Consider the following 60,948-nt stretch of genomic DNA (forward strand, 5'->3'; position numbering starts at 1 on the left):
TATTTTTTATTATTTTAATATCTAATAAATTAATATATTCTTCTAAATATATACTCCTTCCGCCCACCAAAATTATGACATTTTTAGTGGGCGCAAGTTTTAATAAAATGAGTGGCGATTTTTACGTAGTTGAAAAAGAGGTCACACCAAAAATTTGAAATAACTGATTGAGATTGAATTAAGGATGATTTTTTTTGTAAATAATGGGTATTTGTAAGAGTAAAAGATAAGAAAAATAGGTGAGGTCATGTCTTAAAATGGAAAGTGCCATAATTTTTGTAGACATCCAAAATGGCAAAGTATACCCTTAAAATTTAATATGTAATAGAGATATATAATAGGCAATTTATCTGTGCCCAATACACTTTTTCTATTAGTATAGATTAAACTCTAGATGAGTTCGCATTCGTAAGACATCCACACGGTACGGACCACTTATATATTCTATATGATATTTGTAAATATTGTACAGATATTTTACAGGAGAATTTGTGTAAACTCTATATGTAAACAAAATATTGACCTTCTCCAAATTTTCTTCACCAAAAAACAAATTTGCAACTTAAACCACAATATAACTTTAAATAAAATTTAAATAATCACATGATAAAGATGAAACGGTAATGGTCGAGTCCATTGTAGCATGAGAGTAATCATACCGTATATAAGAATTCGTAATTTGTGCACACATGTAAAACTAATTATGGAGGTTTATATATGCTTCAACAAAGGTCAATAACTTCTCCAAGTTTTCTTCACCGAGAAACAAAATTTGCAACTTAAACCATAAATATAACCTTTAAATAAAGAATTAAATAATCTCATGATAAGGATGAAACGGTGATGGTCGAGTCCATTGGAATATAATTATTTGATATTAAAATTTTTTTTTTATCATAACCAACAAACCGTCAACAATATATATTTAAATTGAGCTCTTTGCAATGTCAAGAATTAAAATTTTAAATTATTGGTAGCAAGGAGTTGGGTCATCCATAGTGCTGCATCAGACATCCACAAAAGTTATCACTTATCACCATTGTTTCAAATGTTTAATGTCCGACTCAAATAAAACTCGTACAAAATTCGAATTGTACAAAAACACTTTATTCAAATTTGACTCCGTTTCTGGTTTAAAACTCCCTTATCGTCAGGGAGAAATTATGGTATTAAATTCAACATGATAAAAAAGTGATGATAATAAAAGAAAAGTTTAGTTAGTTGAGAATATAACAATTGAGTTGGGCTGTAGAGATGATTGATAGCTCACATCTATCTTCTTCATCACCACAAAAGTCAAAAATTAAACAATGTGCACTTATAGTGGAGCTTCTATTATTGGATTCAAAGTCAACACTTAAACAATAACAAATAATGCAGTTTCACGGTTCTCATATTTTATGTTGGCATTTTTTTAGTGTTGGAAATTGACCTTCCATGAATCAATATGATAATAACAATCCAATCCTTATGTTTTCAGAGTCAGCTCTCCCACTCTCTCTCTCTAGATATAAACTAATCTATACAATCTTGAAAATGAAAGTTAACTATATTATAAAATCTGTAGGCCCCCTCTGTGAGTCTACTTATGCCTATAAAAAAGGGTTAATAATCCATATCTAAATATGACTAGCCTAGCGATTGGTCCAAATAAATGAACTTACAAGTTGAGGTTGCCTCCTCTGCTAGAGACGAGGTTAGGAGTTGAAATCCTTTCCATCTGTAGAAGGATTCAGTGTTTTTGGACAACCACAAATGAATCAATGCTAAATCAAGAGTCAACTATGGTTGGGAAATCTAGTTCTGCAGTTGAGAGTGGAATCGTTTCCAGTGGGATGCAATAACTGGGAGAGGATTCCCATTGTAGATATTTGATTGTATGCCTAACTTAACCATTTTCATAGGATTTTTAAATGTATATCAGCACAATGAATGAAGGTTCAAATCTAAACTGGAATTAGGCCTTGCTCAACCTTCATGCACTTAAAAACAACATTTCAAGGAAGAAAAATATACCATTTACTCATATGTACTTACAAACAGAGCTAATAAAAATATGCATACACTGTGAAACTTCAACCTAAGTTATAGGACACGAAAATAACATGAAGACGAGAATTCACAAACTATAATCAATTGTAACTAGTATTCCAGATTAAATTTACTGAATAACAATAGAAACAACAAAGAAGATATTTTAGTATTTTTACATATATGAAGTACCACAAAAATCCTATCTAAAGTACCACAATGAAATGTTGGCTTCGGTAATAAATGATAAGAGCAAGAATAAAAACAATAAAGCACATCTTACAGAAATTTCGAGTCTTCATAACAGCCTTAATGCTTTTCTGACAGCTTAGCCCTAATCAATTCCATCTCAGCTTTGCATTTGTCTTTTAGATTGTTCAGTGGCAATAGACTAGCTTCCTGCGACAGGCAATGGATAATTCACTGACACATGCTTTCACAGTTTCAAATAAGTAATAACTGATGAGGCTGATCCGAATGCATTCATCTTTGTACGTGGGCAGGCTACATGCATCATGCATGTACATACAACAGCCACAGGCAGAAAAGAACCTAAAAATAAAATCAAGTACGGTTCCAGAGATATAAGCCACCATTTAGCGTTCCCCCTTTCTTTTTTCATATTGAGTTATGGTTTATAATCAAGGAATAATGATTAATGCAGTAAAGAAAACCAATACTTTGTATTCTAACCATCAAATAAGATTGGAATAATCATTTAATTTCTAACTACCACCTAAATGTCAAGCGTCTTCACTTTCAGAAAATGTAACATGCCTTGTAAGGTATGATTATAACTTGATAAAATGGCTTTCATCAAAGACGGGATAAGGAAAATATATAAGGGGGCTTACAAGCTGATTACTCTCTGCTTCCCATATGTCTGACATATGCTGAAAGAGAGATCTCCACTGATTCGTCAGATGAGATTCCATTTTAGAGGCTCTAGTGACGCTTTCAGCACCATGTTTCTCGTTGACCTTGATCCTGTAACTTCTTTCAGCCAATATGCTAGCATCTTTTTGACTCTTTTTCAAGGCTAAGAAAGTTCGAAACAAGTGATATTTCAAAAACGAATAAAGTAGATTGCAATTGTAGAAATTTGACCGGTTGTCGTTTTCTGCTAATAAGATCACGTTTTATTGACACATTATATGGTTTAAGCTTAAAAATATAGTTAGGGGAGTTTACTTTGAGTGATAGGATAGATTGACAAAACATAGGATTGAGTATTGAAGGATAAGATGATCAAACAAGTTCAAAATTAATCAATCCTTTAAAGTAAATGGTAAAATTAGCTTGGATTATTTTTATCTTTCTTAGCGCTCAAAGTAACGTCCCCCTTAAGAGAAACGAAATTAGTACTAATCACTGTTAACTTCTAACTATAAGATACTCTAACTCACCTGATAATCGAGCCTTAATGTCCTTCTGATGGAGGTCCAACCACAAATCTTGGGCTGGTTATCAAAACAAAATGCATAGTTTAGATAGTTATTTATTAAAGCTAAAAGATCAGTACACTCAGCAAAGTTAAAGTCCGATAAGAATATCTCACAATTATTGAAACTCAACTACATACACAACCATAAAGCAAAATAACTGGTGCCAAACCTTTTGTGCAGAAAGAACAAGAACAAGCATCGATAGCATTACTCCCCACGGTCATAAGAGCACATTCATCCTCCTTCAGTTCATTGGATTTATCTATTCCAAATACTCTAGATTCCTGAGACTGAGGCAGGACTGTGCAATCAATGGATCCTGACTGGCTCAGGATAAAATTGTCAGCATTATGATCATCCAAATGATTATGGTGGTCATTGATATCACTCTGAGTGCCTTCAGGACTTATGTTCTCTTCTCCATCGTGAAGAAAATCGGTACCAGTTTCACTCACTGTCCGTGAAGTGTCAGCATGAGAACTCTCACCCAACTCATTATTACCTTCCGTGTTAACGGACTGAATAGCATCATGCATGCCAAAATCAAGACTGGAGCACCTGTTTTCATTAGCTACTTCGGCAGCTCCTGAAATCTTGTTTTCCTTCAATGAGTCTAACGGGCTATAACCATCAGCTTCCTTGGCCACAGAATTCAAACCCTCCCCTCCAAGATTTGCCAAATTAGGATCTACGCGATTCTGGCCAGCTACCTCGTCAACCCTTGGAAGACTATTCTTGGAAAGCTCGGACTTGCCACAACCGTCACTCGAGTCATTATCAACAACTTCCAACTCATTAATACTCACAGTAACAGTATTTGCTCCCCTAAGATCCAAAATCTTGTGTTTATAACTACCAGCATTAAATTTCAAGTTGCCAATTACATCATTTTTCCCCTTCAAACTATGAACTCTTTCACTACCATCATACAAATTAGGCTCCCTATTTTCAACGGGTATTTTGGAGAGACCAGATATAACATTGCCTTTCAAAGAATTAATCTCAGAACATGGGCGAGGCGAAGCACAAATTCGCTTGACTGTATCTTTATCATTGAAATCCAAACTCCTTCCCCCATCCTTCTCTTTCCCTGAAAACCCCCTTTTACCATTCCGGTTCGTAACATCACCTAGAACGGGCCTCGACCTACTCTGCCCACGAGATACACTCCCGTCAGCCATAACCAAAATTTCGCAACCTAATCTTACAACCCTCGCCTCCCTATCCAAAATTTCCCAAGCCTCAACGAACTCTCAGCATCCTGATTCACAAACCTAGAAAAACGAATATCCCAATCCCTTATCACCAAAAATAATTATAACAATAATTTGATGCACATCACTAGGTTTAGGTCAATTGAACTGCGAGCAGAAAGAGAGAGAGAAAAAAAACCTTGAATAAATGTAAAAACGCAATTACAGCTAAGAATGACGCGTCTGTAATAATTAACTGACCTAAACCTTGTAGAAGAGTTATATGGAGATTTTGCGTCAGCAGGTTCCCAATCCGGAGAAGAAGAGGAGCAGTGGGAAATTGTTGAGTGTAGAAAAGGGCAGAGAGAGAGAGAGAGAGGTCCCCGCCTTAATCTTTTGAATTCTGAAATTTGGGCGCGGTCGTAACTTTTGCTTTTTCTCCATAAAACATGGTTTTGTATTTTTCCCTTTTTTCTAGATGGAAAAACACTTTCACTATATTTTATTACTCCCCCGTCCACCAATTCAAGGCCTACTTGCCTTTTTGGTCCGTCCGCAAAAACAAGGCCTACCTATTTTTGGTAAGTTTTTATTCATTATTTAATCAAAAAAGTCAAAGATTCTTTACAAAAAAGTGGGACCCTTTCTCCACTCAACTAATAAAAATACATTTTTTCTTAAAAAGTGGGACCATTTCTCCACTCAACTAATAAAAATACATTTTTTCTTAAAACCCGTATTTTTTCATTTAGGCCTTTAATTGGTGGACGGAGGGAGTATTATATTCTCAAATAAGTACACTCCCTATCCTAAAAAAATTATCATCCCTCCCATTATAAATGGCACAAATTTTTTGGGCATAAACTAAGAAGAAATGTATAAAAATTGACTATCATTTATGAAATAGATCACTTGTAATAGTATAATTCAAAATTAAATATATGTCATTTTTAATGAAACGAATGGAGTAATTCTTAATGAAGTACAATAAAAATACTAACTTAACTTGGTCTTATTGCACCCACAACATTATTGATTTTTATTTGGTACTATTTTTAGTCATTTATACACATCAGATAAATGTTGTACATCAATCATTAGTAGGCATATAACCTTAAATGATCTTGTCTAGCAACTGCATTATAATTAATTGTTTGCATTTAATACATTTTTAACCCAAAATTTTTTACACATTCCACTATCAATAAAGAAATTGTACGGCTTTAAAAAGAAAATGATAAATATCACTTTAATTCTCAAATTATTTTGATATTATTAATTATATTTTAAATTTAGTAAAAAAAATACATTTTAAACTATTAATTTTATATCATTACTTTACGTCCACTTTTCGGCTTCCAAAAATAGATGTGATTTGTTGAATGCCACTATATATTTATAATTTTCTTAACTTACACAACACAAAACAACATCAATTTGTGCGTTACTAATTGATGATTTAATAACTATTCTTAAGAAATTTTCAATAACTATGGCATGAGGTAACATCATTTTGTGTAATGTAAGTTACAAAAATCTATACTATATTAAAAATCGAGTTTTCAATTTGAAATCAATTTCAAATTAATTTTAAAATTGAGTGACAATTTTGTAGTTATAATAAAATTGAAGGTTTATGTTTAAACTATATATTTTTCTTTTTATTTTTATTTCTTTAACTTCTTATTTGTTGTTACATTTTTTCCAAAATTGTGAAATTCGATTAATTATAAAATATTTAAAATGTATATCAAATTAAAGATCATGATAAGAGCTTTAATATGACACTCCCTCCGTCCACGAAAAAACTTCTTATGAGAGAGTGGCACGCGTTTTAAGAAAAAGATTATTAGGTGTATTGAGAATGAGGAAAAAGTTGTTGAGTGTATTGGGAGTGGTGAAAATGTGTTATACTCCCTCCGTCCCAATAAACTTGTCCCCTTTCTTTTCGGCACGGAGATTAAGGAGTGTTGAATTAGTGTTGTAAAATAAGAAGACCCACATGTTTAACAAAAAGTAAGTAAATCTTAATTATTCTTGTGTTTGACTTAAATAAAAATTGACTGACTTTTTTTAAAATTAAAAATTCAATTTCATTTTAAATTCATTATTTTAATTTTAATTTTAATTCTGTTTTAGTAGGTACCGAAAATTAAAATGCAACACTACTACTCTTTAAGTCAGAAAGTGACAGAATTTAAGGAACCCAATTCTTTGGGTTGTTGACCGAAAAAAACAGGAGGGAAATGTAAAGCAACAATCTGAAAATTTTCATTAAACCAAAAAGTTTCAGATTTCCCACCAAAATTCATCACTACCATTCTATAAAGTCTGCCATTCTTCCAAAAGCCTATTACACTTCAAATTCTTCAACATTGTGGCAGCCTACTTGGACCACAACAAAACATTCAAAAAAAGAAAAAATGGGGCGCAAAGATCTAACAACGGGAGCGAGAAACTCAATAGTGCAGTTCGTGCTCGAAGACAGCCATGGTGGGAAGCCAAAACGGGGAAGAATGCAGGCTGCTGCCGTCAAGTTCGGCGTTTGCCGTCGGACGGTGACTCGGCTATGGAACGCTGCAAAAAAACAACAAAATCAAGGTGAGCATATGCATTCAATCAGTGGAAAAATAGGCAAAATAAGGCGCAAGAGAGTTGAAATAGATCTTCAATTAATTTCAACATTGGAGCTAAGCAAAAGATCAACCATTCGGAGGCTAGCAACTGGAATAAATTGCAGCAAGAGCACAGTTGGGCGATGGATAAGTAGGGGTTTGATCAAGGCTCATACTAGTGCGATAAGACCCGACTTAACAGCCCCTAACAAGTTGCTACGTCTAAAGTTTTCTCTTGAAGCAATCGAGTATGATAGAATACTGAAGGTGCTTCAATTCAAGAGTATGCACAACACGGTGCATATCGATGAGAAATGGTTTTACATAACCAAAGCAAATCACCGGTTTTATTTGACACCCGGAGAGGCCGAACCACACAGGACTTGCAAGTCAAAGAAGTTCATCACGAAAGTGATGTTCATGTGCGCTGTGTGCAGGCCCTTGATAGCAGAAGATGGGACTGTGCTTTTTGATGGGAAAATAGGCATCTTCCCATTTACAGAATATGTACCAGCCAAGAGAAACAGCAAAAACAGGGAGGCAGGTACTCTGGAGCAAAAGCCCATTCAATCAATCACCAAGGAAGTAATAAAGGACTGCATTATTAACAAGGTAGTAATTTTACATGAAAGATGTCATGTATGTCACTCAACGATGCTATGTATTCAATTAACATGTGTTTTAGATAGGATGTTCATTACTTAGGGGCTGAACATCTCATTTAAATGTATGTTGGCAGATTATTCCTGCCATAAAGGCCAAGTGGCCACAATTTGCAAGTAGGGTGATCTTTATTCAACAAGACAACGCGAAGCCTCACATTAAAGATAGTGATCCAGATTTTAGAAAGGCTGCCAGCTCAGATGGGTTTGACATAAAGATTGTTCATCAACCACCCAATTCACCGGATACCAACATTAATGATCTTGGTTGGTTTAGGGCCATTCAAAGCCTACAAACTGAATCAGTTTGTACCAACGTAGATACACTAGTGGAGGCAGTGAAGAGTTCATTTGATGAACTATCTCCTACAACACTCAACAAGGTTTTCTTAAGCCTTCAAGGTTGTTTGACTGAAATTCTAAAGGTGAAAGGCCAAAACTGCTACAAAATCCCTCATATGAAGAAAGGATCACTTATTAGGCAGGGAGAACTACCAATCAACTTACAAGTTCCACATGATTTAGTTAAAGAGGCAATTAACTATCTCATGGAGAATGGAATTGTAAGTGGCATGGATCATCTAAGGAATGCACTTGGCATAAGTTCAATTTCCTTAGATGAAATTGAATACCAAATGAATGGTTTGGGTATTCAAGTTGCATGAATAGAAGTGTTATGGAGGCTGCCACATAATGGTTTAGTGTAAGTTTTTGTAAAGAAATTGATGTAATGCAGCTGTACTTTGGAAGAATAGAAGTGCAATGGAGGCTGCCACATAATGGTTTAGTGTAAGTTTTTGTAAAGAAATTGATGTAATGCAGCTGTACTTTGGAAGAATAGAAGTGCAATGGAGGCTGCCACATAATGGTTTAGTGTAAGTTTTTGTAAAGAAATTGATGTAATGCAGGCTGCCTTCTTATTGAAATGTATTTTCAGTTTTTTTTAACCTTAGACATTGTACATATGGGCACACACCAACCTATTGCACTACACATGGGCACACACCAACATATTGCAGCATAAACTTAGCCACACATGAGCACACACCATCATATGTAAGCATATAGGGCACACACCAACATATGTAAGCATATTAGGGGCTGTAAGTCTATATTTTCAGTTACTATTAGTTCATCATAGGTTTTTGAACATAAAATAACTCTATGAGCGTCATCATCTCAAACATGCTAACCAACGCCCAACAAGTGAAATAAGTAGGAAGTTTTTTTGTGGACGTCCCAAAAAGGAAAGATAGGAAGTTCTTTCATGGACGGAGGGAGTATATTTTATGAAAATATTTGATTTAAAATGTAAAAATTAAATTTGTTTAAATACTAAAGTTTTATAAATTTCTGTCTCCTCTCTCATCTTTTTTGAATAAATATATTTTTAATTCTTTTTAATTAGTATATAATTTTAAATTTTTAACTTATTTTTTGTTTTTATTTTTCATAATATCAAATTTTATAATTGTCAATTCTTTTTTATTTTTTTAATATTCAACTCAAATTAATTTTTTATTATATTTATAAGTATAATAATTGAATTATTATTAATTTTATATAAATATAAAAATTAAAAATGTTTTCCCCTGCATTGCACGGGATGCAAATGCTAGTAATAATTTAAAATACACTATGACATAGGACAAATCACGTCAATTTTACGAAATTGAAAAATAGACGTAGAGTAGACTTAAATAAATAAATAAATAATCGACAGTTCAAGATTTAAAAAAAAATGTTTCCGATAATTTGAATATAATTAATAGTATAAAAATTACTTGAAATTTGAAGTAGTATTTACACAAAAGAAAACTAAAATAAAGTAATATCATGGCTTCATAAAGAATAGTATACTATAGAAAATAAAAAGTTCGAAACTCAAACCAAATCAAAGGAATTCCCCAAAAGAAGAAAACTCGAAACTGAAGAAATTCAACCAATAATAAATACTTCACGGCCTCACCATCAAAACAAGAGATTTTTGCGAACATTATCTCTTAAAAATTGCCTATTTCTTGATAAAAGCTTTTCCCAGAAAGCACAATGATTTACAGATTATATCTACCTTCATCCATATATAGAATTTGGAACACTTTCAAATGCTATAAGATCTTGGTGGTGCTTTGTAGTTCTCATACGCATTACGAGCCGTATCACATTTCTGCCAAATATCTTCACACATCTTCACCGAAGCCTCGGAGAATTTTGTCAGCCTATCAAGAACCTTTGTCAAACTTGGCTGCACGCAGCTTATGTGCGATGGTCTGTCCCCATCCTTGTCTTCTTCGGCTTTACCGTCTGCTTCGTCATTCTGGGACTCGCCCGTGTTCCCTGTCTTGCGCGGCTCTTCCGACTGGTTTCTGACCGAGCGACGTAGGTCGCCCAGGAAGGCTTTGATTGCATCACTGACTTCTTGGGATGGCAGAGATTTGATCCCAGCTGACCAGTCCCGACAGAGGACGAAGATGGATGGTGCCAGGGAGCGTCGTGGGGGAGCCTCTCCCCGTCTGCCCTTTCGTTCTCGTGGTTGAAGAATGCAGTTCTGTAGCCAGCTGTTGAGAGCTTCCACGTAAGACGTGTAGCTGTTGATCCAGTCCGCAAAGCTTAAGCCAAAGTACTCCACCTCATCTTGGAGCTGGTTTATGATCTGCCGTTGCGTCTCGCCTAGTGGCGCTACTGCCGAGCTCTTGGTGTGGTAAGCTAACGAGATGGTGATGTACTGTGAATGATGGCATTCGAGCATGGCTTTCCACATTGTTGTCAGTCTGCCAATGAAAGTCAACATTATAATCAAGAATGGCTTTGAATGACAAAGAACAAGTTCAATGTGAACCAAGGCACATGATGGTTATAACTAGAAATCTTCGGATCGCGAAATGAAAAATGTATCTTACCCTTGAATAAGTTCACGGAGCTGTGGGAGCAGCTCTTCGTCCCGCATTTTCTCTATCCGTTTTGATATTGAATCAACGGCATGGAGCGCCACCCTAATTCTTGAGTGGAGATCTTTCACAGCTGCCCGAGTTTTGTCGATTACTTGAGGGCTAAGATCCTTGGCAAATTGATGTCGGAGCTGGTCACACTTACGATCATATTCTCTCTGTATGGACTCACTAGCCTACAAAGACCGAATTCAGGACTGATATCCAAAAATTAAAGAAAAGAAGATGGCAGCTTTCAGCCATCACATTTATGGGATGGGATGCTCAGTCAGACCCAATGCTTTCATGGGGCTTCAAAATCATAATTGATGGCAAAAATACTTACAATCAAGTCAAACATGAAAGATAAAGCAGTTTTAAATGTTGTGCAAATAAGTTATTTAGAAAGTTAACATGTCAGTATTTCATGATTTGGTGGAGAGCAGCAAATTGATCAGAAATGATACTTGAAAATGCACCTACTGGATGTGCAACTTTTAATATCACAAAATGATAATAAAATTTTCAGTTTCTGTAATATTCGTAGACCGTAGTTAACCCCTCTTTTCACTTGCAGGTTAAGCGAGATGCATTAGATATAAAGGGGGAAAAAGGTTATATTTAGACAGGCACGGGACCCATATCCAGTTTTTAAAGTAGTGAAACAAGAATTCTACTCTTCCAACTAAATTATCAATACATTATTCGTAGTGAGGTTACTGTAAACAATGCAGAAAACTGTGTATATGTAATAAAAGCTGAAATGCAATTTGGAATACTCAATCATCGAAGGAAGAAATGTATACTCAAACATAAATCATATGACAAGTAGGAGTTGATCAGGTACCTTCACTTCATCATATAATTTTCTTTCCCATGCATAGAGTCTATCAAGCGTGGAAGAGTGACTTCCAGAAATCATGCAGAACTCGTCAATGTATTCACTTCCACTATCATCATCATCTTTCATTGCAAGAGGATTCCTAGAAGAGGAAGATTTTGATGATGTCGTACGTTTCCAAGTGATCACCTTGGTAACAATTTGATCTGACATTTGTAACATATGTTAAGGAGTTAGAATATCGGCATTTAGTATTGTGCGTTATGGATTGGTTCTAAAGATTAACATTTCAATAAAATGAAACAAGATTCCTAACTTCAGTCCATGATATTTTACATGAGGTTAAGGAAATTTGACAGAACTGACCATAATTGAAATAACTCACCATGACACCACATAATATTTTACAGATTACAAGTACGAATAATGCGCAATTATGATCAACTCCAAGAAGCATTGCAATAGAAAATCATTTATATAAAAGCTCTTGCTTTAAACATGCATACCATCAGATATATTAGCACTTCCACCTTGGCAACAACCTACTCCAAAAGAGGTCAAATAAAGTGAGGCTGATGAAGCACCTAAAAACACAGAACTGCATTATTAATTCTCAGATACAACACAGGAAAAGCAAGTCAAATTCTCTGGGACATCACATTTTGGCATAAAAAGAAGTTCATTACCTCTGGCCTCAGCATACCCAACATGGATTTTGTTGGCCTCGAGCATTCTTGAGACCTCCCTTCCTGATTCAGAAGCTCTAAAGAATCGACTATCGATGTCCTTAATGCTAGAGAGAAAATCTTTGGCCCTGTGTGTAATAAACTCAGAAGGATCCTCCCTTTCAGCACATATATCATTCTCCACCACAGATTTGTTCGTCCTCGAATTCGATTGTCCCACAGGTGTCTTACCAGCTACTTTGCCTCTCGATCCACTCACCTCTTTCCCAACGGCCATATCCTTCACTTCACCCTCAACCCTTTGCTGACTATTCTCAGCTGCCAATCTCCCATTTCCATTTGTAGGACTCTCCAATTTGGGAGTCATGGACCCCTCGCGTTCATAAATCCCATTACCTCTACTAAAATCAAACTCCTTCTTGCCAGAATCTCCATACATTCCGGCATCATCAGTGTCAAGATTCCCATCTTGCCCCGGAAACCGAAAGCTCTCATCAGCAGGGTCAAAGTAATCCCAACCGGAGTCATCAGGAGGCGGAGGAGGTGGCGGAGGCATTGAAAATTCGCCTTCCTCAACAAAGGAATTCCTCGTATTCAATCTAACAGTCAATGCAGTAGCCCCACTGGACCTCATATAACTAACTCTAGCCGTAGAGAGGGGGCTCCCATTGAGCACCGGTGAATCCGAGACACCACCGAGGTGAGAGGGAGAGGGGGAAGGATACGACGAGTGCGAGGGGGTTTTATCGAGCTCGGTGGCTGAAGCAGACAGAGAGGTTTCCACCAACACCTCAGCCTCTGCAAACCTCCTAAGGGCAATGCCTAGGTTTCTAAGAGACTGAACATACGATACATGTGCAGCTGCTAAAGCATACCTAGAATCAATCGCTTGTTTGATGAACTTTTTCCTTTCTCTACACAACTTCAAAGCACTACTCCTCTCACCTTTTGAATTCGTTATACCCATCCTTTTCCACCCCAAAATCAAATGATCTAACCTAATTGATAGCAATAGCCCTTTAAACCCTCACAAAACCACCACATTTGAATGTCCCACCATTTCTACAAGCGGAAAGATAAAACAGCACCAATCCTGAGTACTTCTCAAAATTTCCTCTTTCCCCAAAACCTTCACCTCAATAAAAGCAAAAAATGAAAGAAAAAAAAAAAAAAACCGCTCAGTTTCAACTTGCGCCACAGTTCTGGACAAGTGAAGAAGAATTAATCCTACAACTACAAGTAACCAAAAAAGAAAAATAATGTAGATTGGCAAATGAACAACTCAAGTCTGAAATCATGCACATAAGCTCACCTTTTTGCAGAAGAGCTGGTTTGAGAGAGAGGGCAATGCCGCTGAAATGATGAGAGAGAAAGAGGTCAGTACAGTTTTGAGAGAGAGGCGCATGGGAATGCGTGCGAATGTTAATCCAACACTAATTCTCCCTATATGTTCAATTAATACTACAATTATACGGTTACACAGAGGAACATGTCCAACTTCCAATTGAAAAGCACGTACTACCTTTTCTTTTCTTGCTCTTTTTGAGTGGGTTGAATTCTTTTCTATATTTTTTGTAGCAGAAAAATGATTCAAGAAAACCTGTGATCGATTTTTCTGTACGCTTCGATTTATCTGTTTGCTACATCTGTTTCAAAATAAAATAAAATGGGCCTTATTATTTATTGCAGATTATATTGATTAATGCCTGTATAAAATAGATTAACGCAGTAGCCAAAAGTATTATCAGCATTTATCATTAATCTTGCAGAAAAATATGCATGTGACGAAAATGCCCCTAGGTTTCTAACGGCTCCCCCCTCTCTATTGTACAGCACAACCATTTATAGCAGGCACAAAGCAATGAATGTCTGATGACCCTCGTCCCATATTACGTGTATTTTCACCACAAAATAAAAAAGTTACATTGAATCATGAAAATTATTAGTCATATAAATTTTATGGTCATTAAATAACCAGAAATTCATGCCTAAATTCTGCATTTATGTTATAGACCAGATCTGCTCAAATATTCCATTTTTGTTTTTTAAGTGGTGAATCTTAATTTAAAGTTGTAGGTGATGAATATGCAAAGTATATCTGACCCCCTCTAACATTATTTATAAATCTTAGATTCCTAAGCATCAAATATTACTTTTTTCTGCAGCTTTAGTCTTTAGATTATATACATTTTCCGTTTGGTATTATGCTGTTCTTTTAATATATTATTACGTGTAATATGATAAGCACATATAATTATAGTTGTGTTTCAACAGACAAATATACAGTTTTTATTAGGACACAAACACCTCAAAAAAAAAAAAAATAGGGCGCAAATAAATATTGCACATATTATAATTTTATTATTAATCTATCACTATCAATATACATTCATTTATAAGTTATTCTACGATTTATATAGTGGCAAACAAAAAACAGGGCCGATGCATATGTATTTTCGTCTTGTATGACTAGGATTCCATACTTAATTAATCAATCTGAAAAGCTTGATAAAGGAGTATAAAATAAAGGGCAAATGTGCACATACCCCCTGGACTACACCCCTCTATAGCTTTACCCCCTCCCCCACTCGGTCAAAGGGCGTTGACCTCCCTATAGTCTCGGAAAAAGGGTGCAAAAAACACCCCGCCCCAAACGGATGTTTAACGTTGCTTTTCCCTTTTTTTGTTTTTTTAGTCCCTGTGGGCCCCGCCCCAACCAGCCTTCAACGGTCATCTTCTTAGAATTAGGGTTTAAATACGAAGAACCCTAATTTACCAATGCATTTGACACAAATTGAGAGAAATCGGCGAGAATTCGTGCAATTAGCTTAGGGTTTGTTGATGATATTTGGATTCGAGCTATTAACATGAGTTGGAACTCAGGATTCGGGTCTTCCTCGTCGCAAAGTCGACGGCAGATGGTGAACGACGATGAGGTTAGGTATTGTCGTTGCAAATGTGAAGGGAAGAAGTTGAAAGCTACGAGAATGACCTCATGGACGGACGACAACCCGGGGAGAAGGTTTTATGGGTGTCGAAATTGGAAAGTACATCACTTGTTCATGATTCGTTTGGTTTTTGTTTAAAAAATTAGAATTAATACTTATTTGTTGAATTTGCAGACCCAAAATTGTGGTTTTTTCGAATGGTACGATGAACCATTGTGTGAGAGAGCACGGGATGTTATAAACGAGTTGAAGAAGGAAAACATGAATCTTCTAAAGATGCATGAAAGTTCGAAGTCCCCCATTGATTTTGAAGTTGAAATTGGCTATCTTTGCTCAGCAATTGCAAGTTGGAAAGAAGAATCAAGAGGTCTTAGAAGGAGAAGTCGTCTTCTTTTCATGTTTTTGATCATTTCTTGGTTTGTAATAATCAAACTTGTTATATAGCATGAATGTAGGTATTAGATGCTTGAATGTAGGTATTAGATGCTTTGATCATTGTTAATGTATGTTTCTTTTTGTGAAATGAATGCAATCAATTTCAGAAGTGTTATAATTCTTCTCTCTTGGATAAGTGCCTACACTGCATATATGTATGTTATGATTTGAAATTCAAAAACAAAATAGAATTCAGAATTGCCATGGATAAGAAAGCATAATTGACATGGATAATTCCTTCTTGTTTCTGAATTTCATTCCCAAAAATTGACATGTTTAATCCCAAAAGCTGTTGACATGTTTAATCCCAAAAAACAGAACTCAGAATTCAGAATTGAGAACTATCATCCAAAAAACAAAAAACAAAGTAATCCACAAAGGCCTAGCAAAACAATGTGATTTCAACTGTTGTTTGTCGATCCACCAGTTGAGACAACATTCTTTCCTCTTGGACTTCTTCGGAGGATGGTTTCTGCTCCACAACCTCTGTCTTATTTCTTAGGGCTTTGAATGGAGTCCCTTGATGCTTCTTGACCTTCACTGATCCTCCAGTGGATGAGCCTTCTCCTATCTTTCTCTTTTGCTTCCTTATTTGTGCTTCATTTGGTATTGGGAATTTTGTATTGTGATCTGCCTCCTTTGGTGTGCCTTCATCAATCACCATTGATTGTGATCCTCCGTGTTGTAACAATACAATAAAAGAGTTGCTTATGTTGTTGACAATTGAAATTCAGTGATAAGAAAGGATTGAATGTTGAAACTTACATTTAGTGTCTGCTTTCATGTCTCTAGATTCACATGTAGACCCATTCCACTCACTGAATTTGCCCTCTTCTTTGAACCCTTTGTAGATGTTGAAGCTTGTGATTGGTGTTGTAACTACATTCAAAAGTAAGCAAAGTAAGTGCATAGATCATGACATGATATTCAATTTGAAGATTGGCTTAGGATAAACCTGTTTTGGCCTTTTAGGGCAAGTGTGTTTCTTGTGTTGTGTACTTCCACATAGGCTGCAATGTTGAATCTTACCAACCCTTGACAGTTTATGTTTGAACTTCGGCTCATTTGGAGCTCTGACCCTGTTCTTCTTTGGCCTTCCCACCATTTTCTCAATTGGTAGAGGCTCAATGAAATCTTCAAGTATCTTTGACTCCCAAAACTTCACACCAGGTATAGGCTGAATAGCATGCTCATAACATTTCTTATACTTTGAACTATGGTACCAATCACTCATGACAGATAATGGGTCCAGTGAACTAGAATAGAAGGCAGCAATGGCATGAGGGCAAGGGATTCCACTCAAATCCCACATCCTACAACTGCATTTCTTAGTATCTACAAATATTATGTGCTTGTCTTCACCATCACTGACCTCTTACCCATAGTCACCATTCCAAATAACATTACATTGCATAGAAGCTTCCTTGTTTGCCTCAAACAATTTCATTGCTTTAGGACACCATTATGTTTTGTGATCAACAAGTCCCTTCCTATCTCTTATCCTAGTCATTACTAGCATCCTAATATCTTCTAGCATTGAAATTATTGGCTTATGTCTAGCATCAGCAATACTGGAATTAAATGACTCACTTGTGTTGTTGTCAACCATGTATGTGGAATTATTTGATCAAGTTACTTTTGTTATTTCAGTTTGGTCTGAAACCCTGTTATGCCCATAAGTGAGTTGTGGTCAGAACAATCAGAAACAAAACTCCTTTTTAGTGACACCCTTGCAGGAGAGATAACTGCTCAGTTCTCTGTGGATTCGACTCTAGACTTACTACTAGCTAACCTAGTTGTCGACACAAGATAAATTTATTTGCACGAAGCTCAAACGACGGCTTCGTCATTGAGACATATCAATAAAAAAATAAAATTATAATTTTGCGGGACGGATAAGTATATGCTATACTAGTCAAATTGTAATAAATTTGATTCTTAAAAATTAAAATAGTAAAAAAAATACGATCAAAATCAATATTTATAACGATCGAATTTTCGATCATTATTCGGTCGTTAAAGTTTAACTTGTTAATGTTTCGAACGATCATGCAAATAAAGACATATCAAATAGATCGTTAACCGTGTTAACAACTGTTTTCTTCGATTTTAAAGCCGCATTTTCTGGTAGTATAAGACTTTTGTTACATGCATTTGATACTTCTTTTGTTCCCTAAAATTGTATTTATTTTATTTTTCATACATTCTTTTCTAATTTTAAACATTATTCTATATATAATTAAATAGTTTTATCTTTAACACGAGACTCTTTTTTCACTATTATTTATTATAACCAAAACAATAATATTCTTAATATAGAACTCATTCTCCACTAGCTATTATTACATTCAATAATTTTTTATAAAAATTCATATAAAAAGATTCTCCTCATAATTTTAAAGGATAGAGTGAGTATATTATATAGTAAGTTAATTAAGATTGAAGTTTGTGCTTGCTATATATAGCAAATTCACACGCAACCGTTCTAAACGTGGGCCTATTTTATGCCATACACTAATTTTCTTAGATGGTTCAAAATTCTAGGCTTGGCCATATATTTCCATGTAAATAATAAATTACTGTTTTATGGAAAAAGTAAATGATAAATTACTTATTGACAGATTTCTAGTTTCCTGTTCCTATTTTAACTGGGACATCGATACACTAACACAAAAAATTCTGAACATGAATTTTTTTATTATTAAAAGCGGCATTTTATAAAAGAGAAAACAAAGGAAGAACAAACCCATGAAGGCACAGAGACGCCAACTATGGGACGAGTCTCGTTAAAACCTTCCTACGAGCGAGTCGTCGTAGCAAGGAAAAAGAGTACTTGACAAGAGCAGAACAAAAAAGCAAACGAGCGGAAGGAAACATTTCAGGAACTCCGGCCTCACCATCGTTCCCAAGTAAATCCGGCTCAAACAAACAAAAGACAAAGACCAAAGAACCCAAGCAGCCATGAAGCAGACCAAGACGGGCACGAAACAACAACAATCACAAGCACCCCTAACGGGACTTAGATGCGACGAAGATGACTATGGCTCGCGATGTCTCGGATGACAGCGTCGTCAATGACCTCAATCCCATTGCTCCAAAAACCCTCTTGTCTCGCAGGGTTTGCCATAATGTCCGCCACAACGTTCCCCTCCCGATAAATATGCGAAACCCGAAAAGTGATCTCATGTAAGCGAGCTAGCGTCTCCTTCCAATAACTGATGAAACGCCAAGGAACCTCCATCGATCGCTGCTGTAGGAGACTAACAACATATGAGGAGTCCGCCTCGAGCCAGAGCTTGTGCCATCCTCGGTTATAAGCTATCGCAATGGCAGTGATCGCAGCAAGCAGCTCGGCTTCAAAAGCGAAGCCCGATCCTCCCTTTGTGTGGAAACACCCCTGAACAGTTGCAGCGTGGTCTCTGAACACTCCACCACCAGCAATTAAACCCGGTGAGCCGGACGCAGAGCCGTCCGTATTTACTTTGATCCAACCAATATCCGGCGGCCACCAATGCACAGATAAGAATTCCGGCGGAGGTGCAGGCCGAGAAGAAACCCCAATGGATCGTAAAGTGAGGTAATCGTTCCATTCATTGGCCATGAAGCCGAGCTTCAACGGCAATGCCTCGGCTTCCTTGAAAGCCGTCTTTATGAAGCTCAGAACCTTTATGGCAGTAAAAGCCTGATCGTCAAAGATGCATGCATTCCTGCTAGTCCAAATCATCCAAATAGCGCTTAGAATTCCAATCTTCCACAATCTTCCCAGAAGAGAGCTAAAATTCATATTCCACGCCATGACCAAAAAACTCTGAACGTCAAGGCAGTCAAGCAGATGCAATTGCCTAAACCAGCCAAGAAAGGCTTGCCAAATCGGAATCACCCTAGAACATCCCCAGAAAGTGTGATTAATAGATTCCGCAGCAGTAAGGCAAATCGGACAAGCATTGGGAACAATGAGCCCCTGCCTAATCATGCAATCAATCGTAGGAAGCCTCCCATGAATGAGTCTCCAGCAGACAATGGAGCGGCGTATAGGAACAGCCGGATCCCAGATCCACTTCCCCCAAACAACTTTGGGGTATCTATGTGATATATTGGCGAAAGCCAACGAGGAAGTAACATCTCCGCGCAAAGAGGCCTTCCAAAAGCGCTCATCATGCCCATCTCCCAAATGAATAAGAAGTATATCGCACACAATTTCAGGGAAATTATCAACAAAGTTTTCAGAGAAATGCCACTTGCCATCAAAGAAGTAATCTGAAATTGGCTGCTGTAATAAACCCCATAAAAAGGCAGGAATGCCAAGTTTATCACGAATCCTATACCCCAACCAATCATCAAGCCAAAAGAGGGTGTACCGCCCGTTCCCCACCATGACATAAGAGTCATCCACCAGTACATTAATTTCATGCTTAACACCTATCCAGATCGAGGAGTTTGCCACATTCTCTTTGGCATAGCCCTGCGGATTGAGATAACGAGAAGATAGGGTTTTGTGTGCAAAGGAATTACCTTTTATCATATTCCAAGCCAGCTTCATTAGAAAGCTCTTGTTCATTAAAGTAAACGAGCGTATCCCCAATCCACCCTCCTCCTTAATGGCGCAGCATCTGCTCCATTTTACCGAACAAGAAGGCTTTTGCTCTGTGTTCCCCGTCCAAATAAAGTTTCTGCATTTTCGATCCAGCTCAAAAAGAAGCGACTTTGGCCAGCTGTAAACCATCATAGTGTGAGTTAAGGAACTTTGAATGACAGAATTGACAAGGCAAATTCGGCCAGCCATCGAAAGATGCAAACCCGCCCATCTTGAAAACTTATGAATAATTTTATCTTTGATGCTTGTGAGATGAGAAGCCCTTGGCTTCCCCACAAATAACGGCGCTCCCAGGTAAGTAATATGATCATTCCCCTGAGTGAAATTCAAGACCTGATTTATTCCACGCTTCATAGACGAGGAAACTCCCTTCGCAAAGTATATGCGTGATTTCTCCAAGCTGCAAACTTGTCCAGACAGCTCCCCATAGTACTCCAGAATATGTTTTATCGTTTTAGCATTACGAATGGAAGCCCTGCAAAAAATGAGAATATCATCGGCATAGAGAAGATGAGTTGGGAACAACATCGATCTACAAAAGCTCATGGGAGTTAGGCGACGAGCAGCGACACAATTCAAGATCAGGTGACTAAGCATGTCTTCGGCGATGCCAAAGATAATAGGAGAAAGAGGATCTCCTTGTCTGACCCCTCTAGTGCAAGCAAAATAACCACTGAGATGTCCATTGTAAAGAATGGAAATTCTAGCCGAGCTAAAAATGATGGAAATCCATTGAATGAATCTTTCATGGAAGCCCAAAACACGAAAAACCTTGAGAATGAAATCCCAGTTCATGGTGTCAAATGCTTTCTTGATATCAATCTTGCAAGCCATGTTCGCGCTTCGATTAGTGCGATTCATGCAGTTGAAGCCTTCTGAACCAAGCATGATGCAATCATGGATAGACCGACCGCTGATAAAGCCAAATTGATTCTGAGAAACAATATCAGAAGCAACTCTGTTGAGCCTGACCGCTAAAACTTTAGAGATGATTTTAAAGAAGAAATTGGAAAGGATGATCGGCCTTAGGTCAGAGACCGAAGACACCGCCTCTGCCTTAGGAATCAGCACCAGAGTATTAGCATTGCAACCATCGGGGAGAAAAGAATTTAGGAAGAAACAACGCACAACACGGATTATATATTCCTTAATAATATCCCAACAGTGATGAAAGAACACCCCTGAGAACCCATCCGGCCCCGGAGCGCTGGAAGCATCCATGCTGCGAACAGTAGCAGCGATTTCCTCATCAGAAGGAATATCAATCAAGCACCTATTATGTGCCTCGTTGACCTGCATGTCAATGTTTGCTTCCAAATCCACCAAATCCACACTGGTGGCAGCTCCTTGCGAAAAAAGAGCAGTAAAATGTTCCACAATGTGACGCTCAATAGCTGACTGCTCATAAACCATGTCACCCTCAAAGTTGAGATGATTAATGACCATACCCGATTTCCTATTCCGAAGCGCCTTATGGAAAAAAGTCGTGTTTCTATCACCATCTTGAAGCCACTTGACCCGACTTTGCTGCTGAAGTTGTACGTTCTTTCTGGTAAGCATCGTGTTTATAGCAGCTTGCTTAGTTACTTCCTCATCAAAGTTATCATCCGTGTACCCTTCCCTTGAAATACGCGCCTGAACAGAAGCAAGCTCCTCCTGAGCTTCAGCTAACTTAGCATCAAGGTTGCCAAAGGTAGTTCTGTTCCATTCCCTTAGCACACTTTTTAATCTTTTCAACTTTATCATAACCTTAAAGATCGGGCAAGGAGTGTAAGTCACGGCATCCCAGGAGTCCCGCACAAGATCAAGAAAACCAGCGTGGTCCATCCACAAATGCTGGAATCGGAACGGCCTTTTTCCAGGAGCAAAACGAGATTTGCATTGAAGCACAATGGCTGAATGGTCCGACGTAAGCCTTGGCAAAACATGAGAATTAACAAAATCCCAAAGATTATCGAAAGAAGAAGAAATAAGAGCTCTATCCAGAAGAGTTTCCACATGATTGGGTAAAAACCTTCTGCCCGACCAGGAAAATTGCAGACCCGAGGAGGAGGGCTCCAGAAAACCCGTGTCATCGATGAACCTGCAAAAATCCGCACAAGAACTTCTAGAAGGGAGAACCGTGCTGAGACGATCGTGAGCTCCTTTCACAGCATTAAAGTCACCAATAAAAACCGTGTTTCCATCAATATAATTAAGAAGGTCAGCCCAGAGATTCCTTCTGAGAACTGCATCATTGGCACCATGAATAACAGCAACCCGAAAACAAAGATTCTGCCAAGTACAATTAGAAACAACCACCTGATCTGAAGAGAATAGAATGGTAGTGGCAACAGCAGGCTGGGCCAAAAACCAAATGTTAGATCGCCGCGGCAATCTACAATTCTGGTGGCGAGGCGTGAGATTCAGAGATTGCCAGAAACTCATCTGAATTTTGCGAAACTTTGATTTGGGCTCAATGATGCCCAAAATCAATGGAGAAAAGGAACGACAATGCTCCTTGAGAAGTCGTTTAGACTCGTCCGTAAGTCCTCGGACATTCCAAACGAGAAGATTCATCAGAAAAGAGATTAAAAATCTGGCGATGGGGTGTCCCCCATCTCCATTTCAGCAGCCCAGCTCTTAGTTGCCATATTATGCATGGTGCGAATACTCGGCGTATCCGGATGCTCAACCACAAAATCATGAACTTGGTGTCCCAAATCAATAGATTTTCGAAGTCTGTTCTTAATAGAATCTGTGGCTGGAGTGTGAATGCTTCTCCCACCTCGTCCACTTCCTGGCGGCCGCCCACGACCCCGCTTTGCAGCAGCATGATTGGCATCCTTAGGAATTTCTTTAAAAAAAGATTCAAGTCTCTGAATCTTCATGGCATTCTCAAGCGCTAAAGCTTTTAGATCGGTCTCCTGTATCGTCCCTTCTTTAAAAGTAAGCACTTCTTCCATCATCTCCCTTGTAGAATCATTCACCGTTCCTGTAGTAAGCGTTTCAGTAGAGGACTTGTCAAGTTCATTGACATTTTCAACATTTGCAGTTTCGTGATTATTCAAATATTTTGCAGGCACCAAGATTTTTCCAAGCATATCAGGCCCAGAGATAGCATTCCGATTTTCCTGTATAGACTCAAGTTGATAGTCACCTGTGTCTTCAGCTTCACCAGCATCCCGTTCGTCGATCGTTTTTTCTGCTATGTCCTGCAATTGCTGATCTGTCACAACTTCTTTTGGTTGCCAAGCAGCCGCCGCTCCTTGCTGCTGCACAACCTTCTGCTGTTCATTATTAGTGATAGCAACTCCAAGCGTGTCCTGCTTAGGTGGGTCATTCTTCCCCTTAGCGTTGACGTTCTCCGCTCTATCCCTTGCTCGACGACACTTATCAGTCGAATGACTTGTGATCTTACATACAGTGCAGAAAGCAGGAAGATTTTCATAACTGAATTCCACATATAAGGAACTATCATCTTCATCAATCATTACATACTCACGAAGGGGTAAAGACATATCAATTTCAATCAAAACCCTCGCGTAATGTCCTACTTCTCCAACCGCCGATGAAGCGTCAATTTTTAAAGGAGATCCGAGATACCTACCAATTGCGGAAATAACTTCCGGATGCCAAAGCTCGATGGGAAGGTAATAAATGCGAACCCAAACCTGTGCCAACGCTGAGGCTTCCTTGTAAGGATTAAACTTTGGAACCCATTCACGTAGTCTAAATTGACCTCCAGAAATTTCTTGAGTCAAAGTTTTCTTAACTATCTTCTTCTCATCCATCGATCCAAATTTCAACGTAAAATACCCTTTGCCCATGGGTATTAGTTGCCACTCATTTGGAACTTGCCAGAGTCGCTGCAGTTCCGCCTTTAGCTCGTGCGCCATACGTGGCTTGATCCCTTTGCGAAGTATCAATCTTCCAATAAGAGCATGCTTAAAGTCAGCCACCCGCTGCTTGTAAAATTCCTTGGGTATCATGAGCGTGTCCACGCCATTGATCTTGCTTGTGTTTAGGGCTTGAAATCTGTGAGCGGGGACATCTGGCTTGCGCGGTCGAGGAGTGACAGCAGCAGCGTAGGTTTCTGGTTGCTTAGCGGTCTGCTCCACCGTTCTATCATCAGTATTCCCAACTGGAACAAATTCATTCGGTTGCTTGTCACCAATCATCGAAGACGTTGGGAGCAGTTGTGATGAACTGGCCTTGTGCGGTTGAGAGCCACCCTTGTTCGGTGAGAAATTGTTCGAAACGGGTGGGAGGTTGAGCGCCGATCGATCATGTTCGCCACGAGGCAGGTGGTCGCCGGAATCCATATGTGCTTGCGTCGTGAAGTTGCTAGAGTTTCATCACCTTCTGATCTCCGACGAAGACGGCCTTCCGGAGGCGGACACGTGATGGCAGCGAGAGGTGCTGGGCCGCCGTGGACCGGTGGCCGTGAGAATGACGTGGGAGCGACTGGGAGTAGATGTAGATCTGAAAAAAAAAATCACCGAAGTTGGAAGGCTTAACCGGATGTGAGCTCGAAGCTGTTCGCTTCCCTGTCGCGAGAGATCCCCGCGGGAGATCCCCTCTGATCTCCGACGAAGACGCCCCTCCGGAGGCGGAGCGCTTGATGGAAGAGGATCGACTTTTCTCTCCTCGTGACTTTTCTTTCTCTTGTCAAATAACAGACGCTGCTCGGAAATATGCTGATCGGAATAACAGATGCTGATCGAAACAGATGCTTCTCGGAGGAGAAGGCTGCACGGGAGTCCAAAGAAGTGGCCGGAAACTGCTTCTGCTTGCTCCGATGGTCAAAGCTGCGGCGGCGCGTCTTTAGTCTCTCTGAACGGACCAGGACCAGGGCAGCAAGGAAGGCGGCAAAGGTAGCAGGTTCGCAGTGGGCGATTGGACGTGAGGCTCGCGACGCCGGCGAGCGGCAGCGCGGTGGGAGAGATACGAGCAATCCTCTTTTTTGACTTCTCTAGAGAGAGAATCGATCTAATTTTTAAGTGAACCCTATGGTTTGAGCTAATAACTCATTCTGAACATGAATATGTATAAAGAATTTATGATTTTTTTTTTAAATATAAAATTTTAAGTGACCAAAATGTTCCATCCTCGAAAAAGAGATTGTTTTTAGTAGATTCAGTTAGTGTGAAGTCCATTTCATAGACATAGGAATTCATGTCCACAAAAGGGACATTTCAATCTATAAGCGGCGAGATATGGGATTCAAATTTTACCGTAATCCTCCTAAAAGAAAAAACTATGAATTCATCAAATGTTACCATTCCCTCTAATAAAAGCAATGTCAAGTGTTTCTTTGTCAACTTTTCTAGATACTAGGATTTCTTTTCGATATTAGAACAAATAAAAGTTTAATAATTCTAACAAAAAGAAATAAAACTAAAATATATGATAAAATGGAAAGTTTTATAAGCATGTATTGATGTAATGATAGAGAAATTAATATCTAGGCACGTTTTAGTCCTTCATCATTCTATTTTTGAAATTATTTGTTCTTTCACCAATATATACTAATATATATATAGGGAGAGGTTCAAGAAAGAACCATAAATAAAAAAAGAACGGAGAACTATTTTCAGTCATTCGATTATCAAGATCTACGGTGGATATATCATCTTGTTGGATGAATGCAGATCCTGGGTTCGAATCCTGAAGGGAACAATTTTTTTTATTTTTTTTAGTGCATTAATTTTAACAGCGAATGCACTCATTGTAAAAATTAATGCATTCGCTGTTAAAATTAATGCACTAAAAAAATAAAATAAAAATTGCTCTCTTCAGGATTCGAACCCAGTATCTGCATTCATCCAACAAGATGATGCATCCACCGTAGATCTTGATGATCGAATGACTGAAAATGGTTCCCCGTTCTTCTTTTATTTAGTGATTCTTTCTTGAACCTCTCCCTATATATTATGCATTAGATTGATGATTCTCACGTTCTCACAAATAATGTAGTTCTCTCTAGAACAACATCATATATATATATATATATATGTATATATATATATATATATATATATATAGAGAGAGAGAGAGAGAGAGAGAGAGAGAGTGTGGTTCAATTAAAAATGCTAAATGTGTTGAGAATTAAGAATTCTCGTGAATAGTTGCGAACAAGTCAACAATTTTTATGAACAAACATTTTGATCTGGGTTCGAATCCTAGATGAGGCGAGATTTTCACTATATTAAATAGATGCATATGTTCATCAATTACAATGATTTATTCATAGAATTTATTAATTTGTTCATTGTTTTTATTTTTCACGAAAAATAAAACTCTCATTCTCTCTATATATAGTATAACATTATCTTTATATTTTTCTAGACAAATTATGTCTTCAAATATTTTACTAAGGTCCGAATATTTACATCAACCAGAAATACCTATTGGATAATCTTTTTAATAACATGCATGCACTTTAAAATAGAAACATATATATATGCATAGAAGACTACAAAATAGATAGAGAGCAAGTTAGTTTTAGAGGACGTCAGTCTCAAAATTCTAAGGTTGACACTGTTTTGCGGCAAATTACTTATTGTCAAAGATTTCTATTCCATGCATCCTTACATCGGGACTTTCCATAAGCTAACGCAAAATATTATAAAATTAAGTACTCCCTCCATTTTTTATTAAGTATCCTTAGTCGTCAAAATACACATATAATAAAATAAGATATATTACAAGAAAATGCGGCTCTAACGATCGAAATTTCGGTTGTTAAAAGCCAAAAATCAGTCGTTAATATTTTTAACGACCGATTTAACGACCGTTTTTTTCGGTCGTTGTTTGCATCGTCGTCCGAGTTTTAACGACCGTTTTTTCCGTCATTAAATTTAACGACCGATTTTTTATTTTTAACGACCGAAATTTCGGTCGTTTAAAAGAGAAAAAAAATAAAAATTATAAATAAAAAAGTATTTTTTTTAAATAACGACCGAAATTTTATTTTTAACGACCGAAAATTCGGTCGTTAAAAATTAATAAAAAAAAATTTTTTTTTTCAATTTTTTATATCTTTGTATCCCACAAGTATTTTTAGTGTATTTCTAATGTATTTTGACCTTAATTGCATACAATTTGACGAACTTTTCAATGGGTCACCCATCTTACTTGTGCTCTAATGCAAGCACGCTTAACCTTGAAGTTTCTTTCGAGTAGTCACCACTCACCAGTACAGAACACTCGTATTATTGATATATATAGTACTTATTAATTCATTTAAACTCTAATTCAATATAAAATATCATTAATCATTCATAACCTTATAATATGTCGAGATAATAACTAAGATTTGTGGTGCTGGCGAAACATTGACGGTAAATATACGATCGAATTTAAAATAATAAAAAATTAATATTATCGTAATTAAAAAAGAAAAGAAAATATGAGTATGAAAAATAACAATCACATATACAAAAAAATCAATATTAAATCAAATAATCAATATTAATAAAATTAATATTTCAAATATTAATTTTATTATTTTAAAATAATAATGTTATTAATATTTTGAAAATAATGAATCTAATAATTTAGAAAATCTAATAAGTCTAATAATTTATTATAATAAATCTAATAATTTATTATTATTTGCAAATAATATCACATTTTTATTAATAATCAATATTATCTAATTTTTTAGAATAATATTATGAAAATAACAATCATTTTTAAAATATTCTCTATAATTTAAAAATAATAAATTAAATAGAAATTATTAAAAAATAATTAAATATTTATATATATATACATAATAAAAAAATAAAAATAAAAATAAATAAAAATAAAAATGAAATTGAAAAATTTTAAAAATTGAAAAAATAATATTAACGACCGATTATTCGGTCGTTAATAAATAAAATAAATAAATAAATTAATTAAAATAAATAATAAATAAAAATAATTTTAACGACCGAAAAATTCGGTCTGTAAAAAAAATAATTAAAAAAATATTTTTTATTTAAAAAATATTAAAAAATTAAAAAAATAATATTAAGGACCGAATAATTCGGTCGTTAAAAAAATTTAATTTTTTTAATTTTTTTTAAATTAAATTTTTTAAAAAATAAAAAATATATATTAACGACCGAATTTTCGGTCGTTAAAATTAAAAAAATAATTAAAATAAAAATAATAATTTTTACGACCGAAAATTCGGTCGTTAAGAAAAATAAAATATTAAAATATTAAAAAAATAGTTAGCGACCGAATTTTCGATCGTTAAAAAAAAATAAAAATCGGTCGTGAAACGGTCGTAAATCAATCGTTAAGGCCGTAAAATTAACGACCGAAAATTTCGGTCATTAAACGCGTGTTTTCTTGTAGTGATATTTTACATTTATAACCTTAGTAATTATCATAATAAATGCATCTATACAACTAATTATTACATTCATACAAGTGGAGTATTAAATAAGGATAAAATAGAAAAAATGTCATAAATATACTCTCAAATTTTGAAATAGAACACTTATTGAGAAACAAAAAATGAGCTAAATAGGACACTTATAAAAAAACGGAGGGAGTATAGTGTTTTCTCCATTCTCCAAATAAATACTCGATCATTTTTTCGTTTCAATAAATATATTCCATGTAATCCATTCATAATAAAAGTGAAAGTTTTATTTCATTCACACACATTTAATTGGATACTCATTTAAGAGATGAAGGAAGTAGGAGTAATATTTAGTTAACATAGTTCTAAATTCGAATATATTTTTAAATATAAGTAATTAAGCCACCACTTTAACCTATGTCCAAATTATGAACTTTACAAAATTCAACCTTAGAGTAAAAAATTGCAAAATTCTATCGAGTGGCGTTTGTCCGGAACATTTTGATGTAAAAAATAATTAAAAATTAAGACGTTACTATTCCCTCCTTATAAAGAATTAAACTGACATTTATCAATTGAAGTGCGACATTTTCTAAGTCACTAGATGGCTAGTTACAAATATTTCCTCGAATCTATTTTGATTTGAGACCGTGGATTAGGTCATGCATTGATCAGTTCGACCAGCCGATCAATCCAAAAATCTAAAATCGATTAATCGATGATTATAAGTTTATATAGATCGAATCGATAAAATATTGGATGGATAGACAGTAACACATATATCAGATATATAACATTATCTTTCTTTTGTTGCCAACAAATTATGTCTTTTAATTTAATTTTATAATAAGGTTCAAATATTCACATCAATCGGTTAATTAGGTAAATGAGAACATAAAACTGAACACTAAAGTAGAATACAAAATTGAGAGAAAGAAAACATGCGTTTGCCGACTTCCCTCCTCTGCATTCTCCATGCCCCCAACCAATTAAAAAACATCCAAAAAATTGAACAGATCGCAACAAAATAATCTTTAAGTCAGTTTAAATTTCATTTGGTGTTTTCGATATTGATGGTTATATAATTGAAAAGAAGCGTGTAACAGGACGTCGTTAAATTGTATAATGCAAATTAAAAAAAAAATTGGATTAAAAAAATACCGGCGGAATTTAATTCCGTTGCTAATATCCGCACGAAAATTACCGACGGAATTTAATTCCGTTGCTAATATCCGTACGAATATTACCGACGGAATTTGATTCCGTTGCTAATACCCGCACGAAAATTACCGACGGAATTTGATTCCGTTGCTAATAGCGACGGAAAATTCCGTTGCTATTTCCGTCGTTAAGTCTAGACGACGCCAACGTCGTCCCCTCGTAGCCGACGGGCATTCCGTTGCTATTTTCGTCGGTAATTTAGCAACGGATTGAATTTCCGTCGGTAAAAATTTTACCGACCATATTTTAAGCGACGTTCGCGCGGCGTCGTTAATCCGTCGGTATTAATTTTTACCAACGAATTTTTTGACTTTACCGACGGAAAATTCCGTCGGTAATCGGCCAGATTCTTGTAGTGAATTTTCCATTTTAGACATCTTCTAAAAAAACTGTCACGATACAATTTTGATTATAAAAATTAGTAAAAGATTAATTATACAAATACATATTTTTGCAGCAATTGGGTGCAACGACATTAATAGCAGTTGTGTGATGAGGAGAATGACTCACAGTCGACGAAGATGATAGAAACAGAGGTTGACGACTGCAGGAATATGATTTGAGAATAGGAGTGGAGTTTTGGGGGAAGATTGATGATGCGTGTGAGATCAGATGGGGGTGAGATGTGATATTAGAATTTTTGGTTTTTCCTAATACTAGTGAACCACCAGGCAATATTTTGTACATATTCACAAATATTATAAATAGTGTTTAATATATATTTTACACATTCACTCATATACACTATACAATAGTATATATATATATATATATATATATATATATAGAGAGAGAGAGAGAGAGAGAGAGAGAGAGAGAGAGAGAATAGAGATGGTGCATTGCAAATGTTGAAAGAAATGAGAAACAATTTCAATCATTAAAATAGCTCAATTAATTAAACGGTCAATAATTAAGAATTGATGTAGTGTCCAAAAATAAATCAACACTATTTTTGCGTGCTTAATACTCCCTCCGTTCCCCACAAATATACATATTTATTATCATATTCTTAAAAATTATTATACTAAAATTAGCAATAATTTTAACTTAATTATTATAAAACGTAATGTAAAAAAATATATGTTGTGAATAGGGTACACATTTTATTATTAATTTTAATAAATATTATTCAATGAATATAATTTTAGAACTTTTTAGAGCATCAATCCATGATCTTCTCTATTTGGCTTTAAATTTCACATTTTTTCAACATATTGTAATTTAAAATTAATAACTGTAATTTTTATTATGAAAATCTAATTTATAGTAAATATTATTCGCTTTAAGATTATCTTACAATTATTAAATACTTTTTTAGTTTTTATTAATAGTTGATCACTTACAAAAAAGCACTATTATTATTTTAAAAAGTATAGACAAACATCATTTTAGAACGTGACACCTTTATAATTTGTTTCTTAAATAAAATAATCTATTACCATTTCAAATTAGTACGTTGAGTTCTTTTGATAGAATTTTAATATAACGTAAATATAGATACATAATTTGATTTGGTTTTAGATGCTTAATTCGAAAATTAAAATATTAGATGAGGAAGATGCAAAGAAGAAAAGGAAAATTTTAAAAGGGTTAAGGTAACGTTTGTGAAATCTTAATTGGCTCTTAAGAAAAATAAATAATAAAAATCATTTAATATGCTATTATTTGAAAGAATATTTAAAACATTTAAATGATAATAATTTGTTTAATTCGTATTCATTTTTTACCTACCACGTGTCCAATTAAAAGTATTCTTACGATCTTTCATTCAAGATCCATATTTCATATTTTATTAAGAATAAATTTACACCAAAATGAGAATAAATGTATCTTTCTGAAAGAAAGAGTAAAAAAAAAACATAAGCCACCACATCTCATTTTTTCCACAACAAAATTAACTACCTGCACGTCCTTCAATTATATTGTAGTATTAGAAAGTTTTTCTTTTAAAATAATAGGCATTGATTACATTAATAAATAAAATTACGAAACAAACCTAATTTTTTCAAATTCCAATTATATCCTTCTAATTGAATTTATTTACATTTACTTTGCTCTTTATATATATAAAGATTATTTTTTATTGTATATTCATTGAATGTAAATGTGTCTTTTTAGTTTTTACACAAAAAGTAGGTAAATTTATGTTTTTTTTTAATATAAAAATGGGTATAATTTATTTTTGTTATGTGAAGTTGGATATTTTCTACTATTGTCTCGATCGAAAAACAATGTTACTCCCTCCGTCCCCAAAATAAGTTCATCTTTGGGGACGGCACAAGTTTTAAGAAAAAATGGTAAGGCGTATTGATATTGGATAAAAATATGTTATAATTAATATTGAGAGTGGTGGAATGGTGAAAAAATGTATAATTAGTATTGGGAATGGTGAAAAAGTGAAAAGTAATACTCCCTCCGTCCCGCTATTCAAGTCCCGTTTCTTTTCGGCACGGGTATTAAGGAGAAGCAAGTTAAGTGAATAAGGAGTGTGGTGTTTGTGATTAAGGGATTATTAATTATTTCTATTTTACAAAGACTTTATACTTGTTACAATTTCGATTCAATAATCTGAATAGCTTTAGATTCGCATTCAATGACTGAGCAAAAACAAAATCAAATAAACTGAGAAATTAGAGATTCGTAGAACAAAATTAAGAAGATCGCAACAAAATCGAAATTCCAAAATCAACAAATTCCTGAACCAAAAATCGACAAATTCAAGAACCAAAAATTCCAATAAATTTCAAAACCAAAATTCGACAAAAATCACAAATTCCAGAATTAACAAATTCTAGAACCAAAAATCAAAATTCATGAACTAAATTCACGGATCTGTAAACGCGTGGGTTGCGGCGGTGGATCTGTAAACAGCGATCCGGCGACGCGGCGTGGCGGGGAGGCGGCTGCTGGCGGCGCGGCATGAGAGGAGGTTGTTGGCAGCGCCTCTCTGTAAACGGCGAGTGGGCGGCGCGACGAGAGGCGGAAGACGAAGAGAGGGGGAGATCAGACACCAATGGGTTAGGGAAGGGAGAGATCGACATGGGGGTGAGAGGTGAGGGGCAAGATGCTGGTCGCGGTAGCGGCGGCAGTTTCAGAGTGAGGGAGCGTGAGTTGAGAGAGAAAGGAAGAAAAAGAAGAAAGAGAAGATGGGTTGGGGGAGTGAAGTCCGAAATTAATTAGTGTTAAGTGAGACAATTAGTGAGTTAATTTATTTTAAGACACCCCTTATTATTTCCTAAAAAGGAAATGAGACATAATCGGTGGGACAACCCAAAAAGGAATACGAGACTTGAATAGCGGGACGGAGGGAGTAATAAATAAAGTATTATTAGTGGTGGGGTAGTTGTCTAAAAATGGAAAGAAAGAAAGATGAACTTATTTGGGGGACGTCCCAAAAAGGAGAAAGAGGAACTTATTTCATGGACGGAGGGAGTATTATTCATCAATTTATAAAATATGTCGAAAATTAAAATTCATAATTCTTTCAGCAATTAGCCCTTTTTAATGTGAAATCGCTTATTGTATTTTAACCCTTTCATAACCCTTTTATGAAAATTTTCATAATTGAGATACTTAATTGATTTTAATGTGAAATCTCTTATTGCATTTGTGAATAATTATATTGATACGTGACAATGCTAATGATTTAAGATTGTTTATATAAAGAAAATATACACTTTAATTTTAAATAATTTTAACCCTTAAAATTGCCAGTAATAATATCATACAAAACTTTTTTGGGTTAATTATAGTTTATAGCCTTAACTTAATTTCAGTAAATTTCAGTTTATGGCCTCAACTTTAATTTATTTTTTGTATAGCCTAGACTTTGAAAAATTATTTAATTATAGCCATAATCACATCAAAACTATGACATTAGGTCTTCTTTATCAAAATTACATATAAAACGATGACCGATTGCCACGGAATCAAATCTTAATGTATTCTACACTCAATGAGAATTTCAACGATACATAGTCCATCGTCATCGGACCATCGGTGAAGTCAGAATTGCGTGTGAAAGTTGGCATCACTGCACTAATTACTTTTTGGCGCGATTCCGACTACACCGGTGGTCCGATGACGATGTGTTACCTACCGTTGAAAACCTCTTTTCATATAGAATACATTAGACTCTAATTTTGTGACAATTGATCATCATTTTAGTTGTAATCACGATAAAGAATAGGTTACGAATATAATTTGGGTGCAATTATAGCTATAATTAAACAATTTTTCAAAGTTCAGGCTATATAAAAAATAAATCAAAGCTGAGGCTATAAGCTGAAATTTACTAAAAGTTAAGGCTTTAAACTATAATGACCCGTATTTTTTCATTTCGAAATAATTAGATACATCAACATTTAAGCCAAAATGTAGTTCTCTTGTTTGCCGCCTTGACGCATTCCCTTCTCTCGATTTTCCGCGAAATCTATTTCAGTAGAGCGTATGATGTCGATGGCCTGAGTTAGAGCACTCAATTTTGTTACAGCCTTACTTTCTGATGTCAAAGACCAGGAGCTATGCGCAAATTCTCGTTGGATCTCGGTTGTTCTTAACAGCGATGGCTATTCATTAAAGTCTTCGGGTAAAATAATTAATGGGAAACATTGAATTTGTATCAATTGAATTTTTTTTGAATTAAAATTATTAGAGATATTTAAATATAATCAAGCACGCAAGCAAGATCTTTACATCACACAAATGTGAGAAAATGAGGCGGAATCACTACACCTCATAAAGGTGAAAATTATCCGCATATAATTGGAATTGAATCCAAGTTTTTTTATTAAGAAGAATTTTTAAGTATCTCAATTTTGCTACTTGAGCTAGGCGTGATCGATTATATTTATTGAAAATTAAAAAGTAAAAAATTCATAACTTTTAGTCAAAATTTGATGATCTCCCGTTTTCGTATGATAATATAAGTTTGAGCATAATTTGATTTATAATTTTGTTGCAAAATTGGACTGCTGAAGACGTGCCACGTGTAAAGCATGCAGCGCCGCAGCTGTGAGACCTTTTTCCACCAAATTTAATTAGCGTAAGAATGAGCTCTCCCATCACATGATCACGTATATATATCCAATATCTTCTTTCAGTTTCGTAAACCGTAAACTGGTATCATCTCTCTTCTTCTACTCCACAGAATCAGAATAGTTTGTCACGACGGAGCGCAAGGCGGCGAAAATGGTGGAGATCTACGACTGCGAGGCCGAGCCGAGCAGTCCCGCTCTGGAGCTGAGCGAGGACGAATCGATCAGCTTCGCGGACCTCAACCGGCGCATGTGGAAGGACCGGATGCGCATGCAGAAGATGAAGGCCAAGCTGGAGGCGGAGCAGCCCGACACGGCGGAGAAGCTGGAGCACTCCCGCCGGAAGAAAATGTGCCGCGCTCAAGACGCCATCCTCAAATACATGGTGAAGATCATGGACGTCTGCAAGGGCCAAGGCTTCGTCTACGGCATCGTGCCTGACAAAGGGAAGCCCGTCACGGGCGCCTCCGACAGCCTCCGCCGCTGGTGGAAGGAGGACGTCCGCTTCGACGTGAACGCCCCCGCCGCCATCGCCGACTTCCTGCCGCAGATGACGGCCGAGATGGGCCCCGATTCCTTCATGCACCTGCTCCAGGAACTGCACGATACCACGCTGGGGTCGCTGCTCTCGGCCTTGATGCAGCACTGCGTGCCGCCGCAGCGCCGCTTCCCTCTGGAGCGGGGGCTGGCGCCGCCCTGGTGGCCGCGCGGCGACGAGCTGTGGTGGGGGGACCAGGGGGACGCCGCGCACGAGCACGGCCCGCCGCCCTACCGGAAGCCGCACGACCTGAAGAAGGCGTGGAAGGTGAGCGTGCTGGCGGCCATCATTAAGCACATGGCGCCCGACTTGGAGCGGATGCGGCGCCTCGTCAGCCAGTCCAAGTCGCTGCAGCAAAAGATGACTGCCAACGACTCCGCCACTTGGGCCAAGGTGGTTAATCAAGAAGAAGCCATCGTCAAATTGGCTCAGAAATCACTCAAGATCTCCGATCCAGATGAAGATGAGCAAGGGGAAAGTGATGAAGATCTTGGATTGATTAGGGCCAATGAGAAGAGGCCGTGCGAGTTTGGCTCCGGCCGCCTCCACTTAGCCTACGCTTGCCAGAACTCCGGCTGTCCGAGGAATGCTGACGAGGCTGGATTCGCGGACAAGAATTCAAGAATTGATCATCAACTAATCTGTGCTTACGGAAATACTGAAAATGGGCTCCAACTCTTTCTAAATGATCAACAAAAGGAGACCAAAATTCTGCAGGAGTTGAACCTCTGTGAAAAGCTGATGATGCCATTGGAGAAGAGCAATGAAGAGACTAGTTGCAGCATTGCCACTTCTGGAAGTTTCTGGAACCTTGATGAGATGGAACAGCTCGGATTCGGACCCGTTTACGGGAACTTGGATCCGAATAACGTTAAACCTATAGAGGAGGTCTTCAACGAGGATTTTGCACCTTCTATTTGGGACTTGGGGTATCATGACGTGGTGGATTGACCAAACGTTTCACTAGTGTGTGTTGTGTGTCATCAAAGATAGATATAAAGATTATATAATCCATCTTATGTTTCATTCAGCATTGGTTAAAAGAAACATTACCCTATATATTACATGTGTTTGTAGAATTAAAATGGCTAAAACTCGCAAAAAGTTTGCCTCTGAGACAAGCATTCTTCGAATTCGAACTTGGCGGCGGCACATGAATAGCCCTTTCTAAATCTGGGGTTTTTGTTGATGAGTTCCACCTCTACTGCAAACAACGCACAAACCGGCCTATGATCGGAAAATCTTGATTCTCCTCTTGCATACGACAGTTGCTCCATGCCATCGCCGCGCCATAATATTCTATCGCACCTGCAAACCATGTTTAATCAATTAAAATACTGTACATACCAAATTTAAAGATTTCATAAAGGCCAAGTCCATACCATGCAGGGGTCCTTCGTTTTCTCTTCGACTTGCTATTCTCTCCTGCATATGAATCAGAATTTTGGGAATATTTGTATGTGGGTGCAAATAAAATCTTGCCTTCGTTCCACCCACAAAATACTCTTCCTGCTTCTCTTTCAGTATTCAGCTGTTGTTAATTAATTAATCAAAAAAATCAAATCAAGATATTATACAAAATATTTGGCTGTCAATCAATCATAATTAGTATAAGAAAAGGTGTCCTATAGTTGGAAACATAGATTAATTATTTGCACTTCAAGAATTCAACGTAGCAAGTCCTAAAAGTCAAATGATATTCTTTAACTAATTTTTAAGGGCTTTTCTTTCATAGTTGATAAAATATAATTGAGTACATTTATCTTTAGGGATTCTCCGACCATTCTCTTAATAAAATATAAATCAATTAAAATTAATTCGAGTGATAAAAATTACCAAGGATATTATAATATTACAAAATTCCAATACATCTTAATAAATATAATCTATACTATTTGTTTCTATCTAGATTAATCTTTAAAAGTAACACCCCTTAATATAGATATATGTGAGGTTGCACACATCATCATATATACTTGTATGACAAATACAATATAGTAAGAATTTGTGATGTAATTAAGTTGGAGTTTAACATGAGATAGCAAAACTTTTGTAAATTAAGAAAAGGCGACGAACACGTATCAACTATTGGTTGCCAGTTGCCTTATGAATTCACTTAATGATGCTGACATCTATACTGTATTAAAAATGCAAGATTTCAATTTAAAATTAATTTTAAAATTAAATGATATGTTTTTGAGTTATAATAAAATTAAGAATTTATTTATAATTACTTCTTTTATTTTTTTTATCTTTTTATTTTTAATTTTATTTTTTTCTAAAATTGTGAAATTCAACTAATATAAAATATTTAATATGCATATCAAATTAAAGATCACGATAAGAACTTTAATTTGATATCTTTTATGTAAATATATGATTTAAAATGTAAAAGTTTGTAAAAAAATCTCTTTCCTCTCTCATCCTTTTTGCAAATATATGATTTAAAATTTAAAATCAATTTTTCATTTTTTTATTTTTTTAACTTTTTTTTTGTCTTTTCATAATATCAATTTTTATTATTGTGAATTCCTTTTTATTTTATCAATATTCAACTCAAATATATATATATAGTTAAAAAATAGTAATTTTTATTATATTTACAAATATAACAATTGAGTTGGAGTTAATGAAAATTGTAATTTTCACCCGAACTTTCAATTCAACCAAAAAAATACATGAACTTATATTTCAGTTGTTATTTTCACCTGAGTTTGAGTTCCGACAAAATTAGAACTTAGTTGGCAGTCGGAAAAGATCTCCCAAGCTTAATATCAAGGTCTTTGTGATTGGCCTTAGGATCATAGCCAAACCTCTTTTTCTTGGGACCTCTTTACCAAAGTTGGTGTAGTTGTAATTAAAATATAAATTCATGTATTTTGTTGACTTAATTGAAAGTTTAGATGAAAATTACATTTTACCATAACCCCAATATAAAAATATAAAAACATTTCCGGCACGTTGCATTAGTAGAAATGCTAGCTAGTTTGACAAAATTAGGGGATATATATGATGATGTTACATGTAGAGTTGGGGTGAATTAGGTGTGGTTTGACGAAAATATTGGTGGTATAATTAAAAAAAATGTCAACAGAATTTAATGAGAGGCAACAAACCTGATCCTTTTCCAATAATGAGTCCCAATTATTATCCTGTAGTAGAATCCTAGCCTCGTCGTAGCTTAATCCGATTCGATAATTTAGATCACCTAGCCAAATGAGGCGGCTGAAATATTTGTGGGTTAGAGCATGATATATATAGGAGTGAAGTAAAAGTGTGGGTGAAGTAAATTACTCGTGATCGGCAATTCTTTGAGGGATCCGAGTGTTGCAAAGCCTGGGGAAGAGTATGCCCTTGAGGATTTGCGCTACATCGGAATTCCTCCTCACCTCATCTCCCTCTTTCTCCCCCGACGCCAAGTGGCTGCACACGAAGCAGAAGCTGGTCTGGTGCAGCGTCATGCTTATGGAGATGCATCCCTTATTCCCCAGATACCCCATTATCCCCCTTCCTAGGCACGATATCCTCACGTGCCCGATGCTTTTAACCACATCTCCTCGCCCCCAGATCGACAGAAATAGCCCTACCATCTGCTTGCTTGCTACCAGTTGGTACATGCACTCATCACCACCCACCCTACTCCTCCTGCAGTTGCAGCCCTTGAACGCCTCGCATTCTCCTCTTACATTCTTGCTCATGGCCTTCACACATTGCTTTTCCAACATCTTACTGCACTTTGACTTGTTCAGTGCGTGGCTTATCAAGGCTAGCCATTTCGATGCTGGCTCGTTGTCTTCAATCACCAGCACATTTCCAGCATTTAGTGGAACGATTTCTTGAAACCTGTATACATATTTTTTCCAATTAATAATACCAACACGAATTAACCCACGCTTAATTTTCAAAAAGATTCCAGAATTTACCCTACTACATATAAGTCTGCAGATCCCTCCACTTGCAAGAAATCTTCGAGATTCATGCCATGATCAGGAGTGTTTCCTCCAACATTCCACGTTCCCACGAAAACCCTAATTTATTTGTGTTTTTTTTTTCATCTTCTTAAAACATTAATACACACAAACAAGAAACCTCAAGTCTAAAAAACTACTACCTTAGTTCATATATACCTTATGTTTTGGACTACCGTCTGTGGCGCCATTGATCGATTGAAGCTCGATAGGGTTAGGGTTTCGACTTCAGCCACGCTGTGCCTCTCTGAGAGAGAGAGAGAGAGAGAAGATCAAGAGTTTAGCATCACCATTGATTCTTATATATTCTTCGCCCTCCCATTTTTAAAAAACATGTCGATTTTCCATTTTGATGACCACCAAGGGTCAATATAGACGCCCCCCCAAAAAATTTACTTATTGCTTTATTTATCAACATGCAATGAATATATCTCTGCATAAATGCATACTGTATATGCAAATTAGTCTTCTGGTAGGTAAGCTACCACTATACGTAGACTATACCATCTTTGGTTACTTCATAGGTGGCGTGCAAATATTAACTTGTGCTATAACAAGAGTTGACTTGCTGTTGAGATACTACATCTTGGATTTAAAGGATATTCTTAAAAATTGTAGGAGATACGAGAATACATTAGAATATGCAGACCAAATCTTTTCTTTGTTGTTTCCATCACGTGCCAACCCAAAACTACAAATTCACCGAATCTTGTTTACGAGAATGTACAATTTTGCATATACACAAAAGTTATGACTATCCAAAACTAAAATTTGGTGAATTTCTCACTTTCTTTGAGACGTGACCATTATTCGTAGATGTAATAAGAGTGCCGTTCAATTAAACATAAGTTCAATTCGTTCAATTTGAAAATTTGAAAAGGCTAATAATCACGTGACATGTTATGTGACACTAAATGATGATGATAAGTGGACGTACTAAAAGTTTCATCGATTAGCATGGAGTTTCTGCTGCGAAATTTTAAATATAATTAATGGAGCCTACCAAGACCGATGTCACGGATAATGTATGTTAATGCAGGGAAAAAAATTAGATATTGTATTATAAAGATTTGGTATTTCTACACATGAAGAATTTGTATAAAATATGAAACTAATGCGTGAATCATTTGAGACAAAATAATATTGTGAGATGATTGCTACCTGAGAAACCTCTTTTGATGAAGTTTGACTCCTCCAGAAAAGCTTTTGTTCTTGACGTAACATTATTATCTGATTCTGTCTCCGATCCAACAACATAAGAAAGAAATTAATCATCAAAAATTTGTAACAGAAATTTAAATTTCCTATGTTTAAAAAAGAAATCGAAATAAATAACGCACCGTTTTCATTGCTATTTCCATCTGATTGAAGGGTTTCTTCCTCTGAAAAACTATCTCTGCTGTACGATCTCTTGGAACTAAAAATCCTTGGGATTATGGACTATAATCCCATTCAAATATTATAAATAAACATATACACGTGACAAAAAATGTTGGATTGAATAATCTATATAACAAAGAATTTCAAGAAATCACCGATAAATAATGAGAAAAAAATACCTTAATCGTTCTTTTTTCACATCTGACGGAATTCTCAGAGGTGGAGGCGGGGCTGGCGGAGGTGCTTCCGGCGGCCGTCGTCATGGAAACATTAGCGCCTCCGTGCCGGCGGTCAGAATATTCGTTCATACAAAAAATCTTTGAAAATCAATCAAAAGTTGAAGACTCTCATTAATGTAGGATTTTATTGTTGGATTTCCAATGTCTAATTTTGGCGCATCAAATGAAGAAGGAAATTTAAGGATTATGAATGAACGTGGGATTCTGCGTCTTGACTTTTTGTTTTTCCTTTGTTACTAGTTTCTTTTTTACCCTTGCTATTTTTCGATGTTATTTTTAATTACTGTTTATTTCAAGTAAAATTAAAATTTTAATTTATTATTGTTTTGTATACTTTTGGTTTGAATTAATTTCTGTTGAATGATCAGCTTATGTCGCCATGTCTTTCGGATTATGGTGGATGTAAGTGGTTAATACACAGATCAGCATTGGCTGGTTTTATCTTTTGAAAATATTGGCTGCTCTTTTTTGTGGGAGGTGAATTGTGTTTCCTAATTGGCAAATGGCCATAACCATACATTAACTAGATACCGAAATATTTGGAAGAAAATAAAATAGGAATTGATAAATTTTCCATTTTAGCCACATGAATTTAAAATATTCAAGGCGAATAACTTGGGATATAACAATATATTATTTCCTTATAATATATTTATGCATAATATTTTCTGGTAAACTATGTATCTTAAAGTTCTTATAAAATCCAACTATATATATGCTGTCGTTATAACTTATACGCTGATATTCTCTTGAATCTCTTTCTTCTTTATCTATCTATGGTTCGACTTTATTCTCGAGCACATAAATAAGGAATGCCACATTTTTCTTTGTTCAATTTTCTTTTTGGGATGAAATAATGTCACTGTCACACTCCGTTTTTTTTTTTCCTTTAAACGTCTCCTACTTTGTTTGCAGGCCAGGTCCATAATTATTAAACAATGAGTTAATTGTATATAAATTATTTTACACACAACCTTTAAATTTTTTATTAAAATTATTTAATTATTTTTTTTTCTTATTTTGTATATTCACCCATTTTTTTGTCGCTGTAACATGACATAAATATACTCGTGTGACATAAATATGATCGTGCGAAAAAACCGACATCATATTATATAATTGAATAAAAATGACATCGTTTCGGGCTAAAAAAATTAATAGTTGAGTAATTTAAAAACAAAAAAATCATATGCAAAATGAAAATTTATAAAAAATTTAGTATTTATACATAATTAACCCTAAAATAAAAAACGACATAAGAAAAAATCTTGCGCGTGTTTGCATCGGTACAGAGCTTAAACAGTCTAGTGAATCTTTTATAGAGATTTTAGAAGAAACTTTTTTCCGGCATAATTCAATGACAGATAAAGAAAAATGAAATACTCCACAAAGCAATATTTTCAAATGCATTGAACAAAATAGATATTGAAACTGACAAAAATAGAAATAAAAAAATTAATGTGTAACACAACATATTGAAAATATTTTTAGTATGACGATATCTCGTCTCATGATTCATTGGGAGTTTCGACTAATTTTTGCCGATACACAGCCAAGCTCTGCAACAAAGAAACAAACAATTTCATGAGATGATCTGATCACAATGCAAAACTTCATTAGAGATTGTATACGCCTTCATTTTAATGTGATATTCCATATATAGAGGGAGTATTACTATTCAAAACTCTATTAATAATCCAACACGGAGAAAAACTCTAATTTGGAGTAAGATTGCGAATGCCCTTAATGACTCTTTAGTTTATTTTGAAGATATAAGAAGCAATTATGCCAAAAAGAAATTTCAATTAAGAGGTATCAATTATGATGAAAAGCTGCCATTTTTACCTAAACTAAGACATATACAGTGTAAATAACAAGCTGTTTAATTATCCATTATAGTTCAATCTGAAGTTGATGAAATTAAATTGTATAGGCGCGGTTTCTCTAACTAACCATCCCAATTCAACATATACAGTCGTAAAATGAGAACATTCACGAGTCAAGTGTTGGTAACCGACGAAAGTGTACCTCTGTATAAGCATAGACTCCAGCTTCAGAAGATCCATGAGGACTTCCTCTCCTAATGAAGTGTCCCTCTTTATAGATGTAGAGCATAGGTACACCAGTTGAGAGCTCTAAATTTATAACCTTTTGATAAGAAATATATCAGTGAAACTCTTTTTTGTTATTCACCATGTGCAGACAGTAAAATGTGAACCGATAAAAGTTTGTTACCTCTTCCGAAGTCAGCTTATCAAGATACATGATTATAGACCTCAGTGAATTTGCATGAGCTACGACCATCACATGTCTTCCCCTCAAAAGTTGAGGCTCAATCTGCAAGAATATAATTCGTCTAAGAATAGAAATCCCTCCAAAGGCAAGCCTAAAGATCACGATTATATGCATATTGCTTACATGCTCTTTAAAGAAGGCAACGGCTCTCCCCAAGCACATCTCTAAGCTCTCCCCGTTTGGTGGCTGAACGTGATAACTTCTGCGCCAGTTGTAAACTTGCTCCTTGCCATACAGTTCAGCTGTTTCCTGCTTATTAAAACCTTGTAGCTCCCCATACCTGTGAGTAAAAAACGTACATCGTCATAACTGGCAATAAATATGATAAAGTAGATAAGGAGATAACGGATAACAACTAGATATAGAGTTACATTCTCTCGTTCAGTTGCCATGCTTTGATGACGGGAATAGATTGCTTCTTAGTGTCTTCACTGTAAATCTGGGTCCACGTCCTTGCTTGTTCAGTCTCATCATGATGCATAATTATAGGAACCTGATAAATATGAGTAGGTAAATTTCCAAAACATGTATTTCTCTTTCCATCGAGGAATTTGGTCAATTAACTTGTTTAAATACAAAGCTATGCATTAGATGAGTGGAATAGGCTAAATCTTTAAAATAAGGATCAAGAATCTATAAAGACCTTTTACTAAATTCTCGTTGGCTTCTACTCTTGTTTCTTGAGGTCTTTTCATGTAGCAGAACATGCAGTGGTAAAGCGAACAGAAGAAAATTAGATTATTACATTACAACCAAAACCAACAATACCAACTCAACAGACGATTCCAGGTCAACAGATAGCATCAAAGATTGCAGCTATTATGTCTGTGAAGGTTTTTCATTAGAAAAAAAAACGTGCTAGCTAATATTCAGGTTTGAAAGATATCTACAACACAAAATACCTTCATGCAGTGGTGTTGTGTTAGGGCAAGCATAGTTGTCATTTGAGCACGGATCAATGCTGACGTGTAGATGATGTCCAAAGGAAAGTTGCTAATTCTCTTCCCAGCTTCAATTGCTTCTTCCACTCCTCTACTCGTCAAGGGCACATCCACACAACCAGTGAAAAGATTCTTCTCGTTCCACATTGACTCTCCATGCCGCATCAATATCAAAACAGACTCATCTGCAAAATATTGCAGGATTGCTCAAGCATCATGCAAAAACATAATGAAGACTGCAGAAACATCAACAAACGGTTCCAAATGCAATTCACTCACTCTCTGCAGTCTGAGAACTATAAGAATGGCTCTTGGTAGAGGAAACGGAAGAAACTGGATGCAGCCGCTTTGATGAACAGAAAAAATGCAATCTAGATAGTCTATAGCTGTTTCTTTTTCCTACATAGCCCTTGTTATCGCCCCGAAAACCAACTTGAGGTGATCTAATGGACAATTCTTGAAATCTCTTACAAGAATGAGAATGGCAACCCTCTCTAACTATCCATTTTGAGCAGAAAGATTGATAAAGAGCACTAGTAGCAACAGCAGTCATTCTTGAAATTTAAAGCCCCTATCATAGGACATAAGCAGTTTAACATTGAATCAAGGCATCACAAACAAATAGTTTTAACCTTTCAAATCCAAATTTTCAGCTAAAAGAATCGAACAAGACTACAAACTACTGAAGATAATGAGTTTGAATCCCAATTACATCTTCCCAAGACTAAAGTCAGAGCCTATTCACGCGATCTTCCAGTTCACACACATAAAATGCAGCTAAATTGAACTACAGAAAGAGAGGGGAAAATGCAGGATTATGCCATGAAAATCATGAAAAATTTGGTTTATTCCTCCAAACTATTTCGATTTCAGATTGAATACTACGAGTTCCATTCCGACAACCTAGTTTTACAAAATTCTGTTAGACTCAGAACTAAGAGAGCTGCATATCGAAGATAGAGAAAATCGAATCGAAAAGAAAGAAATATTAGCTATGAGACGGGCGAAATCGGTATACCAACTTGAAATAAAGATCGTCGGAGATTCGGCGGCGGAAATCGGCGGCCGGCCGGTGGTTGTTGGGACGTGTCGTCTAATTTATTGATTGGCGGGTTACTGTGTTGAAATGGGCTTCGCCGGCAATTTGTTTATGGGCTTTAATGAAGGCTTTTTCAAAAAAAAACTATGTCTAATTGCTAAACTCAAATTTTAGTCTAAAACTGTAGGTACAGCTAGGGATGGCAGTGGATCCTGGACCCGGTCCAGATCCGTGGATCCAGATCCGATTTGACGGATCTGGATCTCAATTTTTTGGATCTGTAGATCTGGATCCGGATCTGGATCTCATTTTCTAAAACGGATTTGGATCTGGATCTTGAGATTTGAGATCCGGATCCGACCCAGATCCGACCCGTGGATCCGATTTAATTAAAAATATATTATTTATTTTTTATATTTATTTTATTAATAATATTAGATATATTAAAAATTAAAAAAAAAATAGAATTAACTTTGAAAACATAATTTCCAATTCATCTCTTCTCTCCATCTCGGTCTTCTCACTCCCGCGCCGCCTGACCTCCATCTCTGCCCTCTGGACTCACTCCCATCTCCTTCTCGGCCTCAGTCACGCCGTCTCACCTCCATCGCCGGTCGTCTTCTCCGATTCGCTCGCCCTCCCGCCGCTGGAGTCACGCTCGCTCGATCCCTGCTTCCGCCCTCCCTGCTTCGCTCCCTGCTTCTCTCCCTTCATCGCCCGCCGCTGGAGTCACGGCTCGCTCGCTCGCCCGCCAACAGCAGCGGCAGTGCAGCACACTCCAGTTCGTGCAACTCCAGCCGCCGTCGTTCCAGTTCGGCTCGCCGCACTCCACCGCCGTCGCCGCCTCTGTCACTCCAGTTTGTGAATTTATTTTTGAATTTAATTTGAAAACACTACATCCATGGATTTGGACCCGCGGATCCGTGGATCTGACGGATCTGGATCTGGATCCAAACTTTTCAGATCCGCGGATCTGGATGTGGTATATGAAAACGGATCTGGATCTGGTATTGGCCAGACCCGGTCCAGATCCGGCCCGTTGCCATCCCTAGCTGTAGCATAGCATGTTTAAGTTTATTTTTGGGTTAAGTACCAGATTCCCCCTATCGATGACGTCCCTATGGCGTTCAGTCCCCTACCGTCAGGGGGGAGAGCTGCCCACTACCTCAATGTGGTTTTATCGTACCAATTTTCCCCCCCCCCACCTTTTAACATCCGTTAATGGGCAGCTCTCCCCCCTGACGGTAGGGGGCTAAACGCGATAGGGACGCAATCGATAGGGGGGAATCTGATACTTAACCCTTTATCTTTTTTGTTATGATGCTTATGGAATGTGAACGAAATATCAATTTATTTTTATTGATTTTGTATATTATATTTCGTTATTTGGATGATTAATGATGTTATTATTTTTATATTATTCAATAAATAAATTATATTATAAGAATATCTATAATGATGACGTCAAGAGTATTACTGACAAATTATGTATTATTATTATGCTACTCTTCTGACCATTTTTTAATATTTTTTTGGTCACTAAATAATTTACAATTTGTGACAACAATTATAATGATAATAATATATGTCACTAAAATTAAACACTATAGTAACTAAATGAACTAATTTTAATGATACAATAGATGTGTCACTACAAATCTTAATTTTAATGGCAATAATTTAAAAAAATTTGTGACGACAATTATAAGTATGTGTGACTATTAAAGAAAATTTTAGTGACGAAAATTGATTGTAACTATATGATGAAAATTTTAGTGAAGAATATGACTTTTTGTCACTATAATTGTGTAATTTTAGTGACGATTATAGCATGTGACTATTTGAATGTGTTTTAGTGACTATAAAAACATGCGACTACATGCTGGTTTATTTAGTGACGGTAACATTCATATCACTAAATGAGGGAATTGTAGTGACGACGAATACATGTGACTATAGACTGAAAAATTTAGTGACGATTGTATAATGCTACTAAATTACATAATTATATTGATGAAGATATCATGTCACTGCAAACAAAAACTATAGTGACGAGCTTAAATCATGACTAAAAATTTTAAAATATAGTAACGAAAAAAATTCGACACAATTTAATCTTATTTAGTGACAACATCATTTGCCACAATAATTTGTTTTGCAGTGATAATATTTTATCGTCGTCACTATAGCTATTAGCGACAATTGATATAGCCCTAATTTACCGACTACCACAAAAATTCTTACTAGAATGTTTTAGTGACGATTTTGACACATATAACGATACAAAAATGTCACTAATAGAAGCCGATACCATTGCGTGGGGGATTGTTGAAAATAGTCACAGATTGTGGGATTTTCTTTTGGGTTCTTTTTATCATACGCATTTATATATTGGTACCCTAATTGCGCAAGATTGAAATGAGCTTGGTACGGTCTTCCGTTTTCAGCTAAGATTCTTGCGTTCAACTCGAGAGTTGATTTTTCCTTTTACGCACAACTCGACATTTGTACTTTCTTATTTCTCCTGGGCATTAATTCTCACTAGATTGGATTAAAATTTGCTAATTGGCTTGATAGATTGATTGCATAAGTTTATTGAGCCATTACATTTTCTAGGACCAGTTGTTTATTTTTTGATATTTTATCTGAGTTAATTCACTACATTTTAATCATTGTTTATTTGTTTTCTTAATAATAAATTTCCTCTCACTTGATACTTGGTATAGATAATAATTAGATATCAATATTAGATTATTCACCATGCTTTTGTGTTTCATTTCCTATGGATAGGATACTTGATTAACTATATATTGGATGTCAAATAAGATATCGCAAATTATTGGGTGCGACCGTCGCACAGGTGTGCGACGGGTCGACCCGGCTCCAAACCCGCCCTCCTGATCCGGAACCCTGACCCGCGTGGGTTTGACCCATACTCCTAATTATTACATTTGTTTATAATAATTGTTACTTTTAATAAACATAATATATACATTTGTTCATATAAATGTATATTGATATGTATAATGTTTTATATTGAATGAATGTAAATATTTATATTAATATAAGTATACATTTGTGCGACCAAATGTATATCTTATGCTTATTAAAAGTAAATACTCCTATTAGGGTTTAGTGTTCATGCTTAGGGTTTAGTTTTCACCTATTAGGGTTTAGTGTTCACGCTTAGGGTTTAGTTTACAGGGTTTAGGGTTTAGTTTATAGAATTTAGGGTTTAGAAAATATAATACTGTATATTAAATGAAGGAAAATACCTATATTTATATAAGTATACATTTGTGCGAACAAATGTATATTTCATGCTTATTAAAAGTAATAATTATTATAAACAAATGTAATAATTTAAGATTTAGGATTTCGGGTCTGGAATGCGGGCCGGGTCGGGCGCGGGCCGGGGCGGACCCGTCACACACTGTGCGACGGTCGCACCCAAGACCAGCTAATAAGATATATAATTGTAATATACTCCACTTTTTATAAATGGACCAAGTATCTTGTAGAAATAGATTAGGTATTTTACTATAATTTCGACATATTTGTACAAAAATTAAAAACATTAGGATATAAACGATATTTTGTATGGATGGAAAAGAATCCTACTGCATCAATTAACCAAGTCTTCACATAGGCAAGAAAAGAAACGGGCGGGCATCAACAATAGCGAGTAACTATTGCAATATTGTAATCGTGGATGCCACATTTAAGTGACGAAGCACAAAATTACACATAACACAACACAACACCATCATCTCAAAACAGATGAAACAATCAAACTACTAACTTAGGATGGATGCAAGTGAGAAAGAAGAAGTTTCAAAATTCCTCTGTTTCTTGGTATTTCTGGAGGATCTGTGCGCAGTTGGGCAAAGCCGTCTTCTTTAGGAATCCCATGTTGTTGGCGTATCGAATGTTGGAGGTCATGCCGTTGTTGCGGGTGAGGATGACGCGGGCACGGTCGCGCCCGGCATTCGGGGTGGCGCACTCAGGGTTCGCGCTCTTCACCAGGATGGCGTCGCAGACGTCGTCACCACAGTCAGTCGCCACATCGACTGCATAACGCCCACTGTGATCGGTCACGGCCTCGGTGGAGTAGGTGATCTTATCGGAGTCCTTGCTGCGGCACTCGATTCTCACGGTGGCACCTGCACCGCACCATCTTCGGTTAAGCTAAATAATACTACTAGTATTTATGTAACCACATATATATATATGCTTCACTTTTGATCAATGTATGCTACCCGACCACACTATTTGGATTCCGGGTTTATATCTATAAAAACCAATGTCATTAACAACTATACGTTCCAATTTGATTATCATATTATTCACAAATATGAGCTCCAATGCAATGTACAACTATCTTGTTCGAGTCTATTAGTTGGTTAGATCTTCACACACTCCTTCCTTACCATATTATACACCACATGTTTACTTCTTATATATGATTGAATATCTTTTTTCTTCATTATTAGGATTTTTTTCAATCTCAATCTTTCAATAGAATATAAATGAGACAAAACTAACTCAAATGATAGAAATTATCCAAATATTTCAGTCCATATTATTAAGCAATACATTAGCCTAAACTATTTTTGTCTAAGTAATTAATCCTAAAAATAAATGTTTTATAAGCTGGATCTACTTGTGTGATCATTGCGCGTTAACAAAATTTAAAGCCCACCATTTCTTGTTTATTTCAATTCATGAAAATTTAAAACCTACCAATTTTGATAGATTATTAAATTTTGGGTAGATGGGATCCAGCTTGAGTCTATGTTACACTTACGCACTACGCATTTTTCAATTTTTATTTTTAACTTCCAAAATACTCAAAAGGACAAAGATTTACACAAACAACTGAACAAGATCAGCTAAATTCAATAAATCCCAATATGGCGAGTAGCTTCATTGAAACGGCGAGACGAAAAACCCTCACTAAATTGTACTAGAAATCAAGCAATGCCCAAGTTAACACACACCATTAACATAGATCTAAAGAATAATTCAAATTTAACCCAACATGTGTGTGTGTGTGACACAGAGAGAGAGAGAGGATTTAATCACCGGCCATATACTCAGTGGCGTCGGTCTCATAGCCGCAGCGGCAGGTGTCGCAGTAGACAGAGCCCTGCACATGGAACGACTCGCTCACGAAACGAGCGGTGACGATGGCCGGAACGACGCACGCAGCTAAAAGCAGCAGCAAAATTCTCGCCATTTAAGAGATCTGCCAAGGAATTCCAAGTGTGTGTGAGAGAGTGAGGATTGGGGGGTGAAGGAAGGAGTGGTGGGTGTGTATGTATATAGTGTGGGGCGAGATGCTCACATGGGCTGTTGTCATTATCATGCAATTCCTCTATTTTTCTATGCATTCATTTTTTTTTTTTTTTGTTTAAAGCCGCGGTTTGTTGTAAATGTTTGCGTCGGTGGGGAGTGGTGTAAGCTTGGATTTATCGCATTTTTAAAAAAATAATATTAATAATGAGGACTCGAAATTAATCAATTTGTTCTATAATTGAAGGGGAGTGGTGTAAAGCCTGGATTTATTAATTTGGATAATATATATATATATATGTGTGTGTGTGTGTGTGTGCGCTTTTTCTACTAAGTTTATTTATACTTTTAAAAAAAATCATGCAATTTCTTAGTATATTTTGCTTTTTGTTTACAAACTATAATATACGATAATACATGATTTGGTCAGGAAGAAAAAAGTATATAGTGAAGATAGAAAGAGGAAAGCAAGCATATTATATTGGAAGGAATAAAGTGATTCCTAAGAATAGAAATTGCAAACCTTTCGCAAAAGCAATATTTAGCAAACAGAAAAATGTGAGTCAATAATTCACAAATATATGCAGTCATAGATAAGTGTCCATGATTGATATTACAAGTAATGCATATTTTTTTTCGCGGATACAACTAATACATATATATTTACATGTCTGATATTCGCAAAATAAATAATGGAAAGTTTGAGTTAGGGTCGACTGCACTGGCTAGCTACTAAATTCAACCTACGTTTTGCTAGGGTAGGATTTGAAATTTTAGATGTCTAAAATATTACTCCCTCCGTCCCAATAATGAAGCCATACACACTTCAGTTGGGCACGGAGATTAAGGTTAGTTAGATTAGGGAGTTTAGTGTAGATTTTAAATATATTTAAATTCTATTGATTGCATTTTAAAGGGTATTAATTTTTTCTCTCCTCTATAATCATACGCAACCGCAGCACCGCTTCGATTCCTCCATGGAATCGCTGCCGGCCACCACCACCAAAGTCCTTCTATCTCCCTCATAAACCTATTATTAGAGACATGAAATAATATTTCTTTTATTTGTGGTTTACAATAAATAGTAATGATATTCTCCACACACAAAAAGAGAAGAAAAAGAGTTATGATGATTCTATATTTTGATATGAAATCAATTTATATATTTTATGTTGAGTTATGCCACCATAAAATACTACAGTGCAGTAGTTGACAGTTCTTATAATTTATTATGAAATTGCAAGTGTGTTTAGTATTTTAGTAGTATTCAATAAATCTATGAAGTCAGATTGTGGCAGTCATGCACCGGTTAATTATAAATTTTGTTAATTTATTTATTTTTAATAAAAAAGGAATTCATTATTTTACTATATTATTTGTATTGTAAATTAAAAAAATAACTATAGTTTGAACAATATAATAAGATAACTAAATCTTTTTTATAAGAAAAAATAATTAAAAAAATTCCTATTTAACTAGTGTGTGGGTAGGCTCACCGCTCATTAGTATTTGTCATAATATTTTGGTAGCAACATTAAATTGAGGTTGCATGTGATGTGAAGGAAGCTAACTTAAAGGAAGAGCAAGTTTTAAGAGTACCCAGGTTGGATCTGGGTTGACCCATTATAATTGATTATAAGTTGACCCGTTTGGTGTGATTAATGATAATCATTAATCTGCATTTATTAGACACGAATAGATCTTGCATGGTTATGAGCGAAAGTCATTAATTAGCGATTAATGTCTTCGGCTTTAGTCTTAACGTGCAACGCACATGTATTAATGCATTCTGGGCCGACAGACCTGGGCTCGGCCCACTTGTCGATTCAATTTAAAATGTCAAAAAAATGTATGTATATATAGACAGGGAGAGAGTGAGAGAGAGAAAATTCCTAAAATAAAATATATAGAGAGAAAAGATTCGGTGATAATAATTAGGTGGGATGAAAAATGAGAATGAATTTGAACTTAGATATTCAAATATTATCACTAATATTTATTAAAAATAATTGCGTGAAATGAAAATAATAAATAAATTAATATAAGTTTATAAATAAATTAATGTAACAAAGGAATATGTATTCACATGAGTTTGAATTCTAAAAGAGACAAAATTTTCACCATATTAATTAAAACACGATTATTCATGTATTACATTTATTTATTCATAAATTTATATTGACTTATTTATTATTTTTATTTCTCATGAAATATAGCATTCTCATTGTATCCATAAAAAACTAAAAAAATAAAAATAAACATTTAGTTCCCCTAAAAAGGCTAGTATATATATTGTAAGACTGCAAAGGCTAGAGTACGACCAATTGGGTTTGATTTATGTTAAACCAGCTTTTGCGATGAGTACTGTCATGGGATTGTCCTTGGGTGAGAAGAAGTGGAAGAGACCAAAAAGAGGAGAGTACCGGGTGGATGTTGATGTTCTTTTCGATGAAGGGGCGCAAGCTTTCGGCGTTGGGGTGATCGTCAGGAATGAGCTGGGGACGATCTGTGCTGCACTATCCAAGAGAACTCAACCCACGACGAATTCTATGATAGCGGAAGTGATGACGGTGGTGGCTGGTATAGTGTTCTGCATGGAGTGCGATTTCAGGCCAATCCGCATTTACACGGATTCGATGTTGGCTGCGAGAGTTATGGCAGATCCGGCAGAGGAGGCGGATTTCTTGCCGCTTGATATACGCGAGATCCTTGTGGCTGCTCGTGATAGTATTCTTATTGGTGTTTTCCATACGTATAGATCGGCGAATGAGGCCGCACATTGTTTGGCGCAGCAGATTGATAGTAGTTGTCAGTGGACGCATGATTTCCCACGTTGGCTTAGGGATATTGTACGACTTGACGTTGAGTAATAAATTCGTACTCCTTTCCCTTTCAAAAAATACATATCATGTGTATATTAATAATATCATACAACAAAAATGTTATATTTGATGATGAAAAATGAGATGTAACATGTAATGTCATAAATAGGGATGTCAATCGGGCAAATCCACCGAATTTCAAGCTAGCCCTACCTGATTACGGGTTATTTGGATGTGGGCTAATCGGGTTGAAAAAAATTTCGGGTTAAAAATTTTCAACCATAACCCTAAAAATGTTTGGGTTTCGGGCTAGCCCATCGGGTTAGTCGGGCTAAAAAATTTATTTAAAAAAATTAACTAATATATTTCTCTTAACAATATTATATTTGTAATAAATAAATACACACATAAATAAGTAACTTTTCTACATCGACTTATATAATAACTAATATGCGAGTCTTAGAGATATAAAGATGCAATATTTTTATTAAATAAGTACTCACTACGTCCCTGAAATAAGTTCATCTTTTTCCTTTTTGAGACGTCCCCCAAATAAGTTCCTCTTTTTTTATTTCCATTTTTGGACAACTACACCACCACTAATAATACTTTATTTATTCTTACTTTTCACTTTTTCACCACTCCCAATACTAATTATAACACTTTTTCACCTTTTCATCACTCCCAATACTAATTATAATACATTTTTCTCCACTATCAATACACTTGACCACTTTTCCTTAAAACTCGTGCCGTCCCTAAAGAGGAACCTATTTCAGGGACGGAGGGAGTATCATTTTTTAATTTTTACATTTAAATATTTTATGTTAAGTATTAAATTGAAAATACAGAGAAGTGAAATGATAAGTATGACTTCTAATATTGAACAAAAATACATTTTAGAAACATTTGAAAAAGAAATCTTATTATACTAATTTTCATAAGTAAAGTAATGAAGTTGAAAATCAAATAACGAGAAAATTTTCATATAATCAAGTGAACATATTATTTCTGGGTCGGCCCTATAGGATTTCGGGTTAATTTCAGGCCGACTCTATCGGGTACCGAACTATTCGGTTACGGGCTAATTGGATTGTAATTTTTATCGGGTTGAAAATTTTCAGCCCTAACTCTCTCGAATTGGTGGGTTAATCGAGCCATCCCACAGGTTTCGAGTTGGATTGACATCCCTAGCCATAAACCAACCAAGTTGGATCAAAATATATTTATGATTTGCATTTTAATCAATCTTCAATAATATATACTCCCTCCGTCCGCAATATCATTTCCATATTGTGGACTACGCGAATTTTAAGAAAAGCGGCGGATTGTAATAGATAGTAGTTAATATTATAGTGATTGGAGTTTGGGTCCCACTATTGTTGTGAGTGAAAGTTTGTCGACCCGATTTCTATAAATAGAAGTGGAAACGATATCACGGACAAACCAAAATGACAAATATAAAAGCGATATCATGGACGGAGGAAGTACTTTGTATGTTCCGTAAAAATTGTCTCCGATTTCCTTTTTGTAAGTCTAAAATTTAAATTTTCATTTTATGGCTGAAAGAGCATTGATTTTATTTTATGTTTGCTTGATATAGCCATATCTAATGACTTTTAAATTGATAATTTATTGTTGTGATTAATAAGAAATTTGTCAGGCGGACAAAAGATATTAGATATAAATATTAGACGTAAATATACCTATGACACACCAAAAATGATGTACATAATGAAAATGACACAGATTTTAAGAAAAAATATACTAATTATATTTGAGTGGAGATTGGATCTCACATCCTTTTATAAATAGTGAGAGGAAAAGTTTATGTGACCATTTTAAATACCCAATAACAAATAATTTAATGGGCCGCCAGGTAGTGGGAGGTCCAGTTAATTTGCTAGAGTCCATACTATGGATTATATATACTCCAAAATTTATAAGTATTATATACTCCCTCCGTCCACGAAATGAATACCCATTTGTGGACGGCACGGGTTTTAAAAAATGTATGGAGTGTAGTTTGAATAGTGGGTTCCACTTTTTGAGTGTATTAATTAAAGAGATGTGTGGGTTACACTTGCCAAAAAGAGAAATGAGTACTCATTTCGTGGACGGACGAAAAAGGAAATATGGGTACTCATTTCGTGGACGGAGGGAGTATATGATACTCATACGAGAGTCATGCGGCCCCATCCATTGAACGAATGGCGCCTAATGGTAGAGTATATATCCACAAGGCTGAAATTATTTTATTAATTTTGGGGTTCGAATGAGTTTTTTGACATAAACTATAAACATAATATTGTAAGCCATTTTATTTTGAAAAAATATTGCAATTAGTTATTAGTATATATTTATAAATAAATAGTAATAAAAATGAAGCATAATTATTTTATTCTCTTATATCTTAAATAAATTTGGATGTCCCCCGGGCTTATCACTTTTTTACTTTTAACAATCATAGGTTCCAAGCCACGATTTTATTTTTTTCACATGGTACGTATAATAATTTGTCATCTCAACTTGTGACTCATACTTGTATGTGAGGATAGTCATCTATAATGTTTTGATATATATCTCAAATTTTAGACAGAAAATGACTTAATATAGAATAGAAGTACGTAGAAAGGCCATTTAATAATATTTTCTCTTAATTTTGGAAATAAGAAGAGGCAATAAGAAATTACAGAAAAGTAGTTACATATAAGGGATAAGCTAGCTAGGCTCTAAAAGAGCTAGAGCAAACAAAATACACTTGCAATAGCTACATAAAAAATAGATTAATAGTAAGGAAAAAGGGAGAGAAAAATTAAAACAGAGTCTTATGAAAATATAGTTGATCAAAAAGAGATGGTAAATGAATCTTCACTTGTATTCCAAAATCATGTTGTTTTCGGGAGCCAATCCAACACAGGCCCTAAATATGTTCTCCATCATCGCCCGCTGCTTCGACAACGCGTTCACCACGGGTGTTCCCGGAGGCACCTATTTCATATATAACAATTAATTACATATTTTTGTGTGGAAGCTATAGTTTTGATTGGTAGCGATTTTTGTCCTGAAAAGTAAGAATAAAGAGTGTTTGTAGTGTACTTACAAGAGGGGCCTTGGTTAGATAGCTAAGGATGGTGGCCACAGGGTGGAAAGAGTGGAATTTTCCCTGCAAGTGCAAGATATTGATATTAATAATTAATAAAAAAGTTGTAGTGTAAGAATTAGGTAGAGTTGATGAATTGTAACCTCGTTGTGAGTTTTGAGTTGGATTCGAGTGGTGAGCTCAGCAAGAAGGACCAAGTCAAGAATGATGGGAGCTGCAAGAAGAGAGTCCTCGCAAGTGTTGTGCATTACTATGGTGCTTTTGCCTCCCATGAAGATCTCGGAGGTGTACTCGTCCATGGCCCTCTTGCTGTCTCCCACGTACGGGACATACTTAATGACAACGACGTGGTCGGGGTGCTCGCCCGGCTCGTACAGGATGCCGTTGCTTGCCACCATGTCGTCCACCACGTTGCTCTTGGAGATCTCCTTGGAGCGGAAGGTCTGAGGGGCCGACAGGTTCATTCCGTCGTTGTTTCCCAAGTGATTGTAACTCACTATGGAGGTTGGCTTAATACCAGCCCCAACCAGGAAATCAACGAGAGCCGATTTCATCTTGGTCTGCCCACTCTTGAAATCATCTCCACCAATCAAAGAGTTCCTGCTAATGGCCAGCTCAATGAGCCCCGGGACAAATGTGTTTTGCGGGCTGCCATTGATGAAAGGCACGTTCTCAAGAATGCAAGCCAGTCCAAAGAGGGTGGAGGGAGAGATCTCGGATTCATCCCTCTCCAAGGAGGCCATCAGGTTCTCAGTCGTGTCGTTCACACCCACCACCACGTTGCTATACCTCTCCGTGTTGCCCGTCCACAGCACCACCACCCTCTCCACCTTCTTCTTCTCCTTGAACTCCCTGCACCAAATCAACCACTTCAATTCGCCATTGCCCTACTCTACCCTCAAACAATTAATTACTACTCTTACCTAATGTCTCTCATCACTTGTTCCACCTGTTCCTTCTTGGTCCCTTTGATCACGTTGTTCGCACGTGCGCCTTGATTGGCGGCGATGAAATCTGCGTCGTAGATTCCTGGGAGTGGGACCATGTGCTCCATGTAGGGCCGCAGCTGTTTTTGAAGATCAATGTCCAACACTTTGGCTCTGCCCATTGCGTCACCCAAATTCATGTCGCTTATGTCCCATCCTCCAAAAACGATGTCGTCCGGGTTCACCTGATTAATAACCACACTCAAATTCATTAACTATATAAATCACCAATCATCATCATATTAATATTATGAGACAGACCATGGGGAGCAAGCTTTTGAACGGAGCGTATATCTCTTCTCCATTGAAGGACCCGACCCGGATTGAGGAAGCCTGGGTTAGCGACCCGAAATAGTTCGCCTGTTGCACCTTGTCTTTCGTCGCCCACGAAATCCCCCTGCGTTAAGATTCCCATTTCTCAATTTTCGTCACAGATATCATCCAAAATTCAATCTTATTCCTTCATTGCTCATCAAAATCGGATATTGCATAGATTCTAGAAATTCAATTTCGCTTTTATACAGTTTATAGAAATTTAATTCAAAAAAGAGAAAGAAAACTCACTCCCGATTTGCAATGACGCCAGCAGTAAGGGTTGAGCCGTTGTTCCCTCCCCACCCAACAAGCATAACCCTACAAAAACAAATCAATCTCAACATTAAAAAATTCGAAAAAAAAAAAATACAATTTTCTTAGTAGGAAAACATACCCTAATTTAGGGACATGGGCGTCGGTTTTGAACTCGTATTGGACAGTTTTGGGCTTCACAATCCAGTGGTAAGAGCCGTTTCTGTTCTCGTGAACGAGCTCGGTGGTTTCGTAGTTGTAGACAGAGTGAATCTCAGTGTCTGTGTACTTCACGTTGGGGCTTTCGACCTTGAAGCTCTCGATAAACATTTTCGGAAAAGGAGAATTTGTTTGTTGAGGACAGAGAGAGAGAGAGAGGGAGATTTTAGGAGCGGAAAACAAGTGTGTGCCTCTGTATTGTGCTGTGTGTGTGAGTTCTTTGGGCTGGCAGCGAGAAGATTGCATAAATAGGCACGAGAGTGGACACGTGGCGGCGGTTCAATGGACGTGACCCATCTCGTGAAATGTATAACTGAAGCTTAGCCATGCAAAAATTCAAGTTTATTATATATTACCATACTGATTTATGTTTATTACATATTTATTCAGATTCAATAACATATTTTATGATTTAGTTGTATTTATAGCGTTTGATGAACACAAATTGTGACCAATGAATTCGTCTTATACAAACTAGGCCAGGCCCCCGCTATTTTCGATTGCTAGCTATAAGGCGTATTTGGAAACTGTAAGCCCAAGTATCTCTCTAATCCTAACAAAAATGTAGCAACATATATTCCTAATTCACCGATCGGATTGACCAACAATTCAACAAATTCCTTAATTTTTAGGTTTCACCTGCGCCAACAAACTCATCACAAATATCTGATTTTTTTCCCCTCCTAATAAAGCTATAGACGAAAGCACATGTTACATAAAGTCCTAAAATAACGAGAGTTCAAACTCGATTTCGTGATTTTATTTAAATGAAAAGGTCGAACTTAAGCTGAAAAGCACCAACTTTACTACTCCTTGTTATTTTCTTGTTCTGGTTAGGATGAACTAATTTGATTATTCTAACTTTAGATTCAGTTTTCATCATGATAGGTAGTCTGTTTGGGTTTATTTCTTCTTTGATTGTTCTGGGTATAATCAATTTTGGACTATTTCTAAGGTTGTTTTTAGTCAATTTGATTTCTATTTTTCCTTGTTGATTCCTCTGAGTATTGTCACTTTTGGGCAACATAATATATGAAATATCGATTAATTTTATATTTACAGGTTGAGGGTCCGCCTAATCCCTCACCTTTTAGGTGTTTAAATTTTTTTTTATGTAAATTAGTCACTTATTATTATTATTATTATTATTATTATTATTATTATTATTATTATTATTATTATTATTATTATTATTTAGAGATCACGTCAATGAAATTGAATTTAAAACTTTTGATATCGTAAATTAACAATTCTAATTCTAGGTCCACACATGCTTAATCAGTATTCACTTAATTTTAGCGTGCGTGTGTTCGCCAACGATAAGGGGTTAATGTATAAGGTTAAAGGTCTTGAGTTTGAATCTCTTATGATGCGACCTTTAAATTTCTTTATTTGATACTGTTAATTTATATAAAAAGGAGTATTCACTTAATTTTGGGGGCCGAAAGTAGTCACTTCATTATCTCTAAATTGGTATTAGTCTATACAATCTTAAAACAAATCGCGGAAGACTGTGTCAATGAGTGAAGCGAAATAGAAATTAGAAAACAAATTAAAAATGGTAAGATAAACACAAGGGGGCAGAAAGCAAAGGGATTGATATTAAAATTGCTGAAAATTAATCTGAAAAGCTAATTAAAAGCAAGTTGACGATGAAGGGCGATGAGTCGAGCAGGATGCGATGGGCATAGCAGTTTTTCGATTTAAATTTTGTTGTCAGAGTCGGCCATAAGAAACCAAAGGTAGAAGAAATGGACATGTGTGGGATGAGCTGAACGCGTGTCCACCTCCTCTACTGTGTGAACATGCTAGAATCAATCCAACGCCTCAATCACTTCATCTTCACTTTTTTCATTCTCCATTTCGCTTTTCAAATCAAATTCACAACTCTATATTCAAAACTTTATTCTATATATATGAAGATTCGTAACTTTATATGACCTATAAATTTTTATTAGGCTTTATTATTCAAATTTTAACTACCATAACAATTGTCCGACGAATTGATATGCACGCATATATTTCCTATTTCTACAAAAAATAAATAACTTTATGTCTATTTGCGACGTCTATAAAAATTAATTCATTTTCATTTTAACACCATACTCTAAAACTTATTATTATGAATACATTCATTTATTTATCTTTTTTTATTATATAATGAATCTCTTTCTTCACTCATAATATAATTCAGGGTTAATTACATATAATATCACGAACTTTGCCCAAAATTCATTTTCCCCACGATCTATAATAATTACATTTTTTTTATCAAATACTTTGACATTTGTTAAATTTCCCCACGATCTTTTTTACCCTCAAATCGGAATCGACGTAGCGCTGATTTGGCTCGCCGGCACACACCATTCCAATAAATTAAACGATGCGTTTCAGTTTAAACATTAAAATCCTCGTTTTAGCAATCAGCGCCACCAATGGGCGAAGCATCGGTGCCAACAATCGGCGCACTGGTTTGGAAGATTGGAAACACGAAGCAATCGGTGCCAACATTTAGCAAGCAATTGGCACCACTGGTTTGGAAGACCTCGACACGAAGACTTCCACACTGGTCCGGAGA

The 60,948-nt window shown here is 36.0% G+C and overlaps 9 protein-coding genes across 17 annotated transcripts; 2 read left to right on the plus strand and 7 right to left on the minus strand.

The window, feature by feature from the left end:
• Positions 1-2,106: 2,106 nt before the first annotated feature.
• LOC131003573 (uncharacterized) lies at positions 2,107-5,090 on the minus strand. Of its 3 annotated transcripts, none has more exons than XM_057930100.1 (5): positions 4,931-5,090; positions 3,646-4,750; positions 3,438-3,491; positions 2,886-3,070; positions 2,107-2,430 (listed from the first exon to the last, which is right to left on the minus strand). In XM_057930100.1, exons 2-5 carry the CDS (start codon positions 4,655-4,657, stop codon positions 2,341-2,343), a joined length of 1,341 nt encoding a protein of 446 aa, XP_057786083.1. In that variant the 5' UTR covers positions 4,658-4,750; positions 4,931-5,090; the 3' UTR covers positions 2,107-2,340. The 3 variants fall into 3 exon arrangements, with proteins under 3 accessions (XP_057786083.1, XP_057786085.1, XP_057786084.1); XM_057930102.1 differs by having other exon boundaries at positions 4,869-5,083; XM_057930101.1 differs by having other exon boundaries at positions 3,646-4,837; positions 4,931-5,082.
• Positions 5,091-7,092: 2,002 nt separating this feature from the next.
• Positions 7,093-8,611, plus strand: LOC131003557 (uncharacterized). The gene is made up of 2 exons (XM_057930072.1): positions 7,093-7,896; positions 8,024-8,611. The coding sequence occupies exons 1-2, from the start codon at positions 7,093-7,095 to the stop codon at positions 8,609-8,611; spliced, it is 1,392 nt and encodes a 463-aa protein (XP_057786055.1).
• Positions 8,612-9,875: 1,264 nt separating this feature from the next.
• On the minus strand, positions 9,876-13,998 carry LOC131003564 (protein ALTERED PHOSPHATE STARVATION RESPONSE 1-like). Of its 4 annotated transcripts, XM_057930082.1 has the most exons (7): positions 13,923-13,998; positions 13,713-13,753; positions 12,401-13,529; positions 12,221-12,298; positions 11,721-11,920; positions 10,847-11,070; positions 9,876-10,717 (listed from the first exon to the last, which is right to left on the minus strand). In XM_057930082.1, exons 3-7 carry the CDS (start codon positions 13,365-13,367, stop codon positions 10,048-10,050), a joined length of 2,139 nt encoding a protein of 712 aa, XP_057786065.1. In that variant the 5' UTR covers positions 13,368-13,529; positions 13,713-13,753; positions 13,923-13,998; the 3' UTR covers positions 9,876-10,047. The 4 variants fall into 4 exon arrangements, with proteins under 4 accessions (XP_057786065.1, XP_057786066.1, XP_057786067.1 ...); XM_057930083.1 differs by lacking the exon at positions 13,923-13,998 and having other exon boundaries at positions 13,713-13,913; XM_057930084.1 differs by lacking the exon at positions 13,923-13,998 and having other exon boundaries at positions 12,401-13,535; positions 13,713-13,913.
• A 4,804-nt stretch (positions 13,999-18,802) lies between these two features.
• LOC131003558 (uncharacterized) lies at positions 18,803-22,936 on the minus strand. The gene has a single exon (XM_057930074.1). The coding sequence runs from the start codon at positions 22,934-22,936 to the stop codon at positions 18,803-18,805; it is 4,134 nt and encodes a 1,377-aa protein (XP_057786057.1).
• An 11,912-nt stretch (positions 22,937-34,848) lies between these two features.
• Positions 34,849-36,467, plus strand: LOC131003571 (putative ETHYLENE INSENSITIVE 3-like 4 protein). Its single transcript, XM_057930098.1, has one exon. The coding sequence runs from the start codon at positions 35,133-35,135 to the stop codon at positions 36,465-36,467; it is 1,335 nt and encodes a 444-aa protein (XP_057786081.1). The 5' UTR covers positions 34,849-35,132.
• A 51-nt stretch (positions 36,468-36,518) lies between these two features.
• Positions 36,519-41,760, minus strand: LOC131003570 (type I inositol polyphosphate 5-phosphatase 5-like). Its single transcript, XM_057930097.1, has 9 exons — positions 41,044-41,760; positions 40,825-40,924; positions 40,646-40,720; positions 39,644-39,731; positions 39,440-39,544; positions 38,811-39,359; positions 38,633-38,741; positions 36,899-37,047; positions 36,519-36,824 (listed from the first exon to the last, which is right to left on the minus strand). The coding sequence occupies exons 1-9, from the start codon at positions 41,170-41,172 to the stop codon at positions 36,605-36,607; spliced, it is 1,524 nt and encodes a 507-aa protein (XP_057786080.1). The 5' UTR covers positions 41,173-41,760; the 3' UTR covers positions 36,519-36,604.
• A 723-nt stretch (positions 41,761-42,483) lies between these two features.
• Positions 42,484-45,505, minus strand: LOC131003566 (2,3-bisphosphoglycerate-dependent phosphoglycerate mutase 1-like). 4 transcript variants are annotated; one of them, XM_057930089.1, is made up of 8 exons: positions 45,362-45,505; positions 44,619-44,910; positions 44,301-44,524; positions 43,770-43,891; positions 43,522-43,678; positions 43,339-43,440; positions 43,132-43,251; positions 42,484-42,662 (listed from the first exon to the last, which is right to left on the minus strand). In XM_057930089.1, exons 2-8 carry the CDS (start codon positions 44,890-44,892, stop codon positions 42,612-42,614), a joined length of 1,050 nt encoding a protein of 349 aa, XP_057786072.1. In that variant the 5' UTR covers positions 44,893-44,910; positions 45,362-45,505; the 3' UTR covers positions 42,484-42,611. The 4 variants fall into 4 exon arrangements, with proteins under 4 accessions (XP_057786072.1, XP_057786071.1, XP_057786074.1 ...); XM_057930088.1 differs by having other exon boundaries at positions 45,358-45,499; XM_057930091.1 differs by lacking the exon at positions 44,619-44,910 and having other exon boundaries at positions 45,362-45,499.
• Positions 45,506-49,046: 3,541 nt separating this feature from the next.
• LOC131003552 (major pollen allergen Lol p 11-like) lies at positions 49,047-50,819 on the minus strand. The gene is made up of 2 exons (XM_057930065.1): positions 50,464-50,819; positions 49,047-49,541 (listed from the first exon to the last, which is right to left on the minus strand). Exons 1-2 carry the CDS (start codon positions 50,615-50,617, stop codon positions 49,213-49,215), a joined length of 483 nt encoding a protein of 160 aa, XP_057786048.1. The 5' UTR covers positions 50,618-50,819; the 3' UTR covers positions 49,047-49,212.
• Positions 50,820-56,134: 5,315 nt separating this feature from the next.
• Positions 56,135-58,589, minus strand: LOC131003550 (inositol-3-phosphate synthase-like). The gene is made up of 7 exons (XM_057930064.1): positions 58,294-58,589; positions 58,149-58,217; positions 57,846-57,981; positions 57,522-57,769; positions 56,742-57,450; positions 56,599-56,661; positions 56,135-56,486 (listed from the first exon to the last, which is right to left on the minus strand). The coding sequence occupies exons 1-7, from the start codon at positions 58,479-58,481 to the stop codon at positions 56,367-56,369; spliced, it is 1,533 nt and encodes a 510-aa protein (XP_057786047.1). The 5' UTR covers positions 58,482-58,589; the 3' UTR covers positions 56,135-56,366.
• Positions 58,590-60,948: the final 2,359 nt, after the last annotated feature.

This window comes from Salvia miltiorrhiza, unplaced genomic scaffold, assembly GCF_028751815.1.
Source record: "Salvia miltiorrhiza cultivar Shanhuang (shh) unplaced genomic scaffold, IMPLAD_Smil_shh original_scaffold_220:::fragment_1, whole genome shotgun sequence".
Classification (NCBI taxonomy): domain Eukaryota; kingdom Viridiplantae; phylum Streptophyta; class Magnoliopsida; order Lamiales; family Lamiaceae; genus Salvia; species Salvia miltiorrhiza.

What these genes read in the sequence shown, in the direction of transcription:
- LOC131003573 (XM_057930100.1), bottom strand. Translation starts at nt 4,657, where the DNA reads ATGGCTGACGGGAGTGTATCTCGTGGGCAGAGTAGGTCGAGGCCCGTT. An exon ending in TTGTTCTTTCTGCACAAAAG is followed by an intron (nt 3,492 to 3,645) that starts GTTTGGCACCAG and finishes TTTGATAACCAG; the next exon opens with CCCAAGATTTGTGGTTGGAC. An exon ending in CATTAAGGCTCGATTATCAG is followed by an intron (nt 3,071 to 3,437) that starts GTGAGTTAGAGT and finishes GAACTTTCTTAG; the next exon opens with CCTTGAAAAAGAGTCAAAAA.
- LOC131003557 (XM_057930072.1), top strand. Translation starts at nt 7,093, where the DNA reads ATGGGGCGCAAAGATCTAACAACGGGAGCGAGAAACTCAATAGTGCAG. An exon ending in AGGACTGCATTATTAACAAG is followed by an intron (nt 7,897 to 8,023) that starts GTAGTAATTTTA and finishes GTATGTTGGCAG; the next exon opens with ATTATTCCTGCCATAAAGGC.
- LOC131003564 (XM_057930082.1), bottom strand. Translation starts at nt 13,367, where the DNA reads ATGGGTATAACGAATTCAAAAGGTGAGAGGAGTAGTGCTTTGAAGTTG. An exon ending in TGGGTATGCTGAGGCCAGAG is followed by an intron (nt 12,299 to 12,400) that starts GTAATGAACTTC and finishes CTGTGTTTTTAG; the next exon opens with GTGCTTCATCAGCCTCACTT. An exon ending in AATTATATGATGAAGTGAAG is followed by an intron (nt 11,071 to 11,720) that starts GTACCTGATCAA and finishes CGGTCTTTGTAG; the next exon opens with GCTAGTGAGTCCATACAGAG.
- LOC131003558 (XM_057930074.1), bottom strand. Translation starts at nt 22,936, where the DNA reads ATGAATCTTCTCGTTTGGAATGTCCGAGGACTTACGGACGAGTCTAAA.
- LOC131003571 (XM_057930098.1), top strand. Translation starts at nt 35,133, where the DNA reads ATGGTGGAGATCTACGACTGCGAGGCCGAGCCGAGCAGTCCCGCTCTG.
- LOC131003570 (XM_057930097.1), bottom strand. Translation starts at nt 41,172, where the DNA reads ATGAACGAATATTCTGACCGCCGGCACGGAGGCGCTAATGTTTCCATG. An exon ending in GTGAAAAAAGAACGATTAAG is followed by an intron (nt 40,925 to 41,043) that starts GTATTTTTTTCT and finishes ATGGGATTATAG; the next exon opens with TCCATAATCCCAAGGATTTT. An exon ending in ACGGTAGTCCAAAACATAAG is followed by an intron (nt 39,545 to 39,643) that starts GTATATATGAAC and finishes CAAATAAATTAG; the next exon opens with GGTTTTCGTGGGAACGTGGA.
- LOC131003566 (XM_057930089.1), bottom strand. Translation starts at nt 44,892, where the DNA reads ATGACTGCTGTTGCTACTAGTGCTCTTTATCAATCTTTCTGCTCAAAA. An exon ending in TAGTTCTCAGACTGCAGAGA is followed by an intron (nt 44,525 to 44,618) that starts GTGAGTGAATTG and finishes AATATTTTGCAG; the next exon opens with ATGAGTCTGTTTTGATATTG. An exon ending in GAGTCTATGCTTATACAGAG is followed by an intron (nt 42,663 to 43,131) that starts GTACACTTTCGT and finishes TCTTTGTTGCAG; the next exon opens with AGCTTGGCTGTGTATCGGCA.
- LOC131003552 (XM_057930065.1), bottom strand. Translation starts at nt 50,617, where the DNA reads ATGGCGAGAATTTTGCTGCTGCTTTTAGCTGCGTGCGTCGTTCCGGCC. An exon ending in CGCCACTGAGTATATGGCCG is followed by an intron (nt 49,542 to 50,463) that starts GTGATTAAATCC and finishes GGTGCGGTGCAG; the next exon opens with GTGCCACCGTGAGAATCGAG.
- LOC131003550 (XM_057930064.1), bottom strand. Translation starts at nt 58,481, where the DNA reads ATGTTTATCGAGAGCTTCAAGGTCGAAAGCCCCAACGTGAAGTACACA. An exon ending in GCCCATGTCCCTAAATTAGG is followed by an intron (nt 58,218 to 58,293) that starts GTATGTTTTCCT and finishes TTGTTTTTGTAG; the next exon opens with GGTTATGCTTGTTGGGTGGG. An exon ending in GGCGTCATTGCAAATCGGGA is followed by an intron (nt 57,982 to 58,148) that starts GTGAGTTTTCTT and finishes ATCTTAACGCAG; the next exon opens with GGGGATTTCGTGGGCGACGA.